The following is a 72,089-nucleotide window of genomic DNA, read 5'->3' on the forward strand; positions in this document are numbered from 1 at the left end:
AAGCGGTGCTAACTCAACGGTGCAAAGGTTATCACGCCTAAAGTCTTTTAGGCATGATAACTGAGTTATCACCGCTTTGTGAATCAGGCCCACGATGAGCATTTGCAAAGGCCAAGCAAGCTTTTGTTTGCCTTATTTGGAGAAGTGGCATCCTCCTTGGTCTGCATCCGTGGAACCCTGCAGTGTGCAGTGTCCTTTGGATTGTCTGCCTTGAGACATTGCCACCAGCGGAGCCCAGATTCACCAGGATGGCCTTGGTGGTGATCCTTGGATTCTTTTTCACCTCTCTCACTATCCTCCTGACTTGCACAGGTGTCACTTTTGGCTTCCAACAACGTCCTCTGAGAATTTCCACAGTGTGGAACATCTTGTATTTTTTAATAATACTTTGAGCTGCTGTTTTTCACCTTTTGAGTTGATTAAAACAGCTGTTCCCAATTAACCAGGGTAATTAGGATGCTTTAGAACAGCTTGGACTATTTGGAATGGTATAGAACTTTGAATTTTCCCACAGACTGTGACAGTTTGTGAAGGGTATGAATAATTTTGTCATTTACGGTCAAAAAAGTACTTGCTGGTTGAATGGTTGAATAAAAGTAACTTTTCTTTTTTTTTTTTATTCTTTTTATTGGTTTTCAACAAATAAGGACAAAACAAAACCCCATCCATTAACAGTAAGTACAGTAAGTACAGTAGACATCTGAACACAACCAGAAGATACAGGAGGTAATATAATGAGACAATCACCAGCAACATTTTATAACAAACAGAATGCAGAGGTATGCATACAGAACAGTGGGGGAGATTTATCAACGCATTACTGACAATTTTTTCTTCTTAATCTGTTCTAACCAGCAGGGAAAACAGTTCTGCATGATAATAAGAACCTTCTTAAATCCTAGGTAATAGTGGCAGTTTAGCATGAATTTCTAGAGCTGTTAAGAGAAGTGCAAATCCATCCCTAAACTGGTGCAGATTAAGAAGTGCTTGATAGCAGTTCTACAGATGTAAAACTGCTGCATAGACATGATTGCAGAGTGCAGGCTGTACATGATTTGTGATGTGCTCCTCTCACCTGCTGAATTCCTCCTCAGAGCCTGCTGCTATCAATACAACAGGTGTGTTGGTTACCTCAGCAACAGCAATTCCCCTCACACACTGCACTGTCTGAGAGACCTTCCTAGCTCCTCCTATTATACAACAGTTTTAGAAGGAATCTGTACTATCTAATGATTTCTTAAGATGTCTGAGACAGTTCTGCATGGATTTCTAAAAACCTACTAATATTTTGTCTCAGACACTCTTGAGAAATCTGGCCCAGTGAGGATTGAGTATAGACCGGTTAAAACAGCCCAATTTAACAGACCAGGATAAAATATGCCCTATAAAATATCTAAGACATGCGGCTCAATATCTAGGTTATCGATAACAGAGTTGGAAGAGTCTAGCCATACCTTCCATACTTTAGCAAATTTAGCCAAGGATCCCCTAGCTATCCAGGTTAGTTTATATAAAGGAAGGGAGTTATTAATTATGTTCTTCCATAAGGTAATGGAGGGTTTGGATGATTGTTTCCATTCCATAGAAATAGTTTTTTTGCCATAGAAAAGAAGAAGTCTAATAAATAAAAGTAACATTTGCCAGGGGTATGAATAATTATAGGCAGTGCTGTAACTGACAGGGTGACAGTAACTGGTATATTTTAGTTCTGACAAAATATTGTCAGAACTGGAAGGGATCACTGTAAGAAGAAAATGTTGAGCTTATGAGAGGAACTGACGGTGAGGTTAGTATGTAATATTAATTTGCAGCTACGTCATGTGTTTATTTTAAATCATTTTACTCGCTTCAGGTTTCCTTTAAGCCCAGGCCAGGTCATAACTTTTCACACACGTCACACTTGCCTTCCTTTCTGTGAATGAACAGCCTGACTTAAACTTTAGAATTCTGTAGTTATTTTAGGGCCTGTTTCCATTAGCAATTAGGGTGCGAGGCGATCGCCGTATCGCCTTGCATCCCTCTGCAGGTACTTCCGGTTGCCTTCTGGTGTCATGCGGCTTCCCGTCGGTGGCTATGGGGACTCGGATGCATACTGCGGAAAACTGCAGCATGCTATCCATAATTTCCCCCGGATCGCATAGGGTAAATTTGCGTCAATGGAAACTAGTCCATTGACGTGAATTGGTTGCAGTTATTATTATTATTTATTGTATTTATAAAGCGCCAGCATATTACGCAGCGCTGGAGTTTCCTTGTGTTGCGATGCAGAACGGTTTCCACATTGTTACGCATCTGGTGGAAACAGGTCCTTAAGGATTGAAACGTTAACTGTAAAGATCTCTCCTTAACTTAAAGCGGAATATAACCCTGCATTTCAACTTTGCTCTAAAACATTATTTACAGCATATTATATGCAACCAGCATTTTTTTTTACTAGACCAGCATTGGAAGGGTTAAACACGGAGGTTTAAAGTTCCGTGGAGAGATATGCAGACGTTCAGATAGATACATTTATCTAAATAGAATGTAACAAGTGATAAATGTTACACACTCATTGGCTGTCCTCCAGCTCCTTCTCAGTCAGAGAGAGTGAGTCACTTAGATACATTTATGTAAACAAAATGTATCTATGTAACCTTTGGATGCGTCTGCAGTTCTCTCCAGGAACTTTAAAGCTCTGTGTAACCCTTCCAATGCTGGTCTAGTAAAAAAAAAATGCTGGTTGCATATAATATACTGTAAATAATGTTTTAGAGCAAAGTTAAAATGCAGGGTTATATTCCGCTTTAATGACAGAAACGTTAACCTTAGGTTTGCCTGAGGTAAATTGTTTAGTGAGTACTACATGCCTTATCACCATGGTGATAACATTAGAAACAGCTCAGAAACTTTATTAAAGACAGGAGATGAGCTTAATGAATTGAGGCCATTGATTGTAAAATTGGCAGCTTTTTTACGGAATTTTGTTCTGGATTGAAGCCCTAATCCATAAACTTATAGGCTCTCTAAATATACAAATACTTTCTTAAGGTAGAGAGAGAAATATAGGAAGATCTTGCATAAGTGGAAGTGGTAGTTCTAAAAAGTCTTGTACGGGTTTATATGAAAAGGGCGCCTGTAAAAAAGGGCGCCTGGTGGAGCCCATATATACCAACTCCGGCTACAAAAAAGGCGCCTGGTGTAGCGCATATAAAAACTTCGGCTACAAAAAAAGGCGCCTGGTGTAGCCCATATAAAAACTTCGGCTACAAAAAAAAAAGGCGCCTGGTGTAGCCCATATAAAAACTTCGGCTGCAAAAAAAAGGCGCTTGGTGTAGCCCATATAAAAACTTCGGCTACAAAAAAACTCCGGGATGTGTTAATTACTATTCCCCCTCCAGGCCTCCATGGATAGTGGAGGAATGAAATAATTCGGCTTCCAGCACTTGTAGCCCATATAAAAACTTCGGCTACAAAAATACTCCGGGATGTGTTAATTACTATTCCCCCTCCAGGCCGCCATGGATAGTGGGGGAATGAAATAATTTGGCTTCCAGCGCTTGTAGCCCATATAAAAACTTCGGCTACAAAAAAAAAGGCAATAATATGGGCTACAAAGGTGCACCCTACTGTAGCCGAAAACCTTGTAGCTGAAAAAAATATGGGCTACAAAGGGGAGCTCGCTTGTAGCCTATATCAAAACGCGGGCGCCCTTTTCTACACCTTGTAGCCCATATTTCCAGAAATAACATTGATGTCTATGGTGGCGCCCTTTTCATACAGGCAGCTCAGGCGCCCTTTTCAACCAATACCATCTTGTACACCTGCTAGATGTTTTTTCACCTAAGGTGGCTGGTTGGCCAAGGTGGTTGGTCAGAGCTGCATCTGCTGACAATCTTACGTGTATCTGGCCCCTAATCCAGCCCTACCAACCCCCAAAATGTGTCACCATAATGGCAGATCATGTTTTCTGAGTGCAGGAAGACTCTTGCTTGAAAACTATTGGTTTCCTCCTAACCTCTCCCAGTTTGTGCTTCCCCATCGTGGGCTTAGCCATGCCTCCTTCCCCGCTCCATAGCAACACAGATGCCATTAAGTTAGCAACGCGTTGTACAGAACTCAGCCCCAAACTTTTGCCCAAAAGATTGAGTCCTGAACCCTTTGGGAAACAGACTGTGCATGTGAACACACCTTTAGAGATGTGAAGGAAAGGGTTGTGCCAGTGGCGAACCGCAGGCAGTCTGCTTTTTTTGCAGGGCTAGATTTATACTTCTCAGCCCATAGGCTAACTATCATCAGGAAAGTAGGGTGATCCAAGCCATGATAAAGTGTACAGTGTGGATGGTGAGCCGGGGCACATGCAACTCAACTGACGCGGTGTGATGATTTGCTCAGCTGCCTGTGCAGGCAGGCAGCCTTTTGACCATTGTGTAGGTTTGCATGCTGCAGGACTCTGGAAAGAAGAGCTTCTGTCAGTTTTGCAGCTTGTGCTTGCAGAGGAATTTGCATACGTTGTCATGCAAATTGCCTGGCCACATTCATTGGAGGCGTGTACTATAAGTACTATGTCTTTCCCACAATGCTTCGCTAGTCATAAGGATTTCGTCCTATGTAACACTCCTGGTGGGGTGTCAGCCTTACTCTCTGTTTGAAGATCAGCTTAGAGTAATTCCTGGAAACTGTGCTAGGCAGATTTCCCTAGTGCAGTTAGGATTGTTTATTTGTTTTGTTTGTCTGTTGCGATTGTCCTGTCCCAGCGGTGGTCGATAGGAAGTCGTTCTGATCTCTGTTCTTGGAGCATAGCTGGTGCAGCGGTTGCTACCAGCTATCTCTTCTGTTCTGCCTCTCTGGATCGCGCTAGCCACTTTTCGCTAGCGCTGTGGATCCTTCTGTTCTGTCTCCTGGGATCGCGCTAGCCACTTTTCGCTAGTGCTGCGGATCCTTCTGTTCTGCTACTCTGTACCTGGATCACGCTAGCCACTTTTCGCTAGTGCTGTGGATCCTATCTCTCACTTGTCCCTGTTTTCGTGTGTCTGTCTTGTCTGCTATGACCGCTTGCTGGAGGCTCGGTGAGGTAACCGTTAAGCAAGCGTTCGCGTCCTCTGTTTCATGTTTGTCTGTCGATGGTTAGTTAGGCGTGCTTGTCTCTATTGTGCTTATCACGTGGAGACCGCGCATAACCGCGTGCACTGTTGCGAATGAGTGCGGTGTTCACGGTTAGCTAGCGTTTGTGATTTTCCGCATCTTCTCATTGTATTATTTGCTGTGCCTTTGCTACCCTCGTATTCTATTCTGATCTGCCTTGTGTCACGTCTGGCGATCGCACCTCTCGCGATCGCGTTCCTATTTCATATCTGCTGTTGTGTGTGCGCGGTCGCGGGGTGGCGACTGGATTGGCGCACACACATACAACCTGTCCCTTTGCTCGTTCTCATTCGCAATTGTGTTCTGCGCTTCGTACAATTCCTGTCTGGCATTTGTGGAGGTACAGAGGATTGGTTTCTCTGCACTCCCCAGCGCCATCTGCCGACAGGAATTTCCCTCTACAGGTGCATAGCACCTTTTGCTGGGTGCCTGCAATTACACGCTTGTGGAGGATTTCCGCCGTGTCAGCGCACGCGTTGTGCGCTGATCACGGAGAAAGTTCCACAATCGTTACACGCGGCAAGAAGGTAAAGTGGAATTGTACGAGACAGAGTTTGTGACAGTGCGTGCAGTCAACATATGCAACCTTGTGATTCTCTCCACTCATGATGGTGCTTATCTGCTGTGTACATCATTATCCAGTTTTCTGAATATAGAAGCCCAGTTTCTTTTACTAAAGGTTTATTAGGCAGGCATATGGAAGTAATAAACAATACAGTAACATTATTCCAGAGTAAGAATAAAACTGAAGCTTCAGAATAATTATTCAGCAAAGGGGATATAAGAAACGTTCATAATGTTTAACTGGAATAGAACAATAATAACATAACTCTCAAAAAAACAAAAAGTCAAACATCCTGCACGATGAAGATTGCGTATCATTACTTTTGGAATGCCAATCATCCCAATGTAGGTGAAATTTCTCCATAGTATCAGACATTGTGTGAAAAATAAAGTCAGACAACATAATGCTGTCCACCCTTGAGAGAACCTTATCAAAATTGAGAGCTGGTTGTTTCCAGAAACATGCAATTACCCAGAGCACAGAACATAATAATACATAATATACTCTCCTCCATATTTTTGGCACCAAGGGGTTAGGGGGACAACAATAAAGCTTGACTAGGGTCCAGCCTTATCTGTTTTCCACAAAGATTGTTTAAAAGAGAGCCCACCTGTGACCATAAACCAGCCGCCACCGGACAATCCCAGAATATGTTCAACATAGAGCCATCCATCTGATGGCCTCGGGAGGACAATGGAGAAACCTGAGGGAACACTTTATGTAACCTAATGGGAACATGATATCAGCGAGTGGCAACTTTCAAGATTGTATCCCGAACTGCTGCATATTTGGTAACATTTTTCATATTAATAAATAGCTCATTCCATTGGTCTATATCTAGGTCCTGCTTCAAATCTGTATCCCAGGCTAACATGCTACTCGTCTTACTTTTAGCTGAGAAACTCATTAAATGAGTATAAAGAGATGAAATTATTCCCTTGGTGAGTTGTTCTGAAAGATACAAATTTTCAAAAAAAAAAAAGTTGCATTTAAAGGACCCCCAGGAGTCGAATGCTTAACAAAAAAAAATTCTTAATTGACAATATCTATAATGTTTTGTTATAGGGATCTGTCTATTAGTTTGGAGTAATACAAAAGGTAAAAATTTGTCTCCTAACCAGAACCTATTAGGAGGTGTAAAAATGAGAGATCCACCAGTGAAAACCTCTGTTATCTAAGAATGCAGGCGGGAATTAAGGATGGTCTATAAAGGATATTCTAGGACCAAATTTAGAGCCAAGTTGAAATTTTTCTTGGTATCTGAACCAGATTTGTAGTGAGTCTGCTACAATCAGGTTACATTTGTTAATTTGTTTAAAAAAATGAGAGGCTAGGTTTGGAAGAGATTGAATATTGTATGGTTCAACTGACAGTGATTCAAATAGGATCCATGGAATATTCAATTCGCGTCTATTTGAAAAGGGCGTCTGGAAAAAAGGGCTCCTGGTGTAGCCCATATATGCCAAATTCGGCTACAAAAAGGGCGCCTGGTGTAGCCCATATACCAACTACGGCTACAAAGGGTGCTTGGTGTAGGCCATAAATTCCATAATTCAGCTACAAAGATGTCTGGTGTAGCCCATATATGTCAAATTCAGCTACAAAGGGCGCCTCATGTAGCTCATATATGCCAAATTATGGCTACAAAGGGCACCTGGTGTAGCCCATATATGCCAAATTCGGCTACAAAGGGCACCTAGTGTAGCCCATATATGTCAAATTCGGCTATAAAGGGCACCTGTTGTAGCCCATATATGCCAAATTCGGTTACAAAGGGCGCCTGGTGTAGCCCATATATGCCAAATTTGGCTACAAAGGGCTCTTGGTGTAGCCGAAAAAGCTAGTTTTACTTTATAAAAAGGATGCTGTTATAGGCAAAATTTGTTGGGCTATTAAAGGGCTCTAGATATAACTGAGAAAAGTGATTACTATGGCCTAACTTTTCCCTACTCTGACACAGAACCCTTCCTTGATGGTGCCTAACCCTAACTCTTCCTGGTGGTGCCTAACCCTAACCCCTCCCTGGTGGTGCCTAACCCTAAGACAGCCCCTGGTGATTACTATGACCTAACTTCTCCCTACTCTCACACAAAACCCTCCCCTAACCCCAACCTCCCTGGGGGTGCCTAACCCTAAGACCCCCAGGTGGTGCCTAACCCTAAGACTCCCCTGGTGGTGCCTAACCCTAAGACCCCCTAGCTGATGCCTAACCCTAAGACCCCCCAGGTGGTGCCTAACCCTAAGACTCCCCTGGTGGTGCCTAACCCTAAGACCCCCCAGGTGGTGCCTAACACTAAGACCCCCAGGTGGTGCCTAACCCTATGAGCGCCCAGGTGGTGCCTAACCTTAAGACCCCCAAGTGGTGCTTAACCCTAAGACTCCCCTGGTGGTGCCTAACCCTAAGACCCCCCCCCTGCTTGTGATGCCTAATCCTAACCCCCTGCCCCCCTGAATCAAAAATCTCAGCTATAAAAGGGTGCACTTCTGTAGCAGAATCAAAAACCTTTTAGCCGAAAACCTTGTACCTAAATAAAAAATATGGGCTACAAAGGGGCGCCCTTTTGTAGCAGAATCAAAAACCTTGTAGCCGAATGAAAAATATGGGCTACAAAGGGGTGCCCTACTGTAGCTGAAAACCTTGTAGCAGAAAAAAATATGGGCTACAAAGGGCGCCCTACTGTAGCCGAAAACTTTGTAGCCGAAAAAAATATGGGCTACAAAGGGGCACCCAACTGTAGCCGAAAACCTTGTAGCCAAAAAAAATATGGGCTACAAAGGGGTGCCCTACTATAGCCGAAAGTAGCCAAATAAAATATGGGCTACCAAGGGGCACCCACTTGTAGCCTATATCAAAACTCGGGTGCCCTTTTCACCACCTTGTACTCGATATTTGCAGAAATAACATTGATGTCTGTGGAGGCGCCCTTTTCTTACAGGCAGCTCAGGCGCCCTTTTCAACGGATCCCTTCAATTCACCACAGGCCCTCCTGACAGAGGTGCCAAATTCAGATTGGACCCCGAGCTGTGTGACACTCCTGTTGTCTATTGCCTGAGGAAGAGGGGTTGTGCCCGTGAAACGCGTTGCCATTTGTACTAGGAGTATGTGAATAAATTGTCTTGATCTCAATCTACAGCATTGTGTCTGTTTTCGGTTGGTCGGTCCACCTCCACCTCCCGAATGTTTTAAACGTTTTACCTAATTTTATCCTACTGGCGCCTCTGTACATTTCCAGACTATCAGATATACACCCTTGGTGGAAGGGTGTTACACCCTCTTCTTCTTCTATCCACAGAGAGCGACTTCTTAATCCTGAGTGGGGACAGGATTATACTCCCCACCTGCCCGTTACAGTGGTTGCCTTGGTGGTAACCCTGGTTTGTAAGTATATTCCTTACAATTCATAATTTCTCTTAAATTCCAATACATATAACACTATATTGGGCTCTCGGTTTTTCTGCTGAACGCTCTATAAGCAAGTTGCTAAAACCTTGTTGTTTAGCAATGAAAACTCTTGTTAAGGGAACCCCTGCAGTTGCCAGGGATCCCACCATGGGCAAAATAGGTTTCAGTAAATACAGATGAGCCTCAGTATTACTAGTAGAGAAGACCAGTCAAGAGCCCTGAAGACTTTTGTCAACATAAAATCGTTAGGGGCCTGGGTTTTCTCCCCTGTCATCTTCAGAGTGACCCTTAGGCATGAGCATAATTTCATTGTGCCAAGCCCCTCCTCCCTCTACAGAGATCTGTCGGACAGGTCCCCTGCCCTGTACGTTATGCAGAGCAGCTGTATGGCACTTGTGCAATGAAGAAGAGTGAAAAGGACATGGAAGGAGGTAATGTATAGCCTTCTGCTGCTGCCCTGCATTACGTACAGGAGAGGGCCTAACAGCCCCAGGCGAGGACTATTGTTATGCTCCTGCCCTGAGGGGGAGGAGTTATGTTCAGTTTAAGCATTGAAAAAGTAATTTTCTTTCCTCTCTGTAACTTATCTAAAGAGTCTGCCATTCATGGTCTGGAAGCTAAAGCTGCTATTCCAGTAGAGTTAATGAGGCATGCTGCTAGAAGGGTTTTTCTATGTTCACAAAGTAGGTTTTAAAATTGTGAAAAAAATATATATATACTGTTTGCTCTAAGCTAGACCTCCACAATTTTTTTATTATGATCATGTATAGAGTACCTGTGATTGAGCTTCTCAATGCGAGACACGTCTTTCTGCAGCTCTTTTCCTCTGTGTAGAATAAGGCCGCTGAGTTGATGCCTGTTAGTTTATATGAATTATGGTAAACGGATGCTGTACACTTTTGACCACAGGATAATATCAGACCAGACTTAAAGAATTAAAGCCTAACATCTGGCATTGAGCATTCCAAATATACCAACGCATATATCTCTTTGTGCAGAATCTAGCCACGAGCAACGAGCACAGGGGATTGAAAAGTCCAGTGCCATGTGGGCTCACGTTTCCCATTTGTTGTACGTTTTCCAATTCATCTTTTTGTTTCCTTTCACAGTATGATTCACAACAGTTCTTTCCTTTTATCCCCAAAACAGCCTCATGGAAAAGAGAACATTGATCAAACAAAGCTAAAGCGCTCCGGATTCTCACAAAAAAATGATCAATGGGCTTGCATGAAAGCTCTGCGAGGTTAGATTTCCATGGATGTTGGCTGGTAATATGGTGAAGGCTGCATGATCAAAACTTCAGAAAGCAGTATTATTCTTGCTATTATTAAAAATCTGGTATGGTGGAAGGAAGAACACGGGAGCCACTGCATGCCTTCAAAAGGCTTGTTAAGTTTTATCAGTATTTTATTATCGCAGGGCTATGACTTAATAGCCGGTGCCATCTGGCTGCAAAACACAGAAGGGAAACCAATACTTTTCCTCCTTCGTGATTGCATTAAGCAAAATCAAACATGTTCTACTGATTGAGGACTTGTGTGCTGCAGTTCTTTAATAAATGTATGAATAGTATAAGCAATGTCAAAGACTTCCTGCTGACACAAGATGTTATGTTTCCCTTTCTTTTTGGATCATGTACTACAATTATTTTAAGAAACAATTTTATAATGAAGAAGTGCTCCATCTCATTAAAGAGCATCAGCTCTACAGAAAAAAATGTAATAAAACACCATCCAAAAAAGGTAAAGGCTAAAAATCTATGCTTTATTTTTTTATATTACAGATATGGTTTCAAGTATATAATGGAAAGGAGCAAGTAGCAAAGTGTAACATGCAATAACCTATGAAAACTAAGACCAGCATAAAATGGATTTAGGTTGGCTTCTGTAACACACAGTGATGCTGCTAGGCCTATGCGAACAAAGCAGCCGTTTGGGGCTTCACCCGCAGTAGGGTTCTCCTATGCTGCCAGGGATGCCCTGTCTGTAAATTGTATGACCGCTGCTGCCTCACTTTCACTTACACACAGATCTCAGATCAGGAGCATTGTAATCAGAAGGGCACAGTGACCACAGAGTACACAGAATCAATGAAGTGTGCTGCACGGGGACTGTGCGCTGCTCTCCTCTGTTCGCTGATCTGCAGGTCTGCAGGACCCCCACTGACACCAATGCCATATACGGACACACACTCCTTTGGTTACCTATACTGGTGGTAGCTATCAATACTAGGAGAATACCTTGGTTACCTATACTGGGGGTGGCTACCTATACTGGGGTAATACCTTGGCTACCTATAGTGGGAGTGGTTATTTATACTGGAGAGTCACCTTGGCTACCTATACTGGGGGTGGCTACCTAAACTGGGGGTGGGTATCTATACTGAATGGAGGGCACCTTGGCTACCTATACTGGGAGTGGCTACCTATACTGGGGGTGGCTACCTATACTTTAGGAATACTTTGGCTACCTATACTGGGGATGGGCATATATACTGGGGGGGGGCACTTTGGCTACCTATACTGGGGGTGGCTATTTATACTGGGGGGTCACCTTGGTTACCTATGCTACCTATGCTGGGGGTGGCAACCTATACTAGGGGAATACTTTGGCTACCTATACTTGGGGTGGCTATCTATACTGGGGGAGGACACCTGGGATACCATCTACGGGGGGTGGCTACCTATACTGGGGGAATACCTTGGCTACCTATACTGGGGGACACCTTGTCTACCCACACTAGGGGTGGCTACCTATACTTGGAGGGGGATGCACCTTTGGCTACCTACCTATACAGATGAGCTACCTTTTTTTTTTTCTTGGGGGGGGGGGGGGGACCCTTGGTTTTCTCTATTATTACCAGAGAAGGGACCTCTGACTGGGGAGAAGGGCCACATATTATGTGAAGCTGGGGGGTCACAAAACCCTGCTATAAATGCTTTATAGATTTCATATATATGTGAAAGTATCCATTCCACTTGTCAATTGCCTGTTCAGTGCCACTGCAATATAGTGCAAGGCAGCAGAATGGCATAAACCAGCCCTTATAGGAAGACAACTCATTTAGAATAATTATGCAGGAGAACAGAGGCGCCAAAAGGATAAAAGGAAGCTAAATGAACTTAAATAGAGGAGGTAGTGGTGGACTTACCTCCTCCAAGTAGACGCACAACGACTGTAGTAAAGACAGTCAACATATTTTATTTATGAACTCCAAATATGCAACGCGTTTTGCAGTTTTGATCCCACTTCATGAAGCGGGATCAAACCTGCAAAACACATTGCATATTTGGAGTTCATAAATAAAATGTATTAACTATCTTTACTACAGTCGTTGTGTGTCTACTTGGAGGAGGTAAGTCCACCACTACCTCCTCTATTTACCAAGAATTTGTTTTTTTAAGCTCATTTAGCTTCCTTTTATCCTTTTGGCGCCTCTGTTCTCCTGCATAATATTGAGTCCACCCTGGGTGGAGGGTTGAACCCCCTTTTTTTCTCATCTACAGAGAGCGACTTCTTATTCCTGAGTGGGGTCAGGAAAATCTCCCCACCAGCCTTTACAGTGGTTGCCTAATGGTAACCCTGGTTTGTGAGTATTAATATTTACTCTATCTAGTAACCATTTACCAGTACATATTACACTATTGGGGCTCTTGGTGTTCCTTGTTTTTATCATTTAGAATAATTGTTTTTAGTGTGATTCATTTGTTAAATTAAGAACAGAACTGGGCAGGTAAAGGTATACAGGATTCAAGCATTTTTACAGGATGGGGTTTTCAAGTCATAGTTAAGAGATGAGTTCAACCGTGTTAATGTTTTCATAATGTTTTTTTTATAAAGGTTGAGATCTGTGTGAACTGTGTGTTACTCTTTCTCTTTGTATAATTGTCATAAGATTACCTTTTGGGACTCACTCCCTCTGTCAGATAATCATAATCAGCTCTAGGATTCTGATGACAAAGACCACAACTCCTGAAAGCTAATCATACAACAATTTGTCTTAGCAGAAGTAAAAAGAGTATAACATTCTGTACTCAACCTTTTCTGATTTGCCAAGTCGTGTAACAGGATGAAACTAGGTAATTATCCCAACCTAAATCCAAGATTGAGCTAAGTGCATTCATTAAGCATCTGCTGTTCCAGTATACATCAGGTCACACAGCATGCTAACTTTATGTGTGAGGTCTCATATGCTGCCTACATCCTCCTCCTCCCTCATTACAGCCAATACACACACTAAAATACACCTGTCAACAAAATGTCATTTATTTTATAGCTGTATATGTCATATCTGACTTATTGTATATTTATCAACTTCCCTTTATGTTCATTAATCTGGTCAGTTTCCCATCTGTCAATGGTATTTTGGCGGTGTATGTACTGCAGCCAATCCGCTACACTGTGAGGTTGTGCCAGAGCCATCAGGAGGAGTATACGTTATTGACCTTGACATGCATGAAGAATATGCTGTTTCTATGTAAATTTTGCTGGCTAGCAGATCGATTGCAACGTGGAAGAGAGGAGCTTAGATGAGATAATGTTTGTAAATATTTAATAAACACAACATGATAAATTTACATCCTTTGCAGCACATCATTTTCAATGTTTCCATCCTCTATTGAGCTTTCAGTGTATAAAGAATAACAATGGATGGAGATCAATAACTCATGTAAACACAACATCTAATCTTAGGTAATTACCAGATCTGAACAAAGATACAACAGTCACACAGTTCATAAAATACATGTTAAATATAAGTCTATTATAAATGTACTTTTTGTAAAAAAAAAAATCTAGAAAATATGTTCAGGCTGGACAGGCTCAGTAGTGACCGAGGTTAGGTGCGGGCATAGTGCACAAGCATAGATTGGGTGAAGTGGGATGTGCATGTGCCATAGTTAAGTGAAAATACATAAAAAACAGGAGATGAATACTAGTCTTGCTTACATAACCTATGTTTTGTACTGTCCACAGTCTGGTTTTTGATCATTTATAAAGTAAAAAAAAGTAAAAACTGTTCCTGACTCTCCCTTTCTTTAAAAGCAAGAAGTTTTAAACCAGAATGATACCATTTATTGGCTAACTAAAAATGAATAAAAATAAGCAAGCTTTTGGCCTTGCAGCCTTCGTCTGGCTTATATCCTGTTAGTTTGCAAACTGGTGGTACAGACAGCTTATATACATGCAACATCAAAAGGGAAAACAGATATTTTTTCAAGCATAAATACATGTCATTAAGATGCCTTAATTCACACAGACCATCGACCTGGGGTTAGAGGTTGTAAGCTAAGATAAGGATCCTTGTTTAACACCTGCTCACAGACCTGGGAGTTGGACTGACACAGAGGTATCGTAAATTCTTAGTTCACAAGTTCAGCTATAATGGCTTAGAAAGTTCAAATATCATCAATCTCATACCAATGTAGAAAGTTGTTGTCCTTATTCAAACCGTTCTGCACAGCTTTGAACCAATTTATACATTTTGTTTCTGCTATTAATCTATCATTTGACGTTTTGAAGCCACCCTTCAGGGCAGTGACACGAAGATCATCCATGCTGTGTCCGTTGGACCGAAAGTGTGTAGCAACTGGGAGTCCAGATTTGGTATCATTAATAGTGTGCCTGTGTCCATTCATACGTTTGCGCAGAGTTTGTCCAGTTTCTCCCACGTACATAACATTGGGGCATTTCGCACACATGATCAGATATACCAGATTGGTGGAACCACAGGAAAATGTACCTTGTACTCTGTACTCCTGTTGTGAACCTGGTATCGTTACCCTGTCAGTGGAGTAAATGTGTCTGCAGGTCCCACATATTTTTTGTCGGCAGGGTGATGTTCCGTTTTGTTGAGGCCTATTCAAAGAACTCCTGAGAACTCCTGACAATCAACTGTCAGGAGTTCCTTTCTTTAGTGTCCCTTTCTTTAGTGTCACTGATTGAAGCCAATCGTGATGTAATTTCTGTAATTTCCTCCCTTACCCTTTTTTGCCCTCTGTATCAATGACTGTGTACATTTGCCCCCCTCCCAGAGTTTACAGACACTCTAACTGAGATCCCTGCACAGTCAGACTTTGTTTGGACACAGGAATTTCTGAACTAAACAGTTCAGCAGAAGCTTATCTTATCAGCCACCTCACATCAGAAGCTGTAAGCATCTTCCTCTGTCACTAGCAATGGCAAGATTTTGAAGCCACCCTTCAGGGCAGTGACACGAAGATCATCCATGCTGTGTCCGTTGGACCGAAAGTGTGTAGCAACTGGGAGTCCAGATTTGGTATCATTAATAGTGTGCCTGTGTCCATTCATACGTTTGCGCAGAGTTTGTCCAGTTTCTCCCACGTACATAACATTGGGGCATTTCGCACACCTGATCAGATATACCAGATTGGTGGAACCACAGGAAAATGTACCTTGTACTCTGTACTCCTGTTGTGAACCTGGTATCGTTACCCTGTCAGTGGAGTAAATGTGTCTGCAGGTCCCACATATTTTTTGTCGTCAGGGTGATGTTCCATTTTGTTGAGGCCTATTCAAAGAACTCCTGACAATCAACTGTCAGGAGTTCCTTTCTTTAGTGTCACTGATTGAAGCCAATCGTGATGTAATTTCTGTAATTTCATCCCTTACCCTTTTTTGCCCTCTGTATCAATGACTGTGTACATTTGCCCCCCTCCCAGAGTTTACAGACACTCTCACTGAGATCCCTGCACAGTCAGACTTTGTTTGGACACAGGAATTTCTGAACTAAACAGTTCAGCAGAAGCTTATCTTATCAGCCACCTCACATCAGAAGCTGTAAGCATCTTCCTCTGTCACTAGCAATGGCAAGATTAAGAACCAGGGAATGGTTACTCCTAAAGGACAAACCATGCAGTGGTGTGTCACCTATTTAAGCAGGCAAATTATTTTTAAGTTTGTTTGGTCAGTACTGACTTACTCATTTAATAGTAAAAAAAAAATGATTTAAAAATAAAATAGGTTTCACTCCCCTTTCCATGCTACTCCTCCATTCCTTCTGATCGGTGTCTGGCTATAACGTGCAGGGAGTCTTGTATATATCCTTCATTTTTTAGGCGGACACCCAAGAAAATATTGTTCTCTGGCCATCTGATTCCAGATTTTTATTGACATACTATATTTTGACGCTTGACAGCCTTGGAATGCTCTTGTTATTATATTTTACAAGCCCTGTTTGGCATAATGCTATCTTTCTACTGAGGAGACCTATCCAGAAAAGCATTCAATGGGGTATATCCATTTGTCTATCCATCAACAGGATTTTTTTTTTTAACTAAAAAATTGCATGCTTATCAAGAGGAGTTCTACTGAGAGGGCTTCTGAGAGAAGTGATCTAAAAACATCTAAAACTCCTCTGTTCAGACCAGGCAACCCACATCTTGGAGAGTGAAGACCTAACTTGCTAAATCCTAAAAGATTCTGGATCTGACAGCTGATGATCTGTTTATCCTCCCACAACTGGGTGTAGAGAATCAGTAGTGATTTTGTAATCAGTCAACAAATGTCAACTACTCCTGGTTAAGCAAAGTTGGTACCAGCTGCAAAACAACCCAGGCCAATGATTTCAAACTTGTGGAGAAAAGAACACAGGGAAACTGGGAGCATTATCTGGGGCAATATCATTAGGTCACCAGGGTATTTGTATAAACATTTAGTAGATATGTGGGTGCCCCGCTCAGGGGTAGGACCAGAGAAAGCAGCTCGGACCTCAGAAAGCAGCTCTTGCCGTCTAACACTTTGTCGAAAGTGCACAATAAAAGTTAAGAAGCATTACCTTGAACTTCACTTTTTAGATCCTTACTTCTTGAAGGTAGGAGATTACATACCCTCCATCTACCTAAGTATATAGAGTTTTTTGTGTGCACACCCAATCTTTTCTTTTAGGGCACATCCAGCTACTTCCGCCTCAATGACTAGTACCAAAAGGAAAGAGAGGAGGTGGCATTCAAAAGCCAATGCTACTGTAAGTAGCATCAGTATTGGGGTGAGCACAACTAACACTACAAGTTTCAGATGTCTGGCCTTTATAAGTTTTGACATAGGCAATCTGAAAATGCATACTATGCTATTCCAAAAGGAATTGCAAAGTCAACAGAGCCAGTCCAGTCCATACTGTTTAACTCATGCACCCCATAAACAACATATAATATATACAGTGGCTTGCAAAAGTATTCGGCCCCCTTGAAGTTTTCCACATTTTGTCACATTACTGCCACAAACATGAATCCATTTTTATTGGAATTCCACATGAAAGACCAATACAAAGTGGTGTACACGTGAGAAGTGGATCGAAAATCATACATGATTCCAAACATCTTTTTAAAATAAATAACTGCAAAGTGGGGTGTGCATAATTATTCAGCCCCCTGAGTCAACACTTTGTAGAACCACCTTTTGCTGCAATTACAGCTGCTAGTCTTTTAGGGTATGTCTCTACCAGCTTTGCACATCTAGAGACTGAAATCCTTGCCCATTCTTCTTTGCAAAACAGCTCCAGCTCAGTCAGATTAGATGGACAGCGTTTGTGAACAGAAGTTTTCAGATCTTGCCACAGATTCTCGATTGGGTTTAGATCTGGACTTTGACTGGGCCATTCTAACACATGGATATGTTTTGTTTTAAACCATTCCATTGTTGCCCTGGCTTTATGTTTAGGGCCGTTGTCCTGCTGGAAGGTGAACCTCCGCCCCAGTCTCAAGTCTTTTGCAGACTCGAAGTGGTTTTCTTCCAAGATTGCCCTGTATTTGGCTCCATCTATCTTCCCATCAACTCTGACCAGCTTCCCTGTCCCTGCTGAAGAGAAGCACCCCCAGAGCATAATGCTGCCACCACCATATTTGACAGTGGGGATGGTGTGTTCAGAGTGATGTGCAGTGTTAGTTTTCCGCCACACATAGCGTTTTGCATTTTGGCCAAAAAGTTCAATTTTGGTCTCATCTGACCAGCGCACCTTCTTCCACATGTTTGCTGTGTCCCCCACATGGCTTGTGGCAAACTGCCAATGGGACTTCTTATGATTTTCTGTTAACAATGGCTTTCTTCTTGCCACTCTTCCATAAAGGCCAACTTTGTGCAGTGCATGACTAATAGTTGTCCTATGGACAGATTCCCCCACCTGAGCTGTAGCTCACTGCAGCTCGTCCAAAGTCACCATGGGCCTCTTGACTGCTTTTCTGATCAGCGCTCTCCTTGTTCGGCCTGTGAGTTTAGGTGGACGGCCTTGTCTTGGTAGGTTTACAGTTGTGCCATACTCCTTCCATTTCTGAATGATCACTTGAACAGTGCTCCATGGGATGTTCAAGGCTTTGGAAATCTTTTTGTAGCCTAAGCTTTCTTTAAATTTCTCAATAACTTTATCCCTGACCTGTCTGGTGTGTTCTTTGGACTTCATGGTGTTGTTGCTCCCAATATTCTCTTAAACAACCTCTGAGGCCATCACAGAGCAGCTGCATTTGTACTGACATTAGATTACACACAAGTGCACTCTATTTAGTCGTTAGCACTCATCAGCCAATGTCTATGGGCAACTGACTGCACTCAGACCAAAGGGGGCTGAATAATTACGCACACCCCACTTTGCAGTTATTTATTTAAAAAAAATGTTTGAATCATGTATGATTTTCGTTTCACTTCTCATGTGTACACCACCTAGTATTGGTCTTTCACGTGGAATTCCAATAAAATTGGTTCATGTTTGTGGCAGTAATGTCACAAAATGTGGAAAACGTCAAGGGGGCCGAATACTTTTGCAAGCCACTGTAAATATATTTTCTTCCTTAGCACAGATTAACCCAACAAAGGTCTAACACAAAGATATACCATACCATATGCAAAGGAACTAGCATTTCTTAAAAAATGCAATTTCTGCACAATTTCAGGCAAGAACAAATTAGCAATTATCAATGGAGCAACAGGCAGGGCCGGATTTCTGGCAAGGCCACCAAGGCCATGGCCTAGGGCGCCAGATTTTTGCCATTGTTTAGGGCGCCTGAGTGGCAGTAAGGTATTTGTAGTGCAAATGGAGTAAACTACATCAAAGCGCTAAACCGCGCTATTCATGCCGCCCTGCAGTCTCCTCTGCACTTTCCTCCACTTCCTCCTACCAGTAGACACACTCTGCTGCAAGCAGGCAGACCCAGTCTGTCCGCAACCGCCCTGCATTAGTTTGCAGATGATACGCCAGCAGCGGGCGGCCGCGGGCAGGTGAATGGCCGGGTCTGATTGCACGTGAAACACACGGCAGCGGGAGATGAAAAGTACTGGCTGTACACAAGGCACAGACAGAAGCAGCGATGGTGGTGGAGTCTCTGCCCTACCACTCTACAGCATGGTGAGATTTACAGCAAACGGGGAGCGAGCAGGGAGGTCACGCGATGTCCAGACTGTACTTCGGCACAGGCTGGGGAGGCTATTCTGATCCTGTTAGCAGTGGCTCTTGCCTGTTTCATATTCAACTCTCTGGGCTGGAAGGTAATGGAGACCGGAGTGTACAGTATCGGCAACTCTGCATTGATGATAATCAGCATTTACACCGTGCATGTGTAATCATGCCGAAGACTTTCTTCCTCCATTTGCATAAAATGGACTCTGCAGGCAGCGTCAGCAATGTGAGGCATGTGTGTCTGTGAGGCTGAGTGCACTGACAGGCTGCTCTGCAGTACGGACCTTCTGTCTGCCTGTCTTGCATTGCTGCACTCTGAAACTTCTTCACAGGAGACAAGGCAATGTTTGGGGGAGAGAACAGTGGGGGAGAGGGCAGGCTGTACTGTGTGTGAGATGTTGGAGGCCTGGTGGGGTATTGTGAAGGCTGAATGATTATGGATTTTGGCATATACTGGTAATATAACTATGGCTGTCATAAAAGTTGTACTATAGCACTATCCACCCACTCTCTTCTCTCCCTCTAGGCTATCTCTCCTGTCCATCACTCTCACTATCTCTATGCCCACTGTCCTGTCTCACTTTCTCTGCCAATCCTCTCTATGTTGCTTTCTCTATCCATTCTCTCTTCCATGCTTTGTCCGCTCTCTCTATCTGTAAACTTCTGCCAACGTATATAAAGTGTACCCAAAATAGGTACAAAATTAGATCTTTACCTAAAGAGTGGAAGCCTCAGGATCATATTGAGGCTTCCCTCCCTGCTCTGATGCCCCCCTTGCTGAGCGTGGCCCCCTGGAAGATTGGCGAGGCATTGTCTACAATCATATCAGGGCCACACATCTCTTCCATCAGTGCGGTCACACTCGTGCTGTAGGCATGGCCACGCTCATAACAGGGGAGGAATACAGCCCGTATGTAGAGGGGGGTTGTGCTGATTAGAGGGGGGCATCGGAGCATGGAGGGACGCCTCAATAGAATCCTGAGGCTTCCCTCTCTTTAGGTAAATATCTCTTTTTGAACCCGAGCTTCGGCTTGGGTTCACTTTAATAACGCTGACATCTGCATTACTTCTTATAGTACATAGTCATGTCACTGACTGTTCTCATAGATGCTGATAATGTAACCCTACCATAGTCAAAGTCTAATGTCCTACAATATTATTATATTATACCACACTGACATCTTCTGCAGCACTTTACAGAGTACATAGCCATGTCACTGACTGTTCTCAGAGGAGCTCACAATATAATCCTACCATACTCATAGTCTAATGCGCTACCATATTATTATTATTATTTTTATTATTATTATTATGTATTTATATAGCACTGACATCTTCTGCAGCACTTTACAGAGTACATAGTCATGACACTGACTGTCCTCAGAGGAGCTCACAATCTAATCCCACCATAGTCATAGTCTAATGTCCTACCATATTATTATTATGTATTTATATAGCACTGACATCTTCTGCAGCACTTTACAGAGTACATAGTCATGTCACTGACTGTCCTCAAAGCAGCTCACAATCTAATTGTATCCATAGTCATAGTCTAATGTCCTTCCGTATTATTATTTATTTGAATAGCACTGACATCATCTGCAGCACTTTACAGAGTACATAGTTATTTACCCAGCTACTTGTCCTCAGAGGAGCTCAAAATGTTATCCCTACCACAGTCAGTCAAGCCAGTTTGTGGGGGGACCAATTAACTTTTCTGGGATTAAGAAGGAAAATACATATGACACATCTATATGCTATATTCAAGAACATGTACAGGCTTCATTTAGTTGTGTGTGTGTGTTTTGCTTGTTTGTTTGTTTTGGGGGGGGTGTTTTTTTTTTTTTTGGGGGGGGGGGGGTGTTTTTTTTGGGGGGGGGGGGCGGCTTTCAATAGCTGGCCTAGGGTGTTGCAAAGTAGAAATCCGGCCCTGGCAACAGGGGAATACATGCTGGTTCCCCATAGCTACATAAAACACTCATCACCAAGCCTAAAGTAATTACTACACAAAATGACTTCAAGACAATCAAGCAAGAATACTCTACTCTATCAGAGGTTGAAGTATCATGCGATTTAGCCTTAATACAAAACATCCGGGGCAAACATCAGGTAGCTGACATGTTTCGGACTAACTGTCCTTAATCATAGCTAACAAGATAATGGCCAACTAGACATACAGTATAAGTAGAGGTATCAGTACACAGCACCCGCCCATAAGTCCCACCCTCATGGGGAGGAGTCATCTAAATGGGTAAGTGCATGAAAATTCAACACACACACTAATTATATCCTATACAAATGTACAAAAAATAAAAACTGCATAAATACAGAATAAAAACAAGAAACAACGTTCTCTTGTTTTTATTCTGTATTTATGCAGTTTTATTTTTTGTACATTTGTATTACCGGTAATTAAGGACAGTTAGTCCGAAACATGTCAGCTACCTGATGTTTGCCCTGGATGTTTTGGATATGTCTAACAATAAAGGAAATCTTCATTGACATGTGCGGACCCTCTTTTTTCACCTGTGATTTCTGGATTTGCTGATCAGGTCCTGCACTGCTGTGGAGTTTGGTGGGATGCAGCGGTGTTCACTCTACACTAAATTTTAGCCTTAATACAATGTATCCTCTGGCTGGGAGACCTGAAATCTTGCTACTAGCAGTGAGGGCACTTGTTATTTATGTAGGATTTTGCAGGGGACTGTGATTCCACTGGGACCTGTGGTTTGCCTGCTGTGCTGAGGAAAATGTGAATTGTGGATACTTTTAAGAACCACTACCAATGTTTTATTTATCATCCATACTACACATACAATTCATTATCTCATACGTTTATTTTCACTTCAGTTCCACTTTAAGCCACTGTTTCCCACAATGAGTGTAAAAAGTAATTCATTAAAACAAGTGTCTCTTAATAAAATATTTTTGGTGCTGTTTTCTAATGAATTACTGTCATTTAATGTTTATGGGTGCCACTTGCCTTTCCAGCCCATTTAATGAACACTTGATAGAAACATATCCATTAATTGATGTCCTTTGCTAAATAGCCCTTAGTTCAAGAACATTTATTTGGCTGAGTTAGACCAGTTTATTGCTGTGACGGGGCTGCTTTAATCAGCTCTGTTTTACAGCGATTTGATATTAACGTCTGCTGAGTTCTACATACAGTTGTCTGCCAAGTCAGTGTCACCAGACACCAAGTGCTGAAAAATCGCAAATTAACTCATGCAACACAATCAGATCACAAATTTATACACATTCATAGTCAGCAAGCCAAGGCTTGTACACATGAGTTAGATGACAGTCAATCACAATGATATGCAATCTCGTAGTCAGCAAGCCAAGGGTCATACAGATGTATCAGATAACAATCAAACCTAATAGTGAGCAATCTCATAGTCACCAAAGAGCATACACATAAGATCAGACAGGAATAGTGATGAGACAGAAGAGTGGTCAAACAGGCAGCAGGCAACAGAGGCGTCTAGGCAGCAGGCAATAGGATGGTCAGTAAACAGGCAAGCATTCAGGTAAAGATTCAAACAGTAGCGTGCCTTTAGTGATTGGCTCAGAACCAGTCAACCACTTCCTGGTTCAGAGGCGGCGTCAGAGCCAAACCCACGTGGAGGCCACCAATCCATTGCTGGAGCCAGGTGGAGGTGAGATTGGGACATGTCGTCTTGTCAGGTTTTATCAACTGACTAGAAAAACTATTTAATTACTAAAAAAATTAAAAAAAATGCATATTTTATCTCAAATAATATACTGTTGCTTTACTTGCATGAATGTCACAACCACAGTAGACTACCAGAATGTTTACATACTACTAGCTGATGGCCCAGTGTTGCTCGGGTATGTATTTGGCTGGTGTTGGCTCTGCCCACTTTTTCTAACCCTAACACACAATTACTCAATGACTAAGTTTTTGAGCTTTAAGGTCTTTGGCATCAATAATTTGCATTGAAATGAAACAAATATGATTGACTGTTTGTGGCTCCACACCCTTTTCTGAATTTGAACTCCAGTCACCCAATGACCAACTGTACCAGGTTTGAGGCTTGTGCCATTAACAGTGCAAGAATGGCAGCAATTAAATATTCCCCTTGAAAATCAATAGGTGAATTTTGATTGGCTTTTGTAGGCTCCACCCACTTTTCTGAATATTAATCCATGTCACCCAATGGCCAATTGTGCAAAGTTTGAGAACCCTACCATTTTCCCAGCGTAATTTGTATTTGTCTCCACCCACTTTTTGGTTATGGGGATAAAAAGTATCCTATATGTTATTCCAGATAATGTACTATGTGTGTGCTAAATTTCATTCAAATCCATTCAGCCATTTTTGCGTGATCGAGTAACAAACATCCAAACTTTCCCATTTATAATATTAATAGGATGCTGGAGGCAGCACTAAGAGCAGGCATTTGGGGAGGTTACCAAATACATGCAAGTGAAAACCTCTTATCTACCCTAGCTGTTTTATTATTGTGACAGGTGAAAATGGATGTGAGTTATTACCCATAGTCAGTGGTGCTCAGCAGAGCTCGAATATTCGAGTAGCTCGAATATTCGAGCTCTTTTTCAGCTATTCGAGCTCGGTATTCGAGCTCCGAATAGCTGGAGCTATTCGAATGGGCTATCCGAGTACACTCGAATAGCCCATTCACTATTCGAGCTATTCGAGCAAACCGGCGCTATTCGAGCTCGGTGCCGAGCTCGAATAGCGTCATAGCCCAGATTGATGTCCTTAGAGCCAATCAGAGGGCTCCCAGGCCCTCTGACGGCAGCCAATCACAGAGGGGGACCCTGGCCAGCCCCTACCCTATAAATAGCGGCCGCCATGTTAGGTTTTTCCATGCTTGCCTGAGACTTGTACAGAGAGAGAGTTGCTCCTTTGTGCTTTGGCTTAGCAAGTGCTCTATTGTGGTCATTTACCTAGCGTTTTTGCTCACCTATACCTGCCATATACACCTATATTGTTGTTAGTTAGATAGACATTGTATTTTAGTTAGTAGCTTGTGTGTTACATTAGAGAACTGCAGGCAGCTGCTGCAAGCTTACAGGTTTAGGCCTCAGGGGGGCCTTGCCTCTGTGGGCAGCTGTCCTCTGTTTATTTCTCTCATCTATACCAGTATTTCTGCTGTCCTTTACTAAATAGTATTGTAGTTATACTGTACTAGGAGTAGGACACTCACTGACTGTCACTGTTTATAGGCTACTAGCTAGCTCCTGCGTGTGTGCACTCACTCACTGTCTGTGTGTACACACACTCTATTTCCTTCTGATTACTGATTGATTATTGTTAGTTGTACTTACTTACTACTTACTCTTACTGTACCCGTAGGGACACTCACTGTCACTGTTCATATAGGCTACTAGCTCCTGCGTGTGCGCACTCACTGTCTGAGTGTACACACACAACACACACTCTATTTCCTTCTGATCGCTGATTGATTATTGTAATTAGTTAGTTCTACTTACTGTTACTACTTACTCTTACTGTACTAGGAGTCTAGGACACTCAGTCACTGTGTTCATAGGCTACTAGCTCCTGCCTGCGTGCACTCACTGTCTGAGTGTACACACACCCACACTCCATTTCCTTCTGATCGCTGATTGATTATTGTAATTAGTTAGTTCTACTTACTGGTGTTACTACTTACTCTTACTGTACTAGGAGTCTAGGACACTCAGTCACTGTGTTCATAGGCTACTAGCTCCTGCCTGCGTGCACTCACTGTCTGAGTGTACACACACCCACACTCCATTTCCTTCTGATCGCTGATTGATTATTGTAATTAGTTAGTTCTACTTACTGGTGTTACTACTTACTCTTACTGTACTAGGAGTCTAGGACACTCAGTCACTGTGTTCATAGGCTACTAGCTCCTGTCTGCGTGCACTCACTGTCTGAGTGTACACACACCCACACTCCATTTCCTTCTGATCGCTGATTGATTATTGTAATTAGTTAGTTCTACTTACTGGTGTTACTACTTACTCTTACTGTACTAGGAGTCTAGGACACTCAGTCACTGTGTTCATAGGCTACTAGCTCCTGCCTGCGTGCACTCACTGTCTGAGTGTACACACACCCACACTCCATTTCCTTCTGATCGCTGATTGATTATTGTAATTAGTTAGTTCTACTTACTGTTATTACTTACTCTTACTGTACTAGGAGTCTAGGACACTCAGTCACTGTGTTCATAGGCTACTAGCTCCTGCGTGCGTGCACTCACTGTCTGAGTGTACACACACCCACACTCCATTTCCTTCTGATCGCTGATTGATTATTGTAATTAGTTAGTTCTACTTACTGGTGTTACTACTTACTCTTACTGTACTAGGAGTCTAGGACACTCAGTCACTGTGTTCATAGGCTACTAGCTCCTGCGTGCGTGCACTCACTGTCTGAGTGTACACACACCCACACTCCATTTCCTTCTGATCGCTGATTGATTATTGTAATTAGTTAGTTCTACTTACTGGTGTTACTACTTACTCTTACTGTACTAGGAGTCTAGGACACTCAGTCACTGTGTTCATAGGCTACTAGCTCCTGCCTGCGTGCACTCACTGTCTGAGTGTACACACACCCACACTCCATTTCCTTCTGATCGCTGATTGATTATTGTAATTAGTTAGTTCTACTTACTGGTGTTACTACTTACTCTTACTGTACTAGGAGTCTAGGACACTCAGTCACTGTGTTCATAGGCTACTAGCTCCTGCCTGCGTGCACTCACTGTCTGAGTGTACACACACCCACACTCCATTTCCTTCTGATCGCTGATTGATTATTGTAATTAGTTAGTTCTACTTACTGGTGTTACTACTTACTCTTACTGTACTAGGAGTCTAGGACACTCAGTCACTGTGTTCATAGGCTACTAGCTCCTGCGTGCGTGCACTCACTGTCTGAGTGTACACACACCCACACTCCATTTCCTTCTGATCGCTGATTGATTATTGTAATTAGTTAGTTCTACTTACTGGTGTTACTACTTACTCTTACTGTACTAGGAGTCTAGGACACTCAGTCACTGTGTTCATAGGCTACTAGCTCCTGCCTGCGTGCACTCACTGTCTGAGTGTACACACACCCACACTCCATTTCCTTCTGATCGCTGATTGATTATTGTAATTAGTTAGTTCTACTTACTGGTGTTACTACTTACTCTTACTGTACTAGGAGTCTAGGACACTCAGTCACTGTGTTCATAGGCTACTAGCTCCTGCCTGCGTGCACTCACTGTCTGAGTGTACACACACCCACACTCCATTTCCTTCTGATCGCTGATTGATTATTGTAATTAGTTAGTTCTACTTACTGGTGTTACTACTTACTCTTACTGTACTAGGAGTCTAGGACACTCAGTCACTGTGTTCATAGGCTACTAGCTCCTGCCTGCGTGCACTCACTGTCTGAGTGTACACACACCCACACTCCATTTCCTTCTGATCGCTGATTGATTATTGTAATTAGTTAGTTCTACTTACTGTTATTACTTACTCTTACTGTACTAGGAGTCTAGGACACTCAGTCACTGTGTTCATAGGCTACTAGCTCCTGCCTGCGTGCACTCACTGTCTGAGTGTACACACACTAAATTTACTTGTGATTACTACTGATTATTGTAACTGCTAGTTGTACTTCCTGACTGTTACTACTTACTTATTGTACTAGGGGACACTCACTCAGTCACCTCACCAACCAACCCACTCCATTAAAGTACCCCACTTTTCACCCGCCCTTTTAAAAAACTTTTGTCTATACGCCCAAAACATTGAAGATGTCTGGAAGTGGCAGCCAGCGCGGTTTGGGCAAGGGGAAGGGCAGCAAGGGAATCAGGAGGAGAGGGAGCAGCATTGTGGCAAGCCGCGGCCGCGGGCGCGCCACCATGCACAGTTCCGCAGCAGCAGTGTCAGTGGCTAACATTCCTCCCATAGCCACTGGCCGTGGACGCCTTGGGCGCCGCCCAGCAGGAGCATCTGCAACTCACGCTGCAGAGACACAGCAGCAGCAGCGTGTAGCACCTGCTCCCATTTTCCTCCAGCCGGGTCGGAAACGTCCCATTGAGGAAAAGGATGCAGACACTGTGGTGCAACTCATGACGGAGGATGAGCAGCCCGCCATCAGCTCTGCATCCGAGGCCTCCACCCTCACCACCACCACCACCACCACCACCCCTGTTCGCAGCAGCCGCCCAGCAGGGTCTGGGGAGGAGGCCAGTTCACCGTCAGTCGCCGACCTGTCATTCAGCACTCTTTTGACCCCAGGCATGATGAGTCAATTGTCTGCTGTTGTTGGCGATTTTGAGGAGGAGATGCTGATGGGCACTTTGGGGGATGAGGGATTGGACAGCAAGACTGTGGCGACAGTCAAGCAGCCCATCCATGCATCAGGAGAGGAGTTTGGGGGGTCATCATCCCAGCAGGACATGTTTCAGGAAGGGGAGGATGATGGTGATGACCCGGTGACAGACAGAGACTGGGTGCCACCACCTCCAGGGGATGTCGTCCTCAGCAGCTCGGAGGAGGAGGAGGATGCGCTTGTGGGCCTTGCAAGGAGGCGCATCATTGCAAGCATTGGCAGCAGCAGTAGGCAGGTCCCACAGCCTGCTGGTGTCTCAGGCTCAGCAGCAGCAGCAGCAGCATCTGCCAGTACCACCACCAGCCGCACCCAAGCCCCCCAAGCCCCCCCCCCAACCACCACAGGGAGACAGGCAGCAGCGCTTCCATGCCGTAGGGGGATGTTTAAGTCACCAATCTGGCGATATTTCACCATGCCCACTGTGTACAGCAAGTACGCCACTTGCAACCACTGTCAGCGGAAGTTGAGCAGAGGTGCAGACCCCTTAAAGTTCTGCACCAGCTCGCTCATCAACCACCTTGCGGCTAAACATTTCCACCAGCATGAGGAGTTCCAGAGGCTGAAGGCATCTGGTGCTGGCAGTGGCACCACACCCATCACTGCACAGCCTTCAGCAGCAGCAGCAGCAACAGCAGCCACCCGCCCTCCTGCTCCTCCAGCAGCACCAGCAGGAGTGCGGAAACGCACTGCTCCTCCCCCCTCTGCAACTCCTGCCGCCGACACTGAGGCCTGTTCTGGCAGCCAGTCCTCAGTGGCCTCCTCCGCTGTGTCTGCTGATTCCCGTGTCAGCAAAAGGCCACGCCAGAGCCTTTTGAGCGAGTCCTTCCAGGGGGTGGTTAGGGCTCTGCCTCCCAGCAGCCGTCGCGTGCGGCAGCTGAACGGCTTGCTGGCACGGGCCATGTGCTCCCAACTCCTGCCGTACACGCTCGTGCAGGAGGGGAGCGACATACGGGCGCTGCTTGCTTGTGCAGCCCCAGACTGGCAGCTCCCCAGCAGACACTTCTTCGCCCGCAAGGCCATTCCTGCACTGCACCGCTTTGTGATGGCCAATGTGCAGCGAGGGCTGGAGCACGCGGTTGGTGAAAGGGTCCACGTCACCATGGACTCCTGGAGCAGCCGCTTCGGGACAGGCCGCTACCTGTCCTTCACTGTCCACTGGGTCAGCTTGGTGGAAGGGGGTGAGGATGGGAGAGCAGCAGCGGGCACAGCAGCAGCAGCAGCAACACAGTGGGTGGTGCCACCCCGCAGGGTCAGGGGAACTGCAGCGGGTTCCTCCGATCCTCTGCCATCCTCCGCCACACCTGGCCAAACCCCCCGCCTCAGCAGCAGCGTGCAGGCCCGCCACTGCCAAGCGCTGCTGCACTTGGTCAGCCTTGGCAAGACCAAGCTGACGGCAGCCCACGTGTTGGCCAAACTCCAGGAGCAGGAGAGGATTTGGCTGACCCCCAGAGGCCTCAGAGTCGGAGAGGTGGTGTCCGACAATGGGGCCAATCTGGTTGCTGCCATAGACAGGGGAAACCTGACCCACATCCCCTGTCTTGCCCACGTGCTGAACCTGGTGGTGCAGAAGTTCCTGCGCACCTACCAGGGGATGGGCGAACTGCTGGAAACGGCAAGGAATGTTGTGCGTCACTTCCGGCGCTCGGCTGCAGCCTGTGCGAGCCTGGAAGACGTGCAAAAGGAGCTGGATCTGCCACGCCATCGGCTGATCCTTGACGTTCCGACTCGCTGGAACTCCACCCTGGCGATGTTGGAGCGTCTGGTTGAACAGAGGCACGCTGTCAACCAGTACCTTGCCCTGGCCACTGTTTCCGCAGCTCAGAGAAGGGACAAGACCAGCAACATCCCATCCATCGTCCCCGATGATGACTGGAGGCACATGCAGCAGGTGTGCTTTGTGCTGGCTCCCTTCCTGCAGGCCACAAACATGGTGAGCAGGGACCATGCTATGGTCTGCGAGTGGGTGCCCCTGGTTTCTCTGCTGAACAGGGCCCTCGATGCTTTGCTGGAACAGGGAGCGGCAGCCTTGGACCAGCAGGAGCGGCAACCAGCTGCGCAGTCCACCTCTGAGGGGGAGGAGGAGGAGGACTTGGTGGAGGTCCCTGACCTGGCTGCTGATGAGGGGGATCAGCACAGCGCAGCTGAGTTGGTGCGGGGGTGGAGAGAGGATGAGGCGGCAGAGGAGGAGGATGAGGACAGCACTGACGTCGATGTGCCAGCAGACGTGGCCCGCCTCTTCCCAATGGCAGCGCACATGCTGACGTGCCTGCGCAGGGACCCCAGGGTGATCCAGATGAAGCAGAGGGAGGACATCTGGATCAGCATGATGTTGGACCCACGCCTCAAGGGGAAGTTGAGCCAGTTCCTGCCGCCTGCAGGAGGAGACCCAGCGCAACAAATAAGGAGCTTGCAGCAGGCCCTTGTTGAGCGCTTGGAGGAAGCCTTCCCCCAGCCTTCCACCCCCACTGTCCAGCAGCCAGCACAGAGGCAGCAGCAGGTGCCTGCATCCAGCAGCAGCAAGCGCCCCACTGACCTGCTGTCTCTCAGCCACGAGCTCTACAGGACTGTAGAGGCTCCGGCAGCAGTGACTAGAGAGGAGATGCATGCAGCAGCATCCTCCTCCGGTCACAGCCAGCGCCTGACCCGCATGGTGGCTGACTACATAGGGTCGTACAGCGGGCTTGACAGCGATGCCCCTGTTGATCCCATGGAGTATTGGGTCAAGCGCATGGAGATCTGGAGCGAGCTAGCGCAGTACGCCCTGGAAGTGCTGTCCTGCCCCCCTTCCAGCGTGCTGTCCGAGCGCTGCTTCAGTGCAGCTGGTGGCGTGGTCACCGAGAAACGCTCACGTCTGTCTCACAAGTCTGTGGACAGACTGACGTTTCTGAAGATGAACCAGGCGTGGGTGGAAGGCGAGTTCCTGGCCCCTGTTGTCGGCGAGAGGGGGACATGAACTGGCTGCCGGAACCATCGTTAATGTGCCTTACCACCCTTTACCACCTCCTGGCCCCTGCTCACTAAGCCAGCCTTGTTCACTTTGACTATTACGTCGCCTGCAGCCACACATTTTACACCTACAGTGGGCTGCTGTGTACTGCCCTTCTGCTGTCTGTCTGTGTTTCCCACTGCCAGGGTACACAGAATTACCTTCTTCTGCTGCCACTCTGCCACCAGCTATTACGTCAAACAATAGCTATATTGGTTGCAAAACCAAAACCAAACAAACCATAAAAAAAAAAAAGGTTTAATTTTTCTGAGGTGCCCGGGTTGAAAACTGTGTTGTTCCAGTTGTGTATTGGACACAATGTGGGCTGCACGACCGCTGTCTGGGACCTCCTGTTGTGTTTATTTACGGCCTGGTATCACCGCTAGGTACCAGGGCTATTATGTCACGCTGCCTACCTGCTGCCACACTCACACTACTCCTCCATTCCTCCTGCTGCTGCTGTCTGTCTGTGTTTCCCACTGCCAGGGTACACAGAATTACCTTCTGCTGCCACACTGCCACCAGCTATTACGTCAAACAATAGCTGCTCACATAATTACTCCTCCATTCCTCCTCCTGCTGCTGCTGCTGTCTGTCTGTGTTTCCCACCGCCAGGGTACACAGATTTACCTTCTGCTGCCACTCTGCCACCAGCTATTACGTCAAACAATAGCTATATATCTGTGTAATTGGTTGTAAAACCAAAACTACAAAACCATTACAAAAAAAGGTTTAATTTTTCTGAGGTGCCCGGGTTGAAAACTGTGTTGTCCCAGTTGTGTATTGGACACAATGTGGGCTGCACGACCGCTGTCTGGGACCTCCTGTTGTGTTTATTTACGCCCTGGTATCACCGCTAGGTACCAGGGCTATTATGTCACGCTGCCTGCCTCATTGACTGCATGCTGCCACACACTCATCCTCCTCCTCCTGCTGCTGAATTTACCTCCTGCTGTCTGTGTGTTTCCACTGCCAGGGAGCACATACAATGGCGCTTCCAACATGCGTGCGCCACCAGCTATTTGTTGTTACGCTCAAAAATAGCTGCATTTCTTTAAAAAAAAAAAAATGAAAAGAGAAATAAGTGAAGAAGAAGACGATATAGAAGAAGATGAAGAAGAAGAAGATGAAGAAGAAGAAGAAGATGAAGAAGATGAAGAAGAAGAAGAAGAAGATGAAGAAGATGAAGATGAAGAAGATGAAGAAGAAGATGAAGAAGATGAAGAAGATGAAGAAGAAGATGAAGAAGATGAAGATGAAGAAGATGAAGAAGAAGATGAAGAAAATGAAGATGAAGAAGATGAAGAAGAAGATGAAGAAGATGAAGATGAAGAAGATGAAGAAGAAGAAGATGAAGAAGAAGAAGATGAAGAAGAAGAAGAAGATATAGAAGAAGAAGAAGAAGATATAGAAGATAAAGAAGAAGAAGAAGAAGAAGTATATACAGTACTGAACAAAATTCTGGACACAACTTCTCTTTTCACCTTTTTTTTTTTTAAAGGAACATCCCCACATAATCACTTGCTGTTGTTACTTGGAAAAAAATATGTTTCTTGCATCATTCACCCTCAAAACAAGTGTTGGGAAGCTATTTAAGGCCAATTCGAATAGTCAGCTCGAATAATGAGCTCGAATACCGACTCGAATAGTGAGCTCGAAGTCCGAGGTCGAATCGAATAGTAAAATTTATTCGACTCGAATATTCGACTGACCTCGAATAATTTACTATTCGAATTCGACCAAACTCGAATTTTAAAAAGGGGTATTTGAGCATCACTACCCATAGTTAAAATACTGGTAAATAATATCTCTCCGTGCTCCATTCCTTACATTAACCTCCCTTACCATGCCTAATCACCAACCTCCCTCTCCACGCGCAACACTAACATGCCTCTACATGCCTAACTGCTAACACTAACTTTCCTCTCCATGCCTAACTGATAACACTAAGCTGCTTCTCCATGACTAACTCTAAACTCCCTCTCCATGCCTAACACTATCCCTAGGCTACCTTATTGCACAACATTTACTCTTGAAGCTTGACTATATTATAGCTGAACCCCATTCCTATCCTGTCACAATAAAAAAAAACTCCTGTTCCTGAAACTGTGTGAGTTTGGCTACATTGTAGTTGAACAAACTTAACACAATAAAGGTTGCTCAAAACTATTCATCTCGATAATTTAGGCGCCATACAAATATAACACTCATCTGTTCTATGCCATGGAGAGGGGGTGGGGAGGATGAGTAGGAGTGAGCTACCAGTACCCATAGTAAGTAATAACTATAGTGATCAAATGTTGCTTTCCATTTCTGATTGCTAATGTGCAGTTTGCAAGTATCAGTGGATCCCTGTACATGTTCACACATTATACATTCTGGTGACCTATATTGAGATTGTATAGAGCTTGTAAAGTGGAGATGTCAGCCATTAGGATTTTCCATTTTGTCTGTGTCTATCTTGAAGCCAATCCTGACATCATTTCCTCCCTTACTTTGTCTGTATCTCTTTGCCCCCCCCCCCCCAACTCCCAGTCGTCAGACACTCCTACCCAGCTCTGCAGTGGAAAGTACATTGAGAAATATTGGCCAATCAGAGAGGCACAGAGGTGTGTGTGTGGGGGGGGGGGGGGGGTGGGGGGGAGGCTTCAGCCAATCAGGCTGCATTAGTTAAATCTGAGGGGAAAGTAAAGAAGAAAAAAAAGCCCAGCGTGCCCTGCAACTTCCTTTGAGCAGCAGATGTACCAAATAAGAGCCAGGGAAGCTGGGGGAATGATGTTTTATGGAGAAGAAAAATAAGTGATTTTTAACTGTTGGATTGCCTGGTTAGCATCCTTATTACTTGTTTACCAGATAGAAATAAAGAATTTATTTTTGATTTTATGCCTGATAGTTACTCTTTGAGAAACCAAAAGACATTAACTGCAATTCACCAGTGAAATTGAAAAGACTTGGAAACAAAATTAGGCAATTAGGCAATTTTTTCCATTTTCTGGTTTTACTCTTGATTTAGAGTTGTATAACCTTTATTGTTAATGATCTGGCACCGTACAATAATCCACTATAAAAAAATATGATTTATGGCATTTATAATCCTACATGAAGGCTATGTTCACAGTGGGGTGTTGCAGTGTGTTGTGTTGGCTGTGACGATATAATCGTAATGCAATTATATTATTGTAATGGTGTGTTCACATCAACAAGTTAGCAGTGTGGTGCAATAGGATTTGTTACCATAACATGACGAATACGCCAATTGCAGTGCAGGAGTTTTAGGCACAGCTGGCGCCACCATAGACCGCAATAGAAATTATGGCTATAGCAACGCACAGTGAGTAACTTCGGGGCCGTCAGACGACGGAGCTGAAGTTAGTTTCAAAACACTGTAATTTGGCCGCTAGCAATAGCCGAATTACATCATTCCCCACAATCCACGTGGACCTGGAGGGGGAATAGTAATTACCGCCGCTGGGAATTGTGCAGGAGCAGGGTAAGCTGTATATCCTCTGTGTCCTGTACTCAAGTCTCCCGGCGGTTATTTCATTCGTATGCTAACACGATGCATGCAATGGGGCACCACATAATAATATACAGTTGTGGTGAAGCATTCATTGTATGTACTGCATGCTTCCCTGTGTGCATCGCACTGTACGCAAGCAACTTTTTCCCTCTGTTGCGATCCTGCGTTTGCAGAATGTGCAATGCAACACCCCACTGTGAACGTTGTCTTTAATATTAGTATCTGAACAAATTTATATTCTAAATGCTCACAAATAAAATAATAATCTAAATTTCCACATATCTGAATACAAAATATGGAAATGCAGTAAATTTATTCTAAAATATGCAAATTTAATAGAACAACTGATAAAACATACAAAACAATTGTTTCATATATTAGCATATTACATTTTAATCAAGATCAGTCCAATTAAATCTTTGCAACGAAAATGTATTATCGGCAAATTAAGAGGAAAATGTGTATTTGAAAATATATACACCTTCCGCCCCCCCTTTCTAATTTTAGGATGTTTGGGGTTCTTGAAAGTGATTGCTCTACGGTGCAGGAGTTTAACAACATCAAAGAAATTCTGAGAAAGACACTTAACTGCCGGCAGAGAAGATATTTGTTTGGATCATTTTTGCTGCAGTTAATTGCTAGAGGCTTGATGCCACAGCCAATGCCAATTTTACCCTTTCCAAAGTTATTCTGACATCTGAATCCTTGCAAACAGCTTTTTAATTTTACTTGAAGCTAATTGATTCCTGCACAAGTGGAGAAAAAAAATCCTGGCTTGGTTAGAAAAAAATACTCATAAAAAGTTTGCTATGCATGAATCAAATCGGCAATAGGCGTATGTTGTTCCTTCTACATTTACAATAGTTATACAGTTGACATGATATAGTAAATATTTATGCACAATATGAAGAATTAAAAAAATAATGAATGGGACTTTAAAGGACCACTATCGCGAAACAGTAGGCAGTTAAAATCTGACAGAACCGACAGGTTTTGGGCCAGTCTACCTCCTCATGGGGGATTCTCAGGGCTTTCTTTGTTTTCAACAGTTTGTTTTCAACAGTATTTTCAACCCAGTGTGTGCTAACTGTGTGCAATCAGTTAGAACCGAGGGAGACTGATCCTTTGCTAGACTTACTGGCAGACATACAAGAAGTGGCGGACAATTTGAACGTCAACCCTACACCTTTCGTACTCCCAGCAAGTCTAGGGGGTGGAAGTGCTGAGCACTAGGCAAACATTCTTGAGAACCCCTCAGCAAATCAATTTAGCAGCCAACAAAATGGATACGGGGATCCCCAAGACTATAAGGCAATTCCCCATTGCACCTCTCCTGAGGTGCAGACCGAGATGAAGAGAGAGATTGAGGAAATGCTGCAGTCAGGAGTCACTCGGTCTCCTGTAGTCAACACAGAATCAGGTGGCCTTTCTAGCTGCGGTGAACCTTACAAAGCAGAACAAGTTAGACGCTCAGGCCAGGGCATTGTGGGAATTCCACGCCCACAGAAACACTTATGGGGGCGTGTGACAGATTCACCTGCGCTAAAAGCGCCCAGCGAATGAAATTGCACACAAAGGTGTGATGTAGAGTACACAAAGCATGATTAGGAGTGTCCCTTTAACTTTGTAGCTTTGCTAAAAAAAAGTGTTTATTTCAGCCCAGGCCTCCAGGCCTCTGCTCTGGGGAAATGGTTATTTGTTTATTGTTCCCTAGAGGGAGGCCCATAAAACCTAAAGCAGATCTTCTTCAAGGGATATTGATAAGGAGAGTGCAGGGGCTAGAAACCAGATCACCCTTAAGCCCAATCTACACGCGCGGTCAACAGCACAGAACGCTTACGGCGACTGGCGTGATGACACACCAGGTGCGTGCGCATGCGCAACTTACCAGACCTGCCAGCAGGACCACGAAAGGGACCGAGAAGATACCGTGAGACCTTGCGGGCTACAGGGGGCTGAAGGAAGCCCCAGGACCCATAAGTCCAGATTTTCAATTTATGCCACGGCTTAGGGTCTCTTTAAAAGAACTAAACATCCAGTCATGCAGAGATAATTTAGTGTTTTGTTGAATGTTTCATGCTGCATCTGATTGGATGTTTGAAGTGCTTTCGAGAAAAACCAATCATCTGTTACACGGAAGAGCACATTGAATAAATATTACTGTTTTCTTAAATGTAGCAGCTTAGTTATAATTCAGAGCACAGTGTGGAGTTTCTGTGTGTTTATGACAACAATGGATGTAAAATAGAGAGAGCAGGAACTATCAGGTCTTCACTGACAGTGAAACATGGCAGAACAATATAGTGCCTTACTCCCTAGGTCCTGGAAGGAAGCTGAAAAAGACATGTCCCAGATCTCTGCAGACAGACAGGCCAGGTGTTCTGCCATCAGGAAAGAGACATAACCATCACTCATCATGAAGGTAATTGTCCTCAGGACACTAATGTTTAAATCTGGATACTTTAGCAATAAACTTAGGTCCACAACTTTGATGTAAAATAACATAATTTACATGTTGATTTTCTGTCACCCTAAGGTGTTAGTCTGTCATCTCGCTTTCCCCTTTATGCATTATGTCAGGTTTCACGGAGTTCACTTTATGTAAGAAGCTGTAGCTTTGTTATTAAGGCAGCCAGATGCTTAGCTGAATAATATGGAAAGTAAAAAGGACATAATTACAATACTCCTCGCAGCTCAATACTGGAAATCAAATCAAGGATTAAGCAAATACAAAAAAAAATGATGAGTATCACTCTGCACATTCTACTAATACATTAGGATCAGTAAGGGAATGCACGATACAGCACTATTTACTTGTCTTTCAGTTTGCCTGAAATAGAAAAGCATAATCATACATCCCTAAGCAAATATTTATTTACAGATTATGAAAAAGGTTTTAAGAAAGGCACTTTGATGGATTATATCTGTATTCCAAAAATTGTAGAATTCAGCTTATAGGAAGCAGCCGCTCCCTCCCGCTAAGTGTAATAAAGTCAGTAGTTATTAAAGAGAACCCAAGACGAAAAAAAAAATAAAGCATTTAAATGTACCTGGGGCTTTTTCCAGGCCCCTGCAAGCTGTGTGTTCCATCACCATCCTCTGGGTCCGCCTCAGTCCTTTACTGGCTGTCCCGGTAAATCCTCCAATTGCCACATACTGCACGTGCGGAGCCCAGCAACGTGCATGCAACCCCATTGCACTCTGCCTGTGCCGTAGTACTGCACATGTGTAGAATGTCCTCTCACCTCTCTTCAAGCTGTGATAAACAGAAGAAAAACAATAGGCACCAATGTAAAATCTGGAAGTAACTGAATTAATTCAATTCCCACTGTAATTTACCTAATTTCCTTTGAAACTTCCTGCTAAATGGTTCTCGGTCAAGGCAGACAATATGGACCATCTCTGCCAAGAATCTAGCATGTGTACAGCAGTCCCTGACCACCATCAATGCCTTGAATCACAATGCCCCGTATAGAAAAAATGATCAACCCTAGGTCTGTATTAATTTAATTCTTGCTGAGTGAATAGCCGCACATCCCCTAAAAGTTGTTAATCTTCAGCAAGGGATAAATGGGAGTATTATTATTATATATACCACTAGCCATGCTAGCGGCAGTATATCTACGCCCCGTGGTTGGTCTCTTGCCACTCCAAGGGTATTTATGTTCGTCTTCTGTCCTCTATGGGTGCGCCTGCAACCCCTCTCCCTTGCAGTGTACTAGTTCACCGATCAGTGAATGGTAACACAGTTCCCAAATTCATCAATGAATTCATGAATACATCAAGTGCATCAATGAGATGCCTACGGTCATTGTAATAATGTAAGTAACCCAGCCACGCATTACATCTTGTTAGCGCACTAAAAATATGCTCAGGAAGATAATCTTGTGGCCAAATAGTAAAATTAAACCTAAATATATTTTTAAATAAAAAGACCTACACGTACTATTAGAAATAACCCCTTATCTCCCAAAGCTACCCAAATAAATATTTTGCATAAAAAATGACAATATAACAATACATAAATAGTTACATTAGGGACTTAACTGTTTAATATGTAGGTCAAGAGGGTATATTATTATTTTTGAAAATATGGCCTTGTAATTAGGGATGGATGCAAAACTGAAAAAATGCATCTTTATTTCCAAATAAAATATTGAAGCCATATACTGTGCTAGGAAAATACGTCGTAATAACTGCAACTAATGGGCAAATAAAATAGGTGGGTTTTAATTACAGTATAACACTATAATGGCCAAAAACTGAGAAATAATGATTTTTTCCCATTTTTTTCTTATTATTCCCGTTAAAATGCATTTAGCATAAAATAATTCTTAGAAAAACATATCACCCAAAGAAAGCCTAATTAGTGGTGAAAAACCCAAGATATAGATCATTTTGTTGTGATAAATAGTAAAAAAGTGATGAGTGAAAAGGTGAAAATTGCTCTAGTCCACAAGGGGAGAAGCCCTTCAGTGGTGAAGTGTTTAATGTGTGGAAGTTAGTAATTAACAATATTAGAGAGAATTAGTGATTGTAGGCACCATCAATGCCTTGGCAAGTGATCAATTGTAAAGAATAGCCTCGGCCGAGTGCTGCTGTGGGTATTGGTCTCCACCTCGCCCACCCACTCCATCGTGCGTTGCACTGTAGGCCCTTCTGCCCTTCAGCTTTAGCTAGCATAAGATCATAAATAAAAGTTAAATTCATCTCTTAACCCCCAGAGACCTAAATAGGCACCTGGGTTGGGTTGTATGACTTCATGGCCAGATAAATAGGCTTATTTACCCATTCAACTATCCAATAGTGTTGCAGAACTGAACAAGAGGACCTATTAGTAATATACATGAGGTTTTAAAAATAAGAAAATGGAAGAGGGATTATTTTTGTAGCCTTTTGTAGCTTAAATGTGATGTTGTAATATTACAAAACTGGGGGCCATATGCAATTCACTTTTTCACCTGAGTTTTCTCCTAGGAGAAACATTTTCATCTTTGATTCAAAATAACTTTTTAGCACTTTGCAATGGAAAAGTATCAAAAAGTAGGTAAAAAGTACTATAAAATTTATTTTGAGTTTTTTTTTTTTTTTGCTTGCTGGTGGTTTAAAATGCATTTTATTGACAAGTTTTAAAATATCACCTAGGAGAAAACTCAGGTGAAAAAGTGAATTGCATATGGGCCTGGGTCTCTGGGGTTAAAAAATATGCCATCACACTGGCAGGCTAGTCCACACAAAAACCAAAACCAAAAAAAAAACAATTATAATTGGATTCTTGTCTTATCTTGTTCATCTCAAGAAAGAATAGAGGGGAGAATGTAAAGTTATAAGCTGAAAACAATGTAATAAACATTCATCACCTGTGCACCCTTCAGTCTACTACTGAAAATAAATGGAGGAGCAAAAATTAGTGACATTTCACTCTTAGATCAGAGAATGCACCCATACACAACTAGCAGGTGTTTCTGTAGTTCAGTATCTTTGATGTGCACTTTACCATACATCATGTAAAGTATGCTGTTAATCAATGTCTAATTGCTACATTGGTAAAATATATTATTATTATTGTTCTATGCTGCCAGCACACATGGTTACAGTTTTGCGTATAACCGAACAGTAAGTGATCCCAGGTGCTCTGATGTTAATATTTGAATGTTTTGGACTGGAGAATAAGATTTTATTTTTTTTTAGAGACAATTTTATGTTTCTGCTATTGTTAACCACGTATGTTAGCAATCACTCATTCATATAATATTTATCTTTACACTGTATAGTGAACACGTGTTGAGGATAAACCAAATCCAGACCATTTTGTAAAGCCTGGGTTATATTTACCTTACTAGACACCACAAGTTTATTCTTTAAATAAAGTTCTGATACAAAATAATTACAAAATGAATGTTGTGGCTGTTCTACCTCCTCACCAATCAGAGTGACTTTAGCTTTTTAACCCGAGGTATTTAACACTAAAGCCTCTCTAATTGGTTTGGAGACAGGGCAGCTGAATGTTCCTCTTATGACAAGGGGGTTCTATGACTTTTTTTTATAGTACTCCTACTCTGTAGCATTACATGCCAAAACACTTAATAATATATCTGCCCTTCAGCGGTGCTTCATACCCTAATTCAATTCACTTTTTCTCCTAAGTTTTCTCCTAGGAAATAATTTTTCATCTAAATAACTTTTCAGCACGCTGCAACTGAAACAGTACCAAAAAGTAGGCGGGAAAGAACAGTTAAGATTATTTTGAGCATTTTCTTGCTTGCTGGTGGCTTGAAAAGCATTTTGTAGATAAGATATGATATTATCAGCTAGGAGAAAATGGAGAGAAAAAAAATCAATTGAATAAGGGGCCAGTATGATTTATTACAGAGAGTCGTTTTGTTTTTTTATGCATTAGAGTTAGAAGTGTTTGATTTTCATTTTCTGATACAAGTGTCCTAGGCTTTCTCAGATAAGCCATATTTCACCTTTTTGCTAAAATAAATGTACTTATTGATTTTAAAAGACCTCTTATGTAAGCCTGGTAAGAGTGTGATGCTCTGATAGTAAATCTTATAGAACAGCATGATTTTACTTTACAATTAACTTTATGTTGTTAGAGAGTATAAAGTAATAATAATACAAGCATGTAATACCAATGTAGACAAATTTACATGGGATATAAGCAATAGTTGCAAGGCGTGTTTCATAACATTAAAAATATATATTGTGGAAGTAACAGTTACGGTACTCTCTTTAAAAAACAGAAGTTTGCCTTTTTAAAACAGAAGGTATTTGTTACGCTCTTTACTTTTACCTCATGCTCCTCTATCAGCTAGATGATATAACGTATAATACAGTGCATATTTATGATATTACTTTAGACATCCATAGATAAGTTTCCACATTCAGTTCATGAATTTGTTTCACAGTACAAGAAGAAGGTACATTTAAAGAGCAAACTATTTTTATTAAACAATATTAGCAAAACATGTCATAGATGCAAACACGGGTGGCTCTTAAGAAAATATCAGCTTTGGTGTAGGGGAGAAATATCCCTAAGGACCCTTTCACACCGGGGCAGTGCAGTATTTTTACCACACCCCACTGTCGGGCGATGACAGTCTATGGAGACTTTCATACTGCCACAGTATGGCACGATAGGACGGAAGTGACGTTTTCACCACATCCCTGACACTTGGAAAAACTACATTAACGCACATACTTGCCTCTGCATCAGACCCAGAAGTTATGTTACTCTATGGTGATGCAGGGATTTTAAAAATTTTGGCGTTGAGGGGCAACGACAACAACAATACGCTTCCATGCACTTCCGCATACCCAAAGCAGGAAGTGACAGCAAGCGCGCGTCACTTCCTGCTCGGCTGGAGGCCAGACAGGGAACACACCATAGTAACGTCATGTTCCCCGAAGGCCTGTTTCTGACGATGCAGGGCCGCGGGCGCACCTCACCGCATTGCTGCCACCAATTTGCAGTGTGAAACCGGCCTACAGGTCAGTTATATAAATTGCAATGATTTCACCAAGCATTATTATACTGCTTACCTGTGTCTGATGTGGAAATACAAATGTGAGTAAATAATGCGTGAGGAGGGTTAGGTAATTGAGTAAAATGGGATGGGGGGGGGGGGGGGGGTTACCAATCACCAAACGGTGCACTAATTTCCTGGTTGCAAGTAAGCTTATTTTGAATCATCTGCCATGTCAATAAAATCATTCCTGGCTGCAAGTGGTAAATAAAGGGAATTTTTCACAGCATTAAATTACTAAACAACTTGTGGATCAACACTATCCTTTTTATGAATTGCTTGATAAACATTTAGCTTTCCAGTAACTTTCCAGAAGAGACATGTGTCATTGTAGCTCCAGAAACCAGAAGGCAGACACTAAGGATGACAGCAATCTACCTGGTTGTAAAGGACCCAAAGCAGAGGATTGGGGCTACAAGCCACTGGTAACACAAAGTTGGATCTAGTGTTTCTAAAGGTGGCCACTAACGATACTATTTGCTAAACAATCGACTACAAACAATTTTTTGTATGAATAATCGGAAATTGTTTGAGACCGATAATGGACAAAAATCTCCTAATCAATCCAATCAGATTGACAGGATCGAACCGAAAATCATATCGATTTCATTAATCTGATCGCATTGGTTAGGAAATTTTGCCTGTAATGCTGTGAATACAGGAAGAGGTTTTTTTGGGCAAATTTACTTTCTGATCGATTTTCTGATCGTTTTTCCAATCGATTTTCTGATCATTTTTCTGATTGATTTCCATTCACTTCTATGAAAAAATTGTTTAGAAACATGATTGAAATCAGATCAGTCCTGTCAGAAATTATCCATCTATCTGCCGAAAAAACTCATGGTGTATTCCCAGCATTAGCGGTCCCACACAATCCTTTCTGATTGTTCATACAAAGAATTGTTTGTAATCGATCATTCAGCAAACTGTATCATTAAGCACTCACAAATCAAAACCAGGGTGTCTTCATGCGCTTATATCAGTTTTATTTGTGGCTTGAAAAATCTTAATAAAGCGGAGCCCATGCTCCTATTTTATTATTATTTAGTATTTATATAGCGCCGACATCTTCCGCAGCGCTGTACAGAGTATATAAAGTCTTGTCACTAACTGTCCCTCGAAGGAGCTCACAATCTAGTCCCTACCATAGTCATATGTCTATATTGTGTAGTACTGTAGTCTAGGGCCAATTTTTAGGGGGGGGGGGGAGCCAATTAACTTATCTGTATGTTTTTGGGATGTGGGAGGAAACCAGAGTACCCGGAGGAAACCCACGCAGACACGGGGAGAACATACGAACTCCTTGCATATCGTGCCCTGGCTGGGATTTGAACCAAGGACCCAGCGCTGCAAGGCAAGAGCGCAAACCACTACGCCACCGTGCTGCCATTAAAACATCCTAAAAACAACAAGTGACACTCTGAAGTGCAATATGACCGCTCGGAAGTAGTGAGTATGGACGGCCACTTCATTACACCCTGACTTGTGTAGATCTGCTGTGGAGGGGAGAAAGAGGGTCATTAACTGCAGTGTGTGCAATTGTTCATGGTGACTTGAGTGTGAAATATACACAGAAGATAATAAGGAAGTGTTCCTGCCTTAAGCCATATCTGTGGAATTGCTGGGACAGCTGAGATCGTATATGAGCAAGTGTCAGATAATTGTCAGCGATATAGCAAGCAGGTGCAGTGCTGCTGCCGCTTAGTGTTAGGGTGGATGAGTGGAGGGCTCATGGTGTACGCCGGGTGGTGGGCCCACATATGCCAAATTGTGGTTGGGTACCTGTATGATTTGCATAGGCATTAGCTGGGCGATCTATGCAGGAATTTACCCCCACTGTGGCAGTGGGTGGGATTTAGTGCAATAGTAGCTTCATAGTGTCACTTGTTGTTTTTAGGATGTTTTAATAGGAGCATGGGCTCCGTTTTATTAAGATTTTGCAAGCCACAAATAAAACTGATATAAGCGCATGAAGACACCCTGCTTTTGATTTGTGAGTGCTCATTGATATTATGGTACCAGTGTGTCTCCTCATAGTTGAGTGGCGCTATCATTACGACGTGGCCACCTGAATTATCAGATAGGCGTATAAACTGTATATTTAGTGGCCTCCTTAAGAAATGTGAAGGACACATGGAACCAACCAGACCACAGCCAAGATGACACCTGGAACTTCCACAGCAGCATAGTCTGCTGAGAACACCATGAGGCAAAGTAGCACTTACTCACCAATGAGTGTCTGTTCCAGACATCAGCCAGCTACAAATGCTAGATGACACTCGGTAGAGGCAGCCATTCAGGACTGACTCAGCAGGAAATCTAAAGCCTCATCTACACGCGATTCCCTGCCATTGTCCCCTCGCGGGGAGCGAGCAGGGAATCGGCGGAAGCAAGATCCGTCCTGTCGGATCTTATCAATCGAGCCGCATCAGCGGCTCGATTGATAAGGAGGATCGGAGCCGCATCTACGCATGTAGATGCGGCTTAACATGTGTACAGGTCTCTCCCAAAGTCACATAAGGACCAGGCAACAGTGACACCCCAACACAATCTGAGTCCATTGTTCTCCTCCCACTCTACAGCTTTACAAAAAATAGACTGGCACCTCCCCAATCTCTACTGAACACTGCTGCTCATCTTAACTACATCTCCTTCCACTCTTCTGATGCGACCACTCTCTGCTAATACCTCCACTGACTGCCAGTTACCCCAGCCCCGGCCTAGTTTAAACCACCATGTGTATGAGGCTTTACAGTGAGAAGACAGAGCAAGGTAACTGACAAAACTGGGCAGAAGAATTGTTAATGAGAACACAATCCATGGGGATTGCTGGGGAGTAACAGTAGGAGAAGCAATAGAACACCAGGCAACCTATAAATTAACAGAAAATTCCTTTATGCCATTTTCCAATTGGCACCAGTCTGCTAGCATGATGTAAAAAGGTTCACAATAGACACATACAACTTAGCATTACTATGATTTTCAGTGGAAATTCACTGTATTTAAGTGACACTTGATTCACATAGACATCTCTTAGAAATGTGTCCACAACTTTGACATAAACTGAGTGCTCCCACTATACAGTCCTTAAAATTCATACATATTTTCTGACAATTTAAATCTATTTTCTACCATTATGTGTATATCTTATAATCACCTACCTAACAAAATAGTTTAATTATTCTCTAAGAATATGTCATAATTGCCTTTAATGAGCACACAAAACTGGTACTAATTATCTATTAAAGAAAAATTGCACATAAGTAAAGAAAATATATGCCAAACCGCACTAGTGTTGTCTGAGTTACTAAAAAATGTGCTCAGTATCGGCAGTAAATGGCCTTGTAACACTCAGCTAACGGGAATTGGATCCATTAGAGAGTGCAAAGGTTAATTACGGTTGTCAGAGTCAAGTGATTATACATATCAGCAGTAGCACAAAAACGTGAACAAGACATTCATTATATTATTCAGAAGGGCTAACCTTAGCAACTAAATACCAATTTTCTACCTTAAAAACATAGATATCCGTCATAAGATGCATAAACACATGCAACCAGAGACACCCTAGGTAAAAGATAGCTCAATGATTGATCCATTCTGATGTATTTAGCACCGGTATTTTTCATTTTAATAACACACGGGATTGGGCTAGCCACAGAAAGTGATGCCACCTCTGTTGGTTCTTTTTTTTTTTTTTTGTATGGAAATATAAGCAGCTTTGTTTTCTTCCTCAGCACTCCTTGCTATTTGTATACTATATTCTGTAATGTGCATCAGTGCAGTGTGTTTGGCATGAAAAGCTCTTAATGGTTTCACTATAATGTGACGGTACTGCGTCCTTTTCAGCAGTCAGTGGCTGCATCATCTCTAGAATGTGTGTGTAACATTGCATCAGATCTGTACACAGTTGTGTATGTGTTGCTGTTTACTCTCAGTAGAGATGACATTTATAGACAGCCTAGGGCTGCTGGGAATACAAGCATATTGTTCATGTAAAACCTTCAGGGAGAACATAGCTATTATGCCACTAATGTTATGTGAGCCTATCAACAAGATACTCAATAATGACCAGTATTTAGACAATGGCTGCATGTCAATTTCAGGAATGTTATGTTAAGACAAGTTAGTATTCTTTTTTTTTTTTAAATTCATTACTTTATAACGCTTTACAAAATTTGTGAATGAGTTTACTGATCATAAATAAAAAATAAGTAAAGAAATAAAGCTCATGTAAACTATATATATATATATATATATATATATATATATATATATATATATATATATACAGTATAGTGTAATATAAGGGACAAAAGCCCTCTCTGTACTAAAGTAGCTTAATATGCTACCAATAAAATATAACTTTTATTCAATACTTAAAACCTTATATGCAAGGAATGATTTCTACAGACACCTCACGTTCACCCTGTATGTTCAGATGGGGATAAGATGACATGGGCAAGTAGGTCAGAAGGTGACTTTGCTGATCCCCACCCCAAGAAAACTCCCAGTAATGTTTGTCAGAACAGCCAGGGTAACTAGTCCTTATAAACCATGGTGTGCAGTGGGGTATCTAGGTAAAATAGCACCAATGGCAAACACTGGAATTGTGCACCTCCCCCCCAGTCAGAACCCCCTGAATAACAGAATCCCACCTTGCCCTCATAGGAAAAGCAACCCCTTCACACAATCAGATCACTTCCAAATCAGGCCACTCCTCCTACCACAGGGCCCACGCCACACAAGTGCATTTTCAGGGCAACCCTCTGGGTTTGGGTTCCCCAATTACCAGAATAATCACTTTGTCCCTAGATACATAAATTAAGTATGTCATGGCAGCCCTCACACCAGTACTTTCATCAACCTACAGATAAAACAATCAAGTAAATCACATACCTCCAGACAAAATAATCAAGTTGTCACATTCCTTAAGATAAAAGAATCAAGAAGTAACATGTATCCAGATAAAATGATTAAGTATTCAGTTGCCTCAAGAATTAAATAGTCAGGTGCCCCATGATAAAATTAGTAGTCAAGTGTCCCTTATATGAGAAAAATAAGTAGCCATTTTGTCCAGATAACAGAATTAAAGTACCCCTGAACTGGTTTTTAATTAACATACTTTTACCTGTTTTATGTGTGGTACTCTGACATGTCACAGCACCATTCTCCCCCTCCAGCTCTGTGCCCCCCGCTCTGCTCAGCCATAATATTCGATTGAGCAGAAGGTTGATGATGGGCAGGGAGGAAGTAGCAATTGTTCATCCTCTCTACCTGTTCTTAGGAACTTCACTCACCGCTTTAAGTTCCTGATGGTGTTACTGTACACAGCATTCAGGGTAGCTGCAATGTCTGTGGGCTTGTGGTGATTGAGCTTGAAACCAGTGTAGTAATAGTTCACTATCATTCCAAGCTCAATCACCACAAGTTCCCACATGTTGCATCTCTCTTGCGCACCGTAGCCAGTAACACCATTAGGAACTATAAGTTGGGAGTGAAGGGGGCATTCCTAAGAATGGGCAGAGAGGAGGAATAACTTCCTCCTCCCCCATAGTTGAGTTCTGCATTACAGCTGAGCAGAGCGGGGGACACAGGGCGCTTGGGGGGATAGGATGGTGCTGTGGCATGCCACAGCACCACAAATAAAACAGAGATAAAAGTATGTTAATTAAAAAACAATTTAGGGGTACTTTAATTCTGTTATCTGGACAATATGACGAGTTCATTTATTGCATATGAGGGATACTTGACTAATAATTTTATCTTGAGGCACCTGGCTATTTCATTCTTGAGGCAGTTATTATTTAGTATTATTATTATTTAGTATTTATATAGCGCTGACATATTACACAGCGCTGTACAGTGTATATATATATATATATATCTTGTCACTAACTGTCCCTCAAAGGAGCTCACAATCTAATCCCTACCATTGCCATATGTCTATATTATGTAGTGTAAGTACTGTAGTCTAGGGCCAATTTTTTAGGGGTAGCCAATTAACTTATCCGTATGTTTTTGGAATGTGGGAGGAAACCGGGGTGCCTGGAGGAAACCCGCACAGACACGGAGAGAACATACAAACTCTTTGCAGATAGTGCCCTGGCTGGGATTCGAACCAGGGACCCAGCGCTGCAAGGCGAGAGAGCTAACCACTACGCCACTGTGCTGCCCGTTAACTACTTGGCAAGTTGACTACTTACGGTATTTACTTTATCTGGATAAAGGTGACCACTTGATTCTTTTATCTGTATTAGTGTGTAGATTACCATCCAGCCAAAACAACACCTAATACTACAAAAAAGACATTATGATCTTTAGAAGGTACCCACTTGATACCTACAGATATCAGGTTATACTTCCCCACGATTTGTAAATAGTGTCAGTCTCCAATCTCCCTTTAATGCTAACGGTCAGAGATCATTCCCCCTCCCCCCTTCCCAAGATTAATGGGGAATATGTGCTCTCTTCCTTCCTTACTTTACAGGGATACATGCATCTGCTTGCTTGATGCATGTTCATAGTATAGTCTCATAGAGGAACTTGCCTGTATGCCTGGCAGACATCACATATTTCCATGCTCTTCTAGCCTGAATTTAAAATAAAAACTGTTGATACCTAAAATAATCCAGAAGTAAAACATTCAACACATTTCTGTTTTGTTATGCTACTAGACTTCAAACATCCTTATCAGCATCATTCTGCACTATTGCATTGATACATCTCTTTGATGTTTATATAGAAAGAAAAACAAGCAACAGATGTGGACATGGATGAGTATATTACAATATAGTACAGTTTTGGCTTTCAGAACAATAGCAATTAAATCTGACCTATACAAAGAACCAAGCCTGTTATGAATTAGGTTCATTTACATGGAAGGCAACATGTTTAATTTAATTAGTATATTAGTTTGTTAAGTCCTGTGTAAAAAAGTAAAGACCTGGTAAATTATGAAAGCTGATGCTATGCATTTCTCGGGTCAGAACTAAATCTGTTATTAGCCCATTTACCTGCTACTGCTCTTAACTAACCTTATCAGCACTATGTAGTTATCACTACTCATACTACATATCGGTTAGGCTCAAATGATGGAAGAGATCGAAATAGGCAGTCTCAATGCTACAAGTTCATCTACTGTTCATAAACTAGCATGATATGCACAGTAAATCTGAATTCCAGGAATCTTCATCTCCACACATGAGCAATAATTTAAAAAAAAAAAAACATAACAAAACCTAAATTAAGCTTTATTTCCAAAAGTCCCAGTCACTGTACTTTTTACAAAGGCTTGGCCTACCGGACAATCATTGGACTGCTACAGCTCAGTCTGAGCCCTGCCCCTTACCATAGGCCATTGCATGGAGGCAGAGCCAGATTTTTGGAAAGGCCACAAAAGGTCTGGGCCTCAGGAGACTTCTGCCCAAGCAGGTGGCTGGAAATGGAAAGGGGTTGCTGAATAGGGAAGAGCTCAGCCGTTATTATAACAGCTGTAACAGCTATTCCTGCCAGCAATGGATAACACCACTGAAAACTACGGTAGGTAGGCAGGAGTTATGTTTGTGAAATGAAAGTTAAAAAAAACACCCCTAACAAATGGATTAGCCTCCCAGTCCATCATCCAACAGTGTTTACATACACTGAGGATTACGTTGCTTTAAAGAAACCATGCATTTTTTAAAATAACTTTTGACACTATTTTAGAAGGATGTTTAATAGTTTATGCATAAACCACTTTTTATTTTTTTCCTCATTCGCGAAAGAGGTCCTTTAATCTTAGAACTTACAGAAGTAGCATGGGCCAGAATACATACTTTCCTTTTTTGAATATTACTCAGAGATATCAAAATCCTCCTTCCACCTAATCAAATATTCTGGAATATCCCCAATCTCATTCAAAATCAATGTTTTATATAGAAAAGATATCAGATGCATGGGAGAAAACCCCAACACAAAAAGCTTTTAAAACTATGTGAAATCCATATTGCTGCGAAAAATTCTGTTCTTTTCCACTACAAAATGTTCCAACTACCTATGTCTCCAAAAGTCAAATGAAAACTGTCCAAATTCCACACGGAACCTAGCCAAAGATTTCAGGTTTCCATCCCCCAAAATATCCCTTAGACTCAATCTACTTCCACCTCCCCACAATCCAAAAAAATCCATCTCCCTACCGGTGGAAAGAAAAAAGAATCCCACAAGCAGTGACAATGGAGAAATCCCCTCTGACCAACAACATTTCTTATTAAAGCGGATCCGAGATGAAAAACTAACTATAACAAGTAACTTGTCTATATGTCTTATCTAAAGTTTAGCTAGTTTACACAGCAAATCTAGCTGCAAACAGCTTTAATAGAATATGATTATTTCTTCCTGTGATACAGTGACAGCAGCCATGTTGTTTGTAAACATTACACAGAGGCAGGCTTATCTGCATCTTGAGCAAAAAAAAGCCTTATCCCCCCTCCTCCTCCCTCCTCCCCTCTGCCTCCGAAATCTCTGGCTAGTAATACCTCCCCCTCCTCCTGCCCAGACTGAGCTCCCATGAGCCCTTGCTACTGTCTGAAAGTGCCTTGGCTTCCTGAAAACCTGTGGGCGTGGCTTGTTTCATTTATAGGGAATTAGAGTATTACAACAAAAACAAAAAAAAGTGTTTGGCTTGAGGAATGCCCTATAAACAATAGGAAAGGAACACAATAATGCAATGAGTAAAAGTTCATCTCGGATCCACTTTAACCAAATCTCAAACCTTAACCCATTCAGGTTCCGTGGTTTTCACGTGAGAAATGTTCACCTCCCATTCATTAGCCTATAACTTTATCACTACTTATCACAATGAACTGATCTATATCTTGTTTTTTCCACCACCAATTAGGCTTTCTTTGGGGGGTACATTTTGCTAAAAGCCACTTTACTGTAAACGCATTTTAACAGAAAGAATAAGAAAAAAATGGAAAAATTCATTATTTCTCAGTTTTCAGCCATTATAGTTTTAAAATAATACATGCCTCCAGAATTAAAACTCACGTATTGTATTTGCCCATATGTCCCGGTTATTACACCGTTAAAATTATGTCCCTATCACAATGTATGGTGACAATATTTTATTTGGAAATAAAGGTGCATTTTTTCCATGTTGCATCTATCACTATTAACAAGTTTAAAATAAAAAAAATATAGAAATATTTCATCTTTACATTGATATTTAAAAAGTTTAGACCCTTAGGTAAATATTTACATGTTTTTTTTTTATTGTAATGGTTTTTTTTTTTTTTTTATAGTAAACCTTTTATTTGGGTAGTTTTGGGAGGGTGGGGGGTAAACAATAGATTTATAATGTAAATGTGTGTTCATTTTAATTTATTTTTATTTTCAGTTGTAGTATTACTTTTTGGCCACAAGATGGCAGACATGAGTTTGTTTACATGATGTCACTCTAAGTGTAACACACGCTTAGAGTGGCGCAACGGGGAGGGAACGGCCAGAAAAGGCGCAGCTTCCGAGAGAAGCTGTCGCTTTTTCAGCAGGGGAGAGGAATCAGTGATCGGGCACCATAGCCCGATACATTGATTCCCTGGCTACCGAATCCGCGGCCGGGAGTGCGCGTGCACGCGCGCGATCGGCCGCGGGAGCGCGCGGTATCGCGCATGGTTCCTGGACGTAGTTTCTACGTCCAGGAACCAAAATAGGTTAAACACATTTATAACCCAAAATGGGGTCATATGGTAACTTTTTGAAAATGCCAGGGAGCCAGAAAACTTCCGCCAACTCTATACCCACTAGCCTCTTTTCAATATTGACCCAACTCTTCACCCCCCCCCCCCCATATGTCTAATCAATAAGTCTAACTAGTGTACAGGTGCAATAATATATCTTTAGATCAGGAAGTCCCAAACCACCCTTCTCCCTAGGGCGAGTCAAAATTCCATATGCTGACCTCGAAACCTTGTTCTGCCAAACACATCTAATAAAAATGGATTTCAGGGATCTGAAAAAAGTCACAGGCACACTAACTGGAAGCATAGACATGCAAAACACTAACCTAGGTAAAACATTCATCTTAATAATATCTATATGCCCAAACCACAAAAAAAAACCTTCCCTCCCCATCTTTCCAAAACCTTCTTTATAGAATTCAATAAAGAAAGTAATTAAGTGAAAATAATTTGGACAAATCACCAGGCAACATTATTCCCAAATATTTAATTACATCGATTCTAAAAGGAAATGAAAAATTAAGCCTAACCTCCTTAGCAGTAATCCCGAGTCAGGCTCGGTACGGAAAGCTGCAGAACAGGATGGTAATCCCGTGCCTGAGTGAGTTTCATGCAGGAGCTGCTGCAGACCTCTCTGTAGTATTGTTTTCTTCTTGTTTTTAGGGTCTTAAAGTTTTTGAAAAAAATTTTATGGCTTTTAGACCTTAAATTTGGGAATAATCATAATGCCAGGGATGTCAATATGTTGCAATAATAAAGGGCTCAATGAAACATTATTATTCAGGTGGCAGATGCGTTCCTCACACAAATAATCGAATATGGGAGTATATCAACTAATTCCACCATAATAAAGCGTCACTACTGGATCGCTATATGAAGGCCTAATAACCCAAAGACATATATATATTTTGTGCATAAGCGATCAACAGTTATTATACGTATAGTTACTCAGTCCAAACCACAAGTCCAGCTTTACTTCTGAGGGTGTGACCATTGATGATCCTCGCAGAAGGGAGGAGAAAAAAACAGAAAACAAAACAGAAAAGGACATATAGTGAAATCCTGTTTATCAATTAATCAACAATAAAAGTTCTGCAAAAATTCCCGTGTGGGTGTCACTCAGTGCATATCACAGCAATTCCTCCACCAACTTATAAAAACTATTGCGCTCACCATTCATCTTGAAATTTGAGTAAACCCCATACATCTCGAATTCTTTGATCAAGTTTGGCAAGGACACTAATGGATCCGAAACATGAAATAAAATATCATCTGCAAAAGCCGACAATTTATGCTCCTCATCTCCCACCTTTATCCCATGAATTCTTCCCGCCCTCCTTATAGTACACAAAAGAACTTACAAAGTCAAAAGAAATGGTACTGGTGACAGGGCACACCCCTGCCTTGTACCATTAAACAATCTGCAAAGAGTTTGTATGTTTAATGCTATGCATTTCTCGGGTCAGAACTAAATCTGTTATTAGCCCATTTACCTGCTACTGCTCTTAACTAACCTTATCAGCACTATGTAGTTATCACTACTCATACTACATATCGGTTAGGCTCAAATGATGGAAGAGATCGAAATAGGCAGTCTCAATGCTACAAGTTCATCTACTGTTCATAAACTAGCATGATATGCACAGTAAATCTGAATTCCAGGAATCTTCATCTCCACACATGAGCAATGATTAAAAAAAAAAAAAACATAACAAAACCTAAATTAAGCTTTATTTCCAAAAGTCCCAGTCACTGTACTTTTTACAAAGGCTTGGCCTACCGGACAATCATTGGACTGCTACAGCTCAGTCTGAGCCCTGCCCCTTACCATAGGCCATTGCATGGAGGCAGAGCCAGATTTTTGGAAAGGCCACAAAAGGTCTGGGCCTCAGGAGACTTCTGCCCAAGCAGGTGGCTGGAAATGGAAAGGGGTTGCTGAATAGGGAAGAGCTCAGCCGTTATTATAACAGCTGTAACAGCTATTCCTGCCAGCAATGGATAACACCACTGAAAACTACGGTAGGTAGGCAGGAGTTATGTTTGTGAAATGAAAGTTAAAAAAAACACCCCTAACAAATGGATTAGCCTCCCAGTCCATCATCCAACAGTGTTTACATACACTGAGGATTACGTTGCTTTAAAGAAACCATGCATTTTTTAAAATAACTTTTGACACTATTTTAGAAGGATGTTTAATAGTTTATGCATAAACCACTTTTTATTTTTTTCCTCATTCGCGAAAGAGGTCCTTTAATCTTAGAACTTACAGAAGTAGCATGGGCCAGAATACATACTTTCCTTTTTTGAATATTACTCAGAGATATCAAAATCCTCCTTCCACCTAATCAAATATTCTGGAATATCCCCAATCTCATTCAAAATCAATGTTTTATATAGAAAAGATATCAGATGCATGGGAGAAAACCCCAACACAAAAAGCTTTTAAAACTATGTGAAATCCATATTGCTGCGAAAAATTCTGTTCTTTTCCACTACAAAATGTTCCAACTACCTATGTCTCCAAAAGTCAAATGAAAACTGTCCAAATTCCACATGGAACCTAGCCAAAGATTTCAGGTTTCCATCCCCCAAAATATCCCTTAGACTCAATCTACTTCCACCTCCCCACAATCCAAAAAAATCCATCTCCCTACCGGTGGAAAGAAAAAAGAATCCCACAAGCAGTGACCAACAACATTTCTTATTAAAGCGGATCCGAGATGAAAAACTAACTATAACAAGTAACTTGTCTATATGTCTTATCTAAAGTTTAGCTAGTTTACACAGCAAATCTAGCTGCAAACAGCTTTAATAGAATATGATTATTTCTTCCTGTGATACAGTGACAGCAGCCATGTTGTTTGTAAACATTACACAGAGGCAGGCTTATCTGCATCTTGAGCAAAAAAAAGCCTTATCCCCCCTCCTCCTCCCTCCTCCCCTCTGCCTCCGAAATCTCTGGCTAGTAATACCTCCCCCTCCTCCTGCCCAGACTGAGCTCCCATGAGCCCTTGCTACTGTCTGAAAGTGCCTTGGCTCTCTGAAAACCTGTGGGCGTGGCTTGTTTCATTTATAGGGAATTAGAGTATTACAACAAAAACAAAAAAAAGTGTTTGGCTTGAGGAATGCCCTATAAACAATAGGAAAGGAACACAATAATGCAATGAGTAAAAGTTCATCTCGGATCCACTTTAACCAAATCTCAAACCTTAACCCATTCAGGTTCCGTGGTTTTCACGTGAGAAATGTTCACCTCCCATTCATTAGCCTATAACTTTATCACTACTTATCACAATGAACTGATCTATATCTTGTTTTTTCCGCCACCAATTAGGCTTTCTTTGGGGGGTACATTTTGCTAAAAGCCACTTTACTGTAAACGCATTTTAACAGAAAGAATAAGAAAAAAATGGAAAAATTCATTATTTCTCAGTTTTCAGCCATTATAGTTTTAAAATAATACATGCCTCCAGAATTAAAACTCACGTATTGTATTTGCCTATATGTCCCGGTTATTACACCGTTAAAATTATGTCCCTATCACAATGTATGGTGACAATATTTTATTTGGAAATAAAGGTGCATTTTTTCCATTTTGCATCTATCACTATTAACAAGTTTAAAATAAAAAAATATATAGAAATATTTCATCTTTACATTGATATTTAAAAAGTTTAGACCCTTAGGTAAATATTTACATGTTTTTTTTTATTGTAATGGTTTTTTTTTTTTATAGTAAACCTTTTATTTGGGTAGTTTTGGGAGGGTGGGGGGTAAACAATAGATTTATAATGTAAATGTGTGTTCATTTTAATTTATTTTTATTTTCAGTTGTAGTATTACTTTTTGGCCACAAGATGGCAGACATGAGTTTGTTTACATGATGTCACTCTAAGCGTAACACACGCTTAGAGTGGCGCAACGGGGAGGGAACGGCCAGAAAAGGCGCAGCTTCCGAATGAAGCTGTCGCTTTTTCAGCAGGGGAGAGGAATCAGTGATCGGGCACCATAGCCCGATACATTGATTCCCTGGCTACCGAATCCGCGGCCGGGAGTGCGCGTGCACGCGCGCGATCGGCCGCGGGAGCGCGCGGTATCGCGCATGGTTCCTGGACGTAGTTTCTACGTCCAGGAACCAAAATAGGTTAAACACATTTATAACCCAAAATGGGGTCATATGGTAACTTTTTGAAAATGCCAGGGAGCCAGAAAACTTCCGCCAACTCTATACCCACTAGCCTCTTTTCAATATTGACCCAACTCTTCACCCCCCCCCATATGTCTAATCAATAAGTCTAACTAGTGTACAGGTGCAATAATATATCTTTAGATCAGGAAGTCCCAAACCACCCTTCTCCCTAGGGCGAGTCAAAATTCCATATGCTGACCTCGAAACCTTGTTCTGCCAAACACATCTAATAAAAATGGATTTCAGGGATCTGAAAAAAGTCACAGGCACACTAACTGGAAGCATAGACATGCAAAACACTAACCTAGGTAAAACATTCATCTTAATAATATCTATATGCCCAAACCACAAAAAAAAAACCTTCCCTCCCCATCTTTCCAAAACCTTCTTTATAGAATTTAATAAAGAAAGTAATTAAGTGAAAATAATTTGGACAAATCACCAGGCAACATTATTCCCAAATATTTAATTACATCGATTCTAAAAGGAAATGAAAAATTAAGCCTAACCTCCTTAGCAGTAATCCCGAGTCAGGCTCGGTACGGAAAGCTGCAGAACAGGATGGTAATCCCGTGCCTGAGTGAGTTTCATGCAGGAGCTGCTGCAGACCTCTCTGTAGTATTGTTTTCTTCTTGTTTTTAGGGTCTTAAAGTTTTTGAAAAAAATGTTATGGCTTTTAGACCTTAAATTTGGGAATAATCATAATGCCAGGGATGTCAATATGTTGCAATAATAAAGGGCTCAATGAAACATTATTATTCAGGTGGCAGATGCGTTCCTCACACAAATAATCGAATATGGGAGTATATCAACTAATTCCACCATAAAAAAGCGTCACTACTGGATCGCTATATGAAGGCCTAATAACCCAAAGACATATATATATTTTGTGCATAAGCGATCAACAGTTATTATACGTATAGTTACTCAGTCCAAACCACAAGTCCAGCTTTACTTCTGAGGGTGTGACCATTGATGATCCTCGCAGAAGGGAGGAGAAAAAAACAGAAAACAAAACAGAAAAGGACATATAGTGAAATCCTGTTTATCAATTAATCAACAATAAAAGTTCTGCAAAAATTCCCGTGTGGGTGTCACTCAGTGCATATCACAGCAATTCCTCCACCAACTTATAAAAACTATTGCGCTCACCATTCATCTTGAAATTTGAGTAAACCCCATACTTCTCGAATTCTTTGATCAAGTTTGGCAAGGACACTAATGGATCCGAAACATGAAATAAAATATCATCTGCAAAAGCCGACAATTTATGCTCCTCATCTCCCACCTTTATCCCATGAATTCTTCCCGCCCTCCTTGTAGTACACAAAAGAACTTACAAAGTCAAAAGAAATGGTACTGGTGACAGGGCACACCCCTGCCTTGTACCATTAAACAAGGAGAATGCATCCGACAGGGCTCCATTCGCTCTAACCCGAGCAGTAGGATTAGAATGTAAAGCACTTACCCACTTTAACATATTAGTTCCCAGTCCCACAAACTTTAACGTAGCCATAATAAAATCCCAATTCACAATGTCGAATGCCTTCTCTGCATCCGTTGACAAAACCATCATAGGAATTCCCTTCAATGAAGACCTTCTAAACCACATGTGTCGAACTCCAGGCCTGGAGGGCCAGATCCATGCCAGTGTTTAGGATGGACTGAGAAAGAAAGAAATGTGTTCTACCTGATGGACCACACCTTTCCTGATTCAGACCCATCAATTTATTTAAGCTGTATTCAAAATGTGTGAGTATCTCGGCCCTCGTAGGACCGGTTTGACATACCTGATCTAAACAATGCCATAGCTACATTATCCCTCCCTTCCCTTCCTGGCACAAACCCCACCTGATCAAATTTCATTATAGGGCCAAGCCAGGGCTTAATTCTTTCCACCAACATTTTTGCAAAAACCTTTATGTCCAGATTCAACAATGAAATAGGTCTATAACTTTGACATAGAATAGGATCCTTCCCACTTTTATGAATACCAGTTTTGTGTGCCTCTAACGTCTCCCTGGGCAAGGCATTACCATTTTTGAGAGAATTAAAGAATCTGCACATAGTAGGTATCAAAATATCACTAAAAGTGGAAAAGTATTTTTTTGCATATCCATCCGACCCTGGCGATTTGCCCAACTTCATTGCTTTTATCATAGCATTAACTTCCTCCTCAGAAATGTCCCTTTCCATTTCCTCCCTACTATCCTGCAATAATTCCTATGTCCTGGCGGGCGTCTACATCCCCCCGGATGCTGACACCAGTAATGCACTGTGCACACTCAGCGATGCCATCTCAAGGTGGGAGACATCCCTCCCAGACTCCCTCTTCATCATCCTGGGGGATTTCAATAAGGCAAACCTATGCCAAGAGCTGCCCCGCTACAAACAACACATCACCTGCCCCACCAGGAACCAGAACACCCTGGACCACTGTTACACAGTCCTCAAAGACGCGTACAAGGCCATTAGCCGAGGTGCCTTAGGCAGCTCTGATCACCACCTAATCCACATGATCCCCACCTACAGAAGACACCTTGAAACCACAAAGCCGCTATTCAAGTCTGTGAAGAAGTGGACAGAGGAGGCGAAGGGGCAACTTCAGGCCTGCTTCGACAACACCGATTGGTCAGTCCTGGAAGCTCCCTGCCTGGAGGAATGGTCAGAGAATGTCACCTCCTACATTAGATTCTGTGAGGAGACATGCATCCCAGCGACAACCGTCAAGGTCTTCCCGAACAACAAGCCCTGGTTCAACGGAAGGCTACGCAGGCTCTGGAGGAAAAAAGAGGAAGCTCGCAAATCTGGAACACCGGAGAGTTTCAGAGAGGCCATAAACACCTTGAAAAGAGAGTTGAAGGTAGCAAAGAGAGACTACTCTGACAAGCTGAGTCGCAACCTCCAGTCCAACAATGTCCGGGAGGTCTGGAAAGGCCTAAAGGCAGCCACCAACTTCAAGCCCCCCTCTCAACACATACCTCCAAGCAGTGCAGTTTCTAGGCTAAAATGCACCCAGGGCGAGGGTGTAAAAATTGCGCCCCCCCCCCCCTAGGTTAGATAGGTAGGTGCCTCTCAGTATAGGTTAGATTAGGTAGGTGCCCCCTAGTATAGGCTAGATTAGACAGGTGCCCCCCAGAATAGGTTAGATTAGGTAGCTGCCCCCCAGTATAGGTTAGATAAGGTAGCTGCCCCCCCAGTATAGGTTAGGTAGGTGCCCCCCAGTATAGGTTAGGTAGGTGCCCCCCAGTATAGGTTAGATAGGTAGCTGCCCCCCAGTATAGGTTAGATTAGGTAGCTGCCCCCCAGTGTAGGTTAGATAGGTAGCTGCCCCCCCAGTGTTGGTTATATTAGGTAGCTGCCCCCCAGTGTAGGTTAGATAGGTAGCTGCCCCCCAGTGTAGGTTAGATAGGTAGCTGCCCCCCCAGTGTTGGTTATATTAGGTAGCTGCCCCCCAGTGTAGGTTAGATAGGTAGCTGCCCCCCAGTGTAGGTTAGATAGGTAGCTGCCCCCCAGCGTAGGTTAGATTAGGTAGGTGCCCCCCAGTGTAGGTTAGATAGGTAGCTGCCCCCCAGCGTAGGTTAGATTAGGTAGCTGCCCCCAGTATAGGTTAGATAGGTAGCTGCCCCCCAGCGTAGGTTATATTAGGTAGCTGCCCCCAGTATAGGTTAGATAGGTAGCTGCCCCCCAGTGTAGGTTAGATAGGTAGGTGCCCCCCAGCGTAGGTTAGATTAGGTAGGTGCCCCCAGAATAGGTTAGATAGGTAGATGCCCCCAATAATGGAGGGGGGAGCCGCAGGGAGGGCAGCCCGACCTCTCCCTCCCTCTCCTCTCCCGGGCGCCCTCCGTGCTCCCCCCTCAGATGCAGAGTTCGTGAGCAGCAGGGAAGCGCTGTTTACAACTCACCGGCTGCCTGGCTCCAAGCGCTGCTCTCTCGCCGCTGGTCTCCTCTCTCTGTATACATACTGATACACGCTGCTTCCGGCTACAGGAAGCAGCGTGTATCAGTACGTATACAGAGAGAGAGAGGAGACCAGCGGCGAGAGAGCAGCGCTTGGAGCCAGGCAGCCGGTGAGTTGTAAACAGCGCTTCCCTGCTGCTCACGAACTCTGCATCTGAGGGGGGAGCACGGAGGGCGCCCGGGAGAGGAGAGGGAGGGAGAGGTCGGGCTGCCCTCCCCGCGGCTCTGGCTCCCCCCTCCATTATAGCGCCCCCCTCCCAACAGCGCCCCGGGCGGCGGCACGCTCCGCACGGGGCAAGAAACGGGGCTGCCTCCAAGCACTGCACTAGCTGATGATCTCAACAAATTCTATTGCAGGTTCGAGGCCCAACCCACTCACCCTGCGGATCAAACGACCACACCCTCACCCAAGCATTCACCCCTTCCTCTCCTCTACACACTGGTTATACTCCCCCGACACAGGTAACAGTCCAGGAGACCGATGTGCTACCGCACCTCCGGAAGCTAAACACTAGGAAGGCCTCAGGCCCAGATGGCATATCCCCATCCTGTCTAAAAACATGTGCGGGCCAGTTAGCCCCGGTCCTCACTTCCATCTTTAACAGATCCCTGGAGCTGGGCAAAGTTCCCTCCTGCTTCAAAAAAGCTGACATCATCCCGGTCCCCAAGAAGCCAGGAGACACGGACCTAAACAACTTTAGACCCGTCGCCCTAACCCCGGTTATCATGAAGACCTTCGAGAGACTGGTTCTCTCCTACCTGAAGCTTGACACTGCCACCCTATTGGATCCTCTACAATTTGCGTACAGGGCAAACCGGTCTGTGGAAGACGCCATTAATATCTGCCTTGCACATGTCACTGAACACCTGGATAAACCGAAGGCCTACGCAAGGATCCTCCTCCTGGACTTTAGTTCCGCGTTCAACACCATCTGCCCAAACATTCTGCACGATGACCTGGAACGGCTCGGTGTTGACCCAACCCTTTGCACCTGGATCAAGGACTTCCTTACGAACAGGACACAGCTAGTGAGACTCGGAGACTGCTCCTTTCAGTGTAAGAACCACAAACACAGGCGCCCCACAAGGGTGTGTACTGTCACCGATGCTCTTCTCCCTGTATACAAACAGCTGCACCTCCTCTGCGGATACCGTCAAGGTCATTAAGTTTGCAGATGATACCACCATCGTAGGACTCATTGGTGATAAAGCGGAGCTGGAATATCACAGCGAGATCGAGCGGATTCTCGGATGGTGCTCAGACAACAAACTTGTACTAAACACAGCAAAAACAGTGGAACTGATAGTGGACTTCAGAAGGAACGTCCCTCCACCCAGCCCGGTCATCATTGATGGTACCGAAGTCACCAGGGTACATAGCGCACAGTTCCTAGGCACCACCATCACTGAGAACTTGAGATGGGACGAAAATACCTCTACAACCCAAAAAAAGGCCCAGCAGAGACTGTTCTTCCTGAGGCAACTGAGGAAGTTTGGAATGCCCAGGGAGCTACTGACCAGTTTTTATACCGCAACCATTGAATCTGTCCTTTGCTCCTCCATCATTGGCTGGTACTCGGGGGCAAATGCAAAGGATAGGCTCAAACTCCAGAGAGTCATCAATGTGGCTGAGAAGATCATTGGGTCGCCCCTGCCACCCTTGGACCTTCTCCACACATCCAGAATGAGGTCCAGGGCAAATAGAATCACACTCAACCCCTCCCACCCTGGCAATCACTTCTTCAGTCCCCTCCGCTCGAGACGCCGCTATAGGTCCTTCTACACCAAAACCACCAGGCGTAGGAATACATTCTTCCCTCAAGCGATCACTCTCCTTAACTCAGACCCTCTCCCCAAAGTCATCTCCTAAGCCCCTTCAGCATCTCGGGGCACTAGAGTACGAATGCGCGCCCATAGACTGACATGTTCATCTTTTGCATAATATGGTGACAATCGCTCTATGTGTCATTTGCTCTGTTGCAATGTTTCTTTATAAATTGTACTATGTGTAGTGTTACTTGCACTGTTTGTCACTTGCCAATATGCCTTGCGTCCACAAATAATTCCGGGTGCGGCGCCTGTCGCACTTGGCGAATAAAGTCATTCTGATTCTGATAATTTAGGCACACCTGACTCTTTCAAATACTCCCACATCCCTCTCATAAAGTTTTTAGACCTATCTTTAGGAAGAAATAATACATATATCCAGGCACATCGCCTCTAGTTAGGACATTATATAAGTTATTAAGGAAAGGGAGGTGCTGAAGGGCGTGTGGCTAGAAAACAGCAAAAATGCATTAACCCCTCGCACTCATGCATGCAAATGTTCAAACAAATGCATTCACAGAGTCACTCATCCAGGCACAATTGTTATCCCTACAGCTACGTTAAAAGCCAGGGTCTTAGTTCACAGAAGAATGCATTCTTATGCTTAGTCACCTATACTGCGCAGAAGTACCCAGGTAAACATAGGTGTCCTAACTCTGGGCCTGTAACATGCATAGTGCAGACATGCAAACACATTCATTGCATCAAACCTATCAATGGATTAGGAGCACACATCCTGACGTCCTCTCCTGGGACAGATAGTGCATCTTACCAATCGCACAAGGGAGCTAACGTAATGTATCCATGTGCACCATGCACATACACCAGTATAAGCTGTGTGCATGCTGACAAACACATACAGGGGAAGGAGGGAGTGCACTGAATTAGACCCTAGCCACAGGGGTCAGTAACAAGAAAAAATACATATATCCAGGCACATCGCCTCTAGTTAGGACATTATATAAGCTATTAAGGAAAGGGAGGTGCTGAAGGGGGGTGTTGCTAGATTCATTAACCCCTCGCACTCACGCATGCAAATGTTCAAACAAATGCATTCACAGATTCACTCATCCAGGCACAATTGTTATCCCTACAACTAAGTTAAAAACCGGGGTCTTAGTTCACAGAAGAATGCATTCTTATGCTTAGTCACCTATACTGCGCAGAAGTACCCAGGTTTGTCAGCATGCACACAGCATTTGTTTGAACATTTGCATGCGTGAGTGGGAGGGGTTAATGGATTTTTGCTATCTTTAGGAAGCCCATACAAAGAAATAGTACAATCCTTAAATAAATTAGCAATTTTGTGTGCCTGCAACTCTTAAACTCCCTTCGAATCCTTAATCTTAGGAACATAGATACTCTAACGCTGTCCTTTCAAGGCCTTAGAAAGCCATTTACCACACTTGTTTGCATGTTCAAACTATTTGGCTGAAATTTATTTGATTCTGAGTAGGACTGTAATATATAAAAATATTCTAAGCAACTGCCGAGTCCCCATAATGGCTAACCATAAAAGTAATCAAAGTAAGCTTTTAATGCACAAGGTCTGTTTGTGAGGATTATTATGGTTAATTAACTTGATGAAGGGTCCTTATGTTTTGAAAGCTTGTTGTGGTTTGCACTGTTAGCAATGGAACATATAAGCCTTATTTTCTCTTGAGAAATGCTATTTGCGCTCTTATAATTTCATGTTTCCAAAGGACTAAAACTTGAAGGGGCTTTGGCATTTTCTTACCATATTTGGACATGTCCATCCTTTTTTGGAGTAAAGTGTGAATATGTCACATGAAGTTTCTAATACTTCATTTTGATATAATTTCATTGTATCACAAAATTACTTTGCAGTTTGTTTGTTTTCTTTTTCCTTTTTATCCTTGTCCTTGAGCAGTTTTATCCCTTCCAAGGGTGTATTATGGCTCTGTACATCCTTATTTACCAATTATCAGGGTGCTTACAGGTCATGTCTCTAGTGTTTCGTATACAATCCGTGATCATGGCATAGCCGTGATTCACAAGCATTTTTTTCACTATCCAACTTTGTGATTCGAATCCGTAATTGGGAATCGATCACGGCAGTCAATCAGGAATTCAGCCGTTATTCCAAGTATTTGGTATGTGATCACGTCCATGATTAAATGAAATAAAAACACGAGGATGAGAAAAGTCCTTTAATATTCTTAATTAACCAGAAATACTTACCTGTACCTTTAAAAAATGTTCCCATGCCAATATCCTCGGAAATGATCCCATGCCAATATCCTCAAACTTACGACCTTGATTGAAGATCTCCGCACTCGACACCACACATCGCCGCTCCTCTGCTCTCCGCTATACTAAGTATAGCTGAGAGCGCTGTCCCTCCTGACCCTGCTCTGGCACCGCCCCCCCACCTGCCACCCCCACCCATGCTGGTATATAGTGCACCTATTGGTGCACTAGGTGCCAACATGGGTAGGGGTGACAGGTGTAGGCAGGTGGACAGGACAGTGGGAGCCAGTGGTGCAGTGTCAGGAGGTACAGCGCTCTCAGCTATACTGATATAGCTGAGAGCAAAAGCATTTTAAATCTCCCTCTAGGGCTCCCCATTGGTTCCTTAACAGACCAATAGGGATCCTCCTGATCCCTATTGGTCTGTTAAAAACCAAAGGGGAGCTTTAGAGGGAAGTTTAAAGATGCTTTCGCTCTCAGCTAGATCAGTATAGCTAAGAGCAGTGTGCGGGGGAGCGGCGATGTGTGGCGTCGAGTGCAGGGATCTTTAATCAAGGTCACAAGTTTGAGGATATTGGCGTGGAATCATTTCTGAGGATATTGGCGTGGGAACATTTTTTTAAAGGTACAGGTAAGTATTTCTGGTTAATTAAAAATATTAAAGGACTTTTCTCTTCGTTGTGTTTTTATTTCATTTAACTCTTTGTGGAAATGGGTAAGGGGTACTTGGTACCCCTATACGCATTTCTCCTGGGAAGGAGGGCAGGCATCTGGGGTGTAGTAATTACCGAATATGTTACTGGGCTTTACTACATGATAGCTACATGAATTGACATTTTCTGACATTTATTGAGGTGTTTAAATGTGGCAGCCTCCATATCTCTCTCAGTTCAATTTCCCTTTAAAGGGACTCCGAGCACCTCTCATGGGCATGCTTTTAAGCCTTCCATCCAGTACTGCAAAGTACTTAAACATGCATACCTTTATGTAGCTTGTGTTCTCCTCTTTCATTTGGTGCCTGAATCGTCGTTCTACACCAAATAATTTTTGTTCGATTTCAATTTAAAAATTGTGGCTGCCATCTTGGCTATGCTATAACTTCCGGGTCACCCCTGTCTTCTCTGTTAGAGAAGTGCATCACTGAATGAAGCAGTAAGAGGAAGTGACACGCATGGCCATTGCAAGAGGCTATTTGTCCTGGTTATCACAAGATTTTAATGATGTCCCTAGTACAAAGTATGGTGACAATATATTATTTGGAAATAAAGGTGTATTTTTTTATGGTGTTTATTTTCTCCACTATTACACGTGCACGCGCACAGTGGCAGCAGCATGTTTGACTTATAAAAACGTCCTGGAGCCGTTAAGAAGCTCTAGCAGGACATTTTTTATAAGTCAGCTTGTCATTAGGTGGTTAATTTTCATAACCTTTTTTTTTCCTGTAATGTGACAAAATGTGTCAAGCAAGGGTCTAGTATACAGTGCAAGAGAGTATTTACATGTATTTACATGTATGCACGTCAATACTGTTCACAGCATGTTTTGTTTTGACGTGTACTGTATATCGGTCAATACCGCTAGGGAGGTTAATGAAGTAGACGGCTATTGTGGCAAAGGGTAAAAAAAAGAGGGGGAGCAGTCATAGTAATTGTCATTCTGACCTCTTCTCTTTAGAATGTACAGCGGAGGCCCACTTTAAGCTCATAGGAGCTGATTTATCAAGGCAGGTGCAGGGAAAACTGAAACACAAATGGAGCCGTTGCACAGAAATACCAATCAGGATTGCTGTTTCATTTAAGAGCTGAAACCTGACTCTTTGCTTTGGGCTATTGCTCCACCGTAGTTCTTATTTTCTTTGCCATTCTCATGATGAACACATAGTACTATTATATTATTATTTGACAGACTAACCAATACAACATAAGAATCAACCCATTTCATTTGAACTTTCCTCAGAAATGTGGAGTATATATTATGTGGATGAAGCTTTGAACTAACTTGTTTTGTAGTATGTTGTGGGTTTTGTTCTAGCTGCATTGATCCCAAAAGGTTTACACATCACCGTGGGGACTTTGCAGCTAACTTTGTTTTTCTGTCACTGCAGATCTGTGTCAATCCCCATAGCAATTATCCATCTTTTTAATATTGCCTTAATTGTATTTTTCTCCTCCGTGAGCTGCTTACTATTGTGCAAAATCATATTTTACAAGATGATGTCTGTTTAGCTTTCATGCTGGTTTCTTGGAGTGTAATATTTATTAAAGAGGAACTTTAACCAAGGTTGGAACTTCATCCCAATCAGTAGCCGATACCCCCTTTAACATGATAAATCTTTACCTTTTCTTGAATAGATCATCAAGGACAAACACTTTCATTCCAGCGCAGGAGTTTTGGGTGCAGCCGGCGCCACCATAGGCTGTAATAGGAATTACGGCTATAGCGGTGCACAGTGAGTAACTTCAGCGCCGTCAGAATATTCAGCTAAAGTTACTTATAAAACACTATAATTCGGCCTCCAGCAATTGCTGGAAGCCAAATTATTTAATTCCGCACCATCCATGGTGGCCTGGAGCGGGAATAGTATTTAACATCACCGGGAACTTGTGCAGGAGCAGGATAAGCCATACCGGCTGCATCCTGCACCCAAGTCTCCCGGCGGTGATTCCTCTCGTACGCCATCAGGGAGGTCTGTGTGGCTAATATTGTGGTGAAAACCCAAATTGATGTCATGACCATGGTCCTGGCAGTTTCTGGTCTGTAAACATTGTTGCATTGTGGGAAATGATGGCTGTTTCTAACTGTCAAGCAACCAGTATCTCCCTCTGTGCATATGTATATCTATAAAATAAAAACCAACCCTTTAGCCTATCATATTGTTCGTGAGTATGATTATAGATAAAGTCTGCCAGTAGTAAAGATGATAACGTGCAGGCTAATTGTGGATCAAACAACATGAACAAATTACATTTCTTGATCTCTCTTCTATTTTTTAACTTCTCACTTTGCAATGCATTGATTCATTTTTTCCCCCTAATATTATTTTTTGGCTAAGTTCCTCTTTAAAGCAAACCTAAAGCAAAAAAATACTTATGATATAATGAATTGTATGCGTAGCACGAATAATGAATAGAACATCAGTGGCAAAGAAAAGAGTCTCATATTTTTATTTTCAGTTATTTAGCTTTGTTTACAACATTGCATTATTCTGTCATATTTGCAGTTTAAAACCCACACTCTGTATTTTAAACTATGAAACAGAGCACAGCTAATGACTCTTTGAACTTTGCTGCAGTAAAACCTTATTTCAAGCTGTCTCTCACTGTTTCTTTGATGTGTAAGTGCTTCAGAAAATAGGACTGTATTTGACCCAAGTTGGGTTGAAGAGCTCAGAGAAGCTCTTTTGCATAGATAATAACTGAAGTTTCTTAATGCTTCCTGTACTGGAAAACAATATGAGACTCCTTTCTTTGCTACTACTGTTCTATTTCTAAGCTGTACTACACATACGATTTATTTTTTCATAGATTTAATTTATTTTTGCTTCAGGGTTGGCTTACGTGAAAAAGGGCTAGTTCACTTAGAAAGATAAAAAAATCAACGGCATGAGTCAATCATTGCTGTCTAATTTTTCACCCAGTGGTGCAAGTTATTTATCTATTGACTCATGTTGGTTTACAATACAGTGTGAGGGGTGATGATATTTCCTATATTTTAATTGGGAATTTTTTTTGACTGTGTCATTCACTGTTTCACCTTACATTTGTGTGTAGCAGCACCACTCTGGCTTTTTATCCTTTAGATATTTATTAAAAGTTATGTTTTACTTCTAGTTTCCTCTTTATAAGGTTATCCAATTATATTTTTGAATCAGGTGTGTGTATTGTAATCCTTAACTTTGTCAATAACATTGTATGTAAGACAGAAAATTAATAAAACACTTTATAATTAAAGTCTATGCAACAAATTAAAGAAATACTAGTTGCAATTTGAAAAAAAGCATATGTGTCGCTATAAGTACAAATCATGGGACATCACTGTAAAATTTTGATAGTTCACCCACTTATTGCAGCCCCCATCTAATTCACCTCCAGTACAGGGCCGCCCTTCTTCAGGAGCACTCGGGCTCCCTGAAGACTTCTGAAGCCTCCTTCGGCCGGGTAAAGCAGTATTTGACTAAATTAGTCAAATATTGCTACCGGGCGAGCTAGCACTGGAATGAGGGGACCAGGAGAGGAGCGGGAAGGCTCTTTAGGACCCAGAGCCTTCCGTCTCCTTGTGTAAGTATCTGTCTCATTTTTTTAAATGCGGTTCCCATTGACTTTAACTCTTACTCTAAAATAGTCTTGACTCTAAGTTTAATTGCAGAGTTATTTAAGGATGAGAGTTAATCTTACTCTTATACTGAATTAACAGTAACACTAAACTTAACTCTGACTCTACAGCATGCTGACACCACTCAGAGGTAATCTGATAACCACTAGGGATGTCAATCAATTATCTCCTATGGAGTGATCTGGTGAATTATGAATACCACTTGGATTCTGGTGAGCCAATGACACCTCTGACTGTAATTTCCATTATAACAATGCTTAGTCAAAAAATGTATGCTACTAGATATATGTTCTCAGTATAAGCACTGTGTAGGTGTTTGTGTGGCCTTAGAAATTTAGTTTAGGAGGTCTAACAAAGCTACATTCAACTAGAAGACTTATTCCACTCTATATCAACTTCTCCTAGTCCCTACTTCAAAGTAAATCTCAGTCCTAGGCTTTGTAATTTACTTTTAAAAACCTTTATTGGATTTTGCAGAAAAATAATGGCCATATCACCACAATTGCTCACTTAAGGGCTATAACATATTCATTGGAGAGCATCAACATGATAGGCTTTGTAATTTATGGAACAAGGCAGCAGATTATGGGTCAACATTTTCATTTTTTTGCATCATTTGAAAGACTAGTATGATGATCTCCATTGAACTGCTATTGCAAAATTGACCATTCTAGCCCTTTAACAAAAGCAAAGGCTGATCAGGGAATATATTGTTGTCTTTTGCACACTGGCAGTGCACACCGGAGCTGTGCCACTCTTATAAATCATTTTTAGGTGAGTCTTTCTGGACAACTCGAAGATATAGATATTTAGTGTAATCATGCCTTATTTAAAGAGACACTGAAGCGGAAAAAAAATTATGATATAATGAATTGGTTGTGTAGTAGAGCTAAGAAATAAAGCATTAGGAGCAGAGACATAAGTCTAATATTTGTTTCCAGTACAGGAAGAGTTAAGAAACTCCAGTTGTTATCTATGCAAATAGCCATTGAGCTCTGCTACTTTGAAAGTTGTGGAGAGCTCTGAGGCCTGGTGCACACCAAAAACCGCTAGCAGATCCGCAAAATGCTAGCAGATTTTGAAACGCTTTTTCTTCTTTTTCTGTAGCGTTTCAGCTAGCATTTTGCGGTTTTGTGAAGCGTTTTTGGTGTAGTAGATTTCATGTATTGTCATGGGTAAAGCTGTTACTGAACAGCTACTGTAACAAAAAACGCCTGGCAAACCGCTCTGAAGTGCCCTTTTTCAGAGCGGTTTGCGTTTTTCCTATACTTAACATTGAGGCAGAAACGCATCCGCAATCCAAAATCTGCAGCAGCCCGGGAGTATGCGTTTCTGCAAAACGCCTCCCGCTCTGGTGTGCACCAGCCCATTGAAATACATTACCCTAGCGGATCCGCACCCGCAAGCGGATCGCAAACCGCAGCCGAACCGCTCTGGTGTGCACTAGGCCTGACTTCTGATTAGGTTATCTCAGCTGTATTGTGTTTTTCTTTTGCAGAAAACAGTTCAGGACAGGTCAAAAGTTCACTGCCTGTTCTGCAAAAACTTTTAGAATGCTGAGTAATGTGTAAACTGCAAGTATTAGAGAATAATGCAATGTTATTAAAAAAAGCTATATAACAGAAAATAAAAATATGAGAATATTTTTTTTGCTACCAATGTTCTAGTAATTACCCCTACTAAACAACCAATTCATGATATCATAATTTTTTTTGCTTCAGTGTCTCTTTAATGGACAATTGTACAAAGAGTGTGTACTCTGAGTAGAGTAATACCATTCTGAAGTTCCAGGTCGGTCTTTCTGGACAACCCTTGGACTAGCTAGCCTAAGTTGGTGTATTGGATTTCCTGAATTAATTGACTCTTCTGGACAGCCTGATTGATTATAGCCATATAAATATGCATATAAAAATGATGGCTGGCTTCCAGTCTGGATTTCTGTCAGATCCCGCAGTTCTTCCTGCCTCAAAAATAATATATCACTCACAGAGGAAAGGGCTCACACGCTGTAGGATGAAGATCAATGCAAATAAAAAGTAATATCTTGGGTAAATAGGTGTATATGCCGTATATATTTTTTAGATAAAGCCATTATGAAGGGATTAGAAATTATGTTTTAATCTTGAGGACAGTTTCAGACTGCACATTGGCATTCCTAGAGCAGCACCACACTGCACCGCCAAAAACAGACCTTTGGGAATTTCCGCATTAATACTAATACTATAAATGTAAGTGTTTTAGTATCTGTCCGTTTTTTCGCTGCTGCGTGTGTTCCCATTTAAAATACTTGCTCTGCTTCTTGTTCTGGGAAGAACAGTGACAGCGTCTTGCTAGCAGGAGCATGGACAGATATAAAAAGTTGACCTATTTGATATTGACTAGGTAACTTCATGTCAAATAGTTTAATCAAATGATGTGATCACATTAACTAACATAAATATATCATTATGTCTGCACAGTAATATCTTAACCACAAGGAGCAGAGTACAATAAAAGTTGGACACAGTTCAGCTACATAGTGAATAAATAATAAATGATTTCTTTCTACAATGAAGATATTTCATTTAGATCATTTCTGAATCATCATTCTGTTTCTGCTCTGTCTACAGGCAACTATCGTCCAAACTTGGTCTGTTGGATGATAGTTGGGCGAGTGAATGTGTGACTAACGACTAGACTAGTGACTAATAACAGGTCGGTTTGCCTGATCCAACCGGCAGATACACTCACACGACTGTTAGACTGATATTGTGCAGTTGGCCATGTTCGTACAACATCGCTTGAACTATTTGAAGGCTGCCATATTGTACAGTCCGTCATTCGCTTGTGTGCGCAGTATGCAAATGAGTTGGTCATTCAGTTGGTTGGTGCGCGGAAAATACAAGTTGTGCTATCGCTTGGTAGTGCACAGTGGCGTTCCTACAATTGGGCATGGGGGGCGGGGCACCCAGGGTGGCTGACAGCCAGGGGGATGCCACCACGACCCCACATGGTGGCAGAGCAGGAGGGGAAGCAGCGATAGAAGGATGGGTAGCGGGGACAGCAGCGGGGAAGGGGGGAAAGATCCCCCCTCCCTCACCTAGGTCCCTTCCTTCTGCTGCTGGAACGCTGTGTCGCCGTCACATGCCTCCTCTGCGCCTTCAATGCAGCTCACTGTGCTACCTTATGAGTGGAAGCACAGTGACCAGCATTGAAGGCGCAGAAGAGGCACGTGACGGCGACGCAGCGTTCCAGTGACTGGAATGCAAAAGTGAGGTGAGTTATCCTCCTCCGGCCCGCCCTGCCTGTTTGCTGCCCGCTGCCAGGTGCCCGCATTTTGGAGGGGAAAAGTGGCAGAAGAAGGGGACCCAGGTGAGGGAGGGGGGGATCTGTCCTCCCTCCCCGCCACTGTCCCCGCTACCCCTCCTTCTAGCTATACTGGGGGGCCACTATACTAGCTACACTGGAGCCACTATACTAGCTACACTGAGGCCACTATACTAGCTATACTGGGGGCCACTATACTACATACACTGGGGGAAGCTATACTGGGGCCACTATACTAGCTATACTGAGGGGGCACTATACTAGCTACACTGGGGGCCACTATACTAGCTACACTGGGTGCCACTATACTAGCTACACTGGGGGCAGCTATACTACCTACACTGGGGGCCACTTTAGTAGCTATACTGGAGGCCACTATACTACCTAAACTGGGGGGCATCTATACGGGGGGGCCACTATACTAGCTACACTGGGGGCAGCAGCAATACTACCTACATTGGGGGCGACAGCTATACTGCCTACACTGGGGGTAACTATACTACCTACACTGGGGGCAACTATACTGCCTACACTGGGGGAAACTATACTGCCTACACCGGGGGCAACTATACTGCCTATCCTGGGGGCAACTATACTAGCTATCCTAGGGGCAACTATACTAGCTATACTGGGG

The sequence above is a fragment of the Hyperolius riggenbachi genome, chromosome 5, assembly GCF_040937935.1.
Source record: "Hyperolius riggenbachi isolate aHypRig1 chromosome 5, aHypRig1.pri, whole genome shotgun sequence".
NCBI lineage: Eukaryota > Metazoa > Chordata > Amphibia > Anura > Hyperoliidae > Hyperolius > Hyperolius riggenbachi.